This window comes from Hemicordylus capensis, chromosome 1 (assembly GCF_027244095.1).
Source record: "Hemicordylus capensis ecotype Gifberg chromosome 1, rHemCap1.1.pri, whole genome shotgun sequence".
NCBI lineage: Eukaryota > Metazoa > Chordata > Lepidosauria > Squamata > Cordylidae > Hemicordylus > Hemicordylus capensis.
The window spans coordinates 297,447,910-297,519,998 of NC_069657.1; the positions used below are offsets into that span (position 1 = coordinate 297,447,910).

Genomic DNA, 72,089 nt, shown 5'->3' on the forward strand with positions numbered 1-72,089 from the left:
AGAGCCACGCCGAGAGGGGGAATGAAGCGGGCGGCAGGGAGGTCTGGCACCTGCTTGCGCTAAGAAATACGGCAGCATTCTTGAGGCGGTAAGTAAAGCCCCCCCCGAACTCTTTTGGAACCCCCCACCCCAGTGCCAGACCGCAGCTCCGCGGTTCCGTGCACATCCCTATTCAGGAATATTAACAGTTTAATGAAATAGATATTGAGGTTATTCCCACGATCACGAAACTGGGCTAAGGGAGCCCAGCCTGGTTTCTAGTGATCGTTGGAAGCCTGTGAGCCTGGTAGTTCCACAGAAGCTAGACCACCTAAAAACCCCTCCCCTTAAATGAGCATGCACTGCGTTAACCTTGTTGGCTTGATCATGTGTCAGCCGTGGCAGAAACACTCGGGGTTGGGACCCCAGGAAGGCACCATGGTGCCTTCCTGGGGCTCTGGGGACTGGGGTGCCACACAGCAGTGCTCCCCTTCCCCTGGAGCTCCCTGGAAAGCCATCGCTGGGTGCGGGAGTACCCGATCGATCTGGCTGCCCAGCAGCAAGTGACTGCTAAGGCTAAGCCTGCTCTCCCCGCATAACCCCATAAGGCTCTACACATTGCTCGTGTGCAGAGCCTCATTATGTACAGAGAGTAACATAATGTACAGAGAGCAACATAAAAACACCACATCCCTCCTTTCCTCCCAAATAAAAGACCAGCCTCATCATAATATTAACAAAATTTGGAACACAAAACTATTCACACAAATTAAGAACACAGATCAAAAGTTGGTCCATGACAGATTCATGACCAGCTATTGTAGTCCTGCAAATAGCTTGGAGCTTGATTATTTGCGGGTAACGTGAATGGCACTGCTCAGGATCACTCGGGGCTGCAGACACTGGTTGATCAGGAGAGCTGGATGGGGTGACAAAATTATTTGAGCGTGAAGCCTGATATGTGCTTTGCACTGATTTGAAGTGAGGTACATTTCTTGTGACTTTGTGATCACCCTGCTGGGCTGTGAACATGGTACCTTTTATCTGCATTATTTGATATGGTACAAGATAAAAGGGCAGTGACAATTTGTTTCAAGGCCGAAGGTTTTTCACTAGAACTATGTTACCCACTTTCAATGGCAGTATAGTAGCTCACCTGTGTCAGTCAGTGTACTTTTTCATTGCACTCTTTGCATGTTCATCTTGTTGACGTAAAACAGGGTCCTGACATGGAATGTCAAGTTGAGGCAGTTTTGTCTGAACTTGTCTGCCAAACATAAGGGTAGCGGGTGCCACACTGGTAGAGCAGTGGGGAGTGGAGCTGTAGCTGTGGAGGAAATGAAATAATTGTTGTTTCAGATTGGCACCCTCTGCTGTGGCAAACTGGAGAACTTTCTTGAGTGTCCTTATGAATCTCTCAACTTCCCTAGTGGCCTGTATGGTGTGATTTTTTGATGTTTGAAACCTTAGATAGCTTGCAAACTGGGAGCTCTGAGAAGGTGGTCCATTGTCACTTCTGAGAACAGCCAGTTTACCATAGGAAGAGAAAATCTTGTCCAATTAGGAGATCGCAGTATTAGTTAAAGTGTTGCTAAACATTTCTACCTCTGGAAAATGGCTATAATTATTAGTGATAACCAGCAGATGCTCACCATTGGGGAGATCACAAAAATCAACACTAACCTCCACCCATGGTGAGGAAGGAAGAGGAGGAACTTCTGGTGGAGCCGAGTGGCTCCGAGAAACCACAGCCTGACACAGAGTCCAAGACTGCACACATTGTTCAGCAAGGGCATCAAATTCCAAGAAACCATACTTTCTCTCTTAACAATGCTTTAGTTTTCACCATACCTTGGTGACCGTCATGGGCCAAATCAATGGCACTGTTCCATAAAGCCCGTGGAGTAACCAGTCGAGTGTCCTGAAGGAGCAGATCATTGTCTGTGACAGTAATTTCACTGCACAAATTGGCAAAGGAAAGGATCAAATGGTGGCTTGAGCCTCAGAAGTCAAATGTGCAAAATCATTCAAATGTGCTTTCCATTGACCACTGCGAATGGTTTTAATGACAATCTGGAGGCAAGAGTGATGACTCTTGCCTCCAGGTTGTCATTAAGACCATTCACATAGCAATGTCTCTCTCTTGCAAGGAGAGGGCTTTGAGAACTGTGTGGGAGAGAAGAAAGTTGACATGTGGCTCTGCCTTGGTTGTAGTGTCGTGATCAGAAATTGTGCTGGAAATAAGATGTTTTGAAAAGTAATCATCTGGATCATCTTTACTGAGCGATAGATGACCCTGTAGACATATCCCTGCAATTTAAGCATCCAGTGTTCAATACACACTGGAGGTTGAAAGGTTGGGTTATTGAACATAGGCTCCAGAGGCTTGGGATCAGTTTTGAGAAAGGATCAGTTTTGGGAAAGGACAGCCATAAATGTCTAAGTGAAAAAGAGAACATGCCCAGACATGTGCAAGTGCCTCCCGCTCTGTTTGAGAATACCATCATTCTGTGGGTGAAAGCTTTGCTAGCATACACCACAGTAGAAATATGGCCATGTTGATCTACTTGTGTGAGGACAGCACCCAGGCCAACAGGGCTAGCATCCACCCAAAGTTCAATTCTGGGGTGAAAGTATGACATGACATAATCACTTGGAAGGGCATTCTTGAGCTTTATGAGTTTGATGTTCAGCCAACCATTCCCATTATTGATCTTTTTTTGTAAGGTCCCTGAGAGGCTAGGAAATTGTGGCAAGTCGCAAGATGAATGTGTCACAATAAGATGCAAGGCCTAAAAGGCTACAAACCTCAGTGGGAGTAGTGGCTACAGTAGCATTATCATTACCTCTTGGGGGTCAGCAGAGATACCATCTTTGGAAAAGATATAGCCAAAAAAATTTCAAGGTGGTTTTTTTGAATTCGCATTGGTTAAGAATCTGACTCTGGTTAGGAGTCAGATTCTCCTGCAGACGCTGTAAGACTGCAGTAAGATGAGAGTCATGCTCCTCTTCTGTGGTGTCAAATACCAAAATATTATCACTGACATTGAGCACACCGGGAGTCTAGCTAGCATTTCATGAATTATATTCTGAAATATTTCTGCAGTGGAAGAAATGCCAAAACTGAGGCATTTTGGGGGCGAAGGCCCACATGTGTTGAAAACGTCATGATATATCTGGAATCAGGGTGCAGTTCAAATGTATAACCAGCAGTAAGATCAAGCTTGGAGGAAAATGTGGTTCCATTAATATCAGCAATGATGTCATCCACAATGGGAGTAATGTGTCTTTTCTGCTTGATGACTCAATTGTGGAGGCACATATCCACACACATCCTGATTTTGCCTGGCTGTTTAGGTTTTCGAGCAACAAAGCTTCAGAATGAACAACTATGGAGGAGTCCCATGGGGTATGGCCATCAACACACTTGATGATATCAAGTTCCTCCAAGTGTCTCAGCTGTTCTTCAACCAGTTACCTAATATGGAAAGGAATATGTCTGTGTGGCAGGGCAACTGGTTGAACTGTTTCATCAAGGTGAAGTTTTACTTGCTTCCTTTTCAACTTTCTGATGCCTTGAAACATGTGCTCATACTGGTGGAGGCTTAAAAGAAGTGGATCAAGGAGTATAGTCCGGAGCATTGTGATGAGTCACAAGGCATTGGCCGTGTCATAGGTGATCACGGTATCACCACTAGGTGCAACATACATGGGACGTAAAACATATGTGTCCTGGAAGGTGAAATGTGCCTGGAACATGCCACACAGAAGCAACAGAGTTGGAGTTGCATAGTGGTACCCTTTCATGGTTGAGTGCATAAACAGCGGTTTCTGAGGAAGTGCATCATAGTCACAATTGGCCATCACATTTATAGTTGTGCCAGTATCAATTTAAACACAAACCTTGTGTCCTTCTATGAAAACATGGCAATGAGGCAGGCCCTTATGGTAAGAAGTAGTTGGGGCTGGAAAACAGACAGTATAGATCTATGAGTTATCTTCCCCAGGAAGATCAGCCTGAAGAGCATTTGCCTGCCCATGACCTTGCTGGGTGACTCTGGGCCAGTCACTTCTCTCTCAGCCTAACCTACTTCACAGGGTTGTTGTGAGGAGAAACCTAAGTATGTAGTTCACCACTCTGGGCTCCTTGGAGGAAGAGCGGGATATAAAATATAAAACCACCACTACCACCTTGCTGGTGAAGACACAAGGTAATCTGAGAGGACCTGCAAACTCTTGCATAGTGGTTCTTTCCCCCACAGGCATGGCAAGCTGTGCCCCAGGCAGGGCAAACACCCCTGTGAGGATAAGATCCACCATAGTTGTAACAAACTTGTTGGGCCATCTGCACAGGCACATGCTGTATGGTTGAAGATGGATGGGTAGCTTGAGAAAGTGTTGGCTGATTGCAACTGGGGTTTCTCGGAAGCTTTTGTACATTTTCCATTTGTGGGGCATGGCTGCCTTGCTCATTCAGTTGGGCCTGTTGTTCAGGCACTTCATTTGCTTGAGCAGTGTCCAATATTTTGGTGAGAGTCATCTGGGGTTCATGTAGAATTTGTATCTGAAGCTTGGCTGAGGAACATCCCTGTATTATCTGTGCCCTTATCTCATTGTCTGTGTTTGTGAATGCACGGGACTGTGCAAGGTGATGAAGGCAGGTGTGATATGCATCAGTACTTTCTCCTTCCTTTTGATGTGCTTGCCTGAACATATACTGCTCAAAGTCTGTGTTTTTTCAGGGCTTAAAATACTTGATGAGTGCTAGCTTTGCCTTTCCATAATCATCATTTCCAGTATCAAGTAAGGTTTGTTCACTGCCTGCAGAATGTAACAGCATTGCCTGCTTGGTGGTGGGATCATTTTCTTTTATCACAAGAAATAGATTTTCCAGTCTTTCAAGCCAGTAGTCCCATCTAGGTCCCATGTAGAGTGGGAGTCATAAATAGCAAATTCAGGAAAAGCAGGAATCATATTGATAACAAGAAAGGCAGAAGCTTGTAAAACTGGAAGAGGAACCAGTCACTGTTGGGAAAGTATGCTGTGCCACTGAATAAAAGAAGCATTCAAAATGGTTGCAACGTCACTCCTTTAGGCAGAGCTGAGAGACTATGCAGTAGATAAGATGGCCGCTGCACTCAAAAGCAGGCTACTACCAAATGCTTGTGTCACACAGTCTGTTATCCCTATGAAGAGAAGAAAGATCAGAATTCCAAGTGAGGGAGATACAGAAATACCTGGTTAGAAGAATGGTGTGTCTTTGTTTCTGTCCCTTGCCTTCCATTTGTCCTCTCTGTGTCTTGTAGGCCTTTCTCTCTCTCTCTATTGCTTTCTGTTATTGAGAAGATATTTTATTTGTTGGTTGGTTTATGGAGGGCTTCTTAGCCACACTTGTTGCCAATGTAGAATCCAATGTGTGGTATGCAAGGGCATGGCAGTGGAGCTGAATCAGGAATATTAAGAGTTTAAGAAAATGGATATTATGTACAGAGTGGCAAGTGCAGTCCGCCTTCAGTGCTCTTGCTGCTGGCTGTTTGTTAGCTCCACCTCTACTCCAGGACTGGAATACAGGTAACCAAAGCCCCATTCAAAAGCGGCCTGGATCAAGCAATCCATTAACCAAAAACACCACAAATAGCAACCTTCCGCCGCCCGCCCCGTCCTCCAGACTCCTCAGTAAAGCTCTGCCTCTTGCTGCCCTGAAGTTCTGCCTGATGGGCCACACATTTTTTCCCTGGGCAAAATTCCTGAAAATTAAGATGAACCACTACCTCGGGCACACATTTGTGTGGGCTGGCTTGCAGGTCACCCTGCACAAGATGATTTAGATCTTCCGTAAGCCTAAGCTGAATCACTGGTCGAGAGCAAACCTAGATGTGGGCTGACCTGCGGAACGCTCTCTGTGAGACTGCCCAAGGAATCTCTAACTCCCCAAGTAGAATTGCTGAGGCTGGGCCCTTCCACAATGTGGGAAGACAGTAGACTAACCCCTGCTCCTGACTGCACTGGAACTACAGTACTCCCTTTTGATTTGTTGCCAGCACATCTACTCTAGCCTCTTTGGATCCTGGTGCTGGCTGCTTTGGTCCTCTAAAACAAGGCGTCTGCTCAGGCAGTCTTGCAGCTTCTTTTCTTTCCCACAGTATAGGATATAGTCATGGTGAGGACCCCCTTTTCCCACAGTGAAGGATGTGGCTGTGGTGAGGAAGTCCTGGATCTCCCAATGCGATTTACCCTTTGGTATCACTCTCAAAACACCAGACTTTGAGAAATGTATCAAATCTTCCCCCCCACCCCTTTTCCCACACTGGGAAACTTTCCACTCAGTTTTACAACCAGATACGCGGCCCCACAAGCCACTGCCCTCCCTTGCCTCTTTCACTTCATTACTACAATTATTCCTGAACACTATCTTGCATTGCGCTTCTACAAAATAAACCTTCTTTTTGAAAGTCCCTGTTTCTGACTACGTTTGCCCCTCTGGGCTACCTATGGAGACATTGCACTATCTGGACCTGATCTGTAGTTATTCACAGCTGCAGATTTTAGTGTTAGTAATGTTGAGCTCACTCTAGTGGATGGGCAGCAGTCTGTTTCCTCAACTATTACAGTTGACAATGAAGGGAAAGAGTTGTCCCTTGCATACAAATCCCCCTTTTATTTATGTATTTATTTATTGGGTTATTTATTTATTTATTACATTTGTACACCGCCCCAAACTTTCATTGCTGGGCAGTTAACAATAGTATAAAACAAGTTAAAATATATACAAAAACTTAAAACAATTTAACAATTTAAAATCAACCACAAATTAAAACCTTAAAATTTTAAAGAACAGAAAAAGCTTGGGTGAAGAGATGGGTTTTCAAAAGGTGGGTTAGTTAGATGTTTGTACCACTTTTCATTAAAACAATCTCAAGGCAGTTTACAAAACATTTAAAACAATGGCCACATTCACATGTAATGGGGGAATGGAGGTGAAGGAGCCAAAGGTTGACAAACCTGTATATGCAAATCTGTGAAACCACGGTCCTGTCAGAAAAGTGACTCAAGGTTTCCCTTGCCAAACTCCGATTTGAATCCTTGGGTTGTAGTGAGTTTTGTTGCTTTTATCCAAGGTTTTGAGCCGCCTGCTGAACATCCAAATATGGAACTAAACATCTGAATATGGAACTTCATGCTGTGTTGGCTAAAACCAAAGTTGAGGGAGGAAGCTCCTCCCTCCCTCTGGCTGTGATTGGCTGTCAGGGATGTCCTTCATAAACAATAACAAAAATCCCCTGTGTCAGACAAAAAAGTATGTGCCTGAAGAATACTACCAGAATCTGTGCATCTGTAGGGTACAAAGTTGTGCACATGTACCCAATATTGGGAAATTGGTTGCCCCTGAAAATACCATACACCCACATCGGTGGAACAGATATCTGGACACAGTACAACGTGATTTGTTTGAAGATGCCATTTATTCAGCATGCATTCATCTCTGATGATTTATACTAGTTAATATGGACATTCTTGGACATTAGCCTTGGGTATCATTTTGTCAGAATTCAAAAACATATTTATTTTGATATATGTGTACATATGGTTTTTGTTCATCATTTATTCATTTATTTTTTCACTTTTCTTATTGGTTATTATTAGGATTTTCATTTGGAGTTTATATACATTACCATTATCCTTTACAGTGTTGTAACCATTGTTTATTTGGTTTTGGTTTATGCAGTAAATGTCCTTGTTCATACTATATGGTGTATGGTATTTTCAGGGGGAACCAATTTCCCAATATTGGGTACATGTGCACAACTTTGTACCCTACAGATGCACAGATTCTAGAAGTATTCTTCAGACACATACTTTTTTGTCTGACACAGGGGATTTTTGTTATTGTTTGTGGCTTTTTGCCCTGTGTGGTCCCTTATCTTGACAGGGATGTCCTTCATGCCAGAAGGAAGCCCGCACAGCCAGTTCTCCCTACTCTCTGCAGTCTCCCTGACTGCAGTTTGGTTCCTGTCTGTTTTGTCCAAACATGGATAGGTAAACACACCAGGCATGGGGGAGCTGAACTTCTGGTACATTGGACCCTTGATTCTGCGTGTGAACGAGGCCGTTACAAAACTGTAAAAGTTACACATTAAACTCTCGGCCCGGCCGCAGCGGCACTCTCGGCCCGGCCGCAGCACTCTCGGCCCGGCGGCGGTGGTGGCGGCGGCACTCTCGGCCCGGCGGCAGCGGCACTCTCGGCTGTGGCGGCACTCTCAGCCCGGCCGCAGCACTCTTGGCCCGGCGGCGGCGGTGGCGGCGGCACTCTCGGCCCGGCGGCGGCGGCACTCTCGGCTGCGGCACTCTCGGCTGCGGCGGCACTCTCGGCCCCGCCGCGGCGGCGACACTCCAGGGGTGTGTGGAGGGAGGAGGAGGCGGCGGCATGGTGTGGGGGTGTGTGAGGCGGAGGGATCCGGCGGCGGTGGCACAGCTAGCTCTGCCCCCAGTCCCCGAGACGGCGGGGAACGGCTGTTTCCAGCTAGAGGCGCAGATGCTCTGCGTCTGTGCCCACTAGTAAATTAAAACAACAACAACACATACACAATAAGCTTAGCTTCAAAGCATAATCACCCTAGTGCTTTGGTTGCACGCATGTATAGGACATAGGAACCATGTCCAAGCAAGCATGGTAACAGCGTGTAGTTATCTTAATAATGTTCATGCTAAAATGTGCTGCTCGCCTTTTCTCTTACTTAGCATAGTGCCTCTATCTACCCTTTGAACAAGAGGCAGCAGCACAATGCTTTTTGGTTCTGTTTGTTCCAGAATAATTTCTCAACAAGGACAGGTGGTGTTTAAGGAAGCTAATGAGAAGAATGACTTGGCTCCAAACAGCAGAGTTGGAAGGCATATCACAGCTGGGCTGTCTCAAAAGAGGCTATGAATGAGACTGGCATTTTCAATTACTGCCCTGAGTTAAGGCCCTGGTAATACCTTCTCACCAGCCACACGCTCCAAGCAATAATCACGCGCACCCTTCGTCTGTTTCAAGTGGGCACTTCAGCATAGAGGAGGCTGAGTTTTATCTTGTATATATGTATTGCTCCACTTGCAGGCATTGGCACAGTTTGTGACTGTTGATGTTATAGCTGAAACATGGCTAAAATATTATAGGCTTTGATGGAGTGGTTCAATTGCTGTTTGTTTTTCTACTTCTTGATCACACCTATCACATTCTGTGCCACTCCAAAAAGGAAGGTTACTTGTTAGAAAGTTAGTAGAGGACACAAGTAGCAGAGACAGAACATTGATATTGTTTATGGGGCTGATCATGCTTGAGCATTTGTAAAACAAGCCCCATTCATGACTACATAGAACGGAAATAGAACAGTTTCAGATCCTGACTTCAGGTAACGTATTATGGTATTTTCATGTCTATACCCAAACACAGGTGTAATCCACTTCCAAGTATAACCTGTGGAAAATTAGCATTTTTACAAACAAACACCAGCATAGTATGCACCTGTGGATTCTCTGCACTGATTAGCTTATTATGCTTATGATGAAGTCAGAATTAAATTAATTAACTGTGGTCTTGTGATCAAGAATAGGATCTTTCTAGGCTGATTAAAAACCCTGCATTGCACTGTGAATCAATTAATAGTTTCTGTAGAAGTCTAGCTTACAGAATATTGCTTCTCCAGTAGGGATCTGGAGAATATATTTTGCTATTTTAAAAAAACTACTTATTTATTTTTTACATTTATATCCCACTCTTCCTCCAAGGAGCGCAGAGTTATTTTGATACATGGTTATTTTTATCCTCACAACAAGCCTGTGAGGTAGGTTAGGCTGAGAGATACATGACTGGCCCAGAGTCACCCAGTGAGCTTCATAGTTGAATGGAGATTTGAATTTGGGTCTTCCCAGTCCTAGTCCAACACTCTAACCACTATGCTATGCTAGCTCTTATAATAAGATAATAGCAATAAGATGGGGAAACACAAAACATACACAGCTGGTTTCAAACTATCCATTATACTGCAAGCTAAGGAAAAGGGAAACAGAGATGCAGGTTGAGATTTTTCTGTTGATGAAAAATCTGTTTGTGGGTGGTGGAAAGAAAATGACAGTTTGCAGGCACTTCATCCTAGAAAAAGATTTCAAAGAGGTACTGTAAGAGGTAAAAAGCAAAGAGGTAAGACTTGTATAAGCATCACCCGCTTAGATTTCCACACCACCTCTCATGGGATGCAAAAAATTTAAAACCCACACATTATATATGTGAAAGTACAGTAATTAGAGACAAGTCAGATTGTCTTGGGGGGTTCTTTCTGGTTGTGAAAAGTGACAATTTGTGGACATTTTTGTTGATCTTTCTGTAAAAGACAAGCACTCCCAAAAGATGGAGGGGGGGGGGAATACCTTTCACTGTGAAATCAGGACCCTTCTGCTCTTTGCAAGTGACTTGTCAAGATAGGGAATTGTGGTGTTTCTGCTTAATCCATTCCTTAATCCATGTGAGCTCTTAAATAATGTTTTAATTACTAGACTGGGGCATGGCAGATAGAGAACAGACAGGAGAATAGAAAGCAGCCAATGTTTGCCTTGCTATGCTTAAGAACCAGAATACTTTCTTTAATAAATTCTTAATTATACTCCACTGCCTGATCCTTGTGTGCTACAACCCTTTCCTCTCTGGATTCTTCAGGAATGTGCTGGGCTGATTGATACAGACTGCCTCCTTTGAAAAGGCTGTTGCTAGATTTTTGCATTTTTTGATTGATCTCCAAAAGATCACAAAAATGGGGGGCCTTCTTTGGAGGGTGAAGACTGTTGCATGAAACAGGCCATCTATTTAGCTCAGACCTATTATTAGTAAAATGGAACTGAACAAAACTTTCCAAGTAATTAAAGACTGAGGCACTATTATTTACAAACAACAGCAACCACACTGTAAGGTTTTAAGAAATGCATTTTAAAGACAGTACAACTTTAAAAAAACCACAATCTGAGACAAAGAGCAAAACAAAACAAAAACACAGTTTCTAAAAGTGGTCTTCATATAAATACTTTGTCAAAACTATTAATTATCCACATTATAAGCCGATTGTAATAAAAATGAGTGACCAGCAAAGTTAGTTACAAGATTAAACATAAACATAAAAAATGGCCAAGGAAGAGGAACTGTTGTCCCAGATTTCGAGATTGTGTTATATGTTTCAGGCTGTGATGCAATGCTGTCAAGATTCCTGGTACAGAAATAGAAGGGCCCCAGGTAAGTAAAAAGGTATGTTTGTGCTGTACTTGCATAAACTTTACCTTGATGTGTGGTTTTTCTCAGCAGTAAAAACAAACAAACAAACCCACCTAGACTTTACTAAACCATCGGAGGGTATAGAGAGGATATGTTGTATTCCACTTCTTTGCTATCACAAATTTTGCTGCCAATGATATATAAGATGTAAGGGCAGACCTGAGGGCCACTCCACTGATATCACAAAGCAAAATATACGCACTGCTATGGTGGACAGTCCCTGTGATATATCCAATCGGTTTAGGAAAACATTTTATGTCTTCATATCTCCATATGTGGAAAAATGCTTCCTTCTGCTTATATCTCATCTAGCACCCAGACCCAATCTGAATAGACATCATCTATCTGGACAGGTGAGGCACTAATTTCCAATGGTTAAGATTCCTTTATTAGTGGTTATGTTTCCTCTATTATTATTTCTTCTGTTTTTAGCGCTGTATTTTGTAAAGGGTTCTGAAGTTTAATGATGATAGGCACTACTGAAATTCATAAATGGGCTTGTCATTGGATGTCTGCACGGACTGCCAGGAGAGGCCTGGCTGAAGGAGCTTTGAGCAACCTGACTGCGGCCTCTAGTTAATTTATCACAATATTCCTGAGAAGCATGTCTAATCAGCTTTATCTCACGGCTGGGAGAACAATGTCAGAAGAGTGGGAGAAGTTGTCTGAGATTACATACATAATCAGTTGCTTGAGAGAAAGTTTATTGCAACTTCTGTACTCTTGAGTCTGAGAACCACACATTCTTCAAGGTATGTGTTCTGTGACAGGCTCTTGCACAGTATCTTGGGAGAAAAACTGGCACCAAATAGGGATTTCTCCTTTAAAAAAATGTTCAGTTCCCACTGGAAAGTGATTTAAAATCACTTGGTCCCTTCCACACCCATTGAAATCTGCTCACGCACCATTGAAATTAAGGCTTGAAAATTCTATTCGGCCATGCCCTCCTCCAAAATGTTGGCTATGCAGTGACATCACAACTGATGTTTGTAAGCATGGAGAGTGAAGTTTTTGGTAATAATTTGTCCAAAAGCAACTGTGATTTTGAAAAATCCAGAAAGGTTTCACAATTTGTGGTCAATGGAACAGACAGTGGTACCTTAATCCAAACACATCCCAGCCTCCTCTTCCCTTCTCCTTCCTCATTCTTGTGGTCCTCCTTCTCATGTCCATGCCTGGCTCAGTCAAGGAACAGAAAGATAGAGGAGAGACCAGGAGGACAGAGGCGTATCTAGGGAAAATAGCGCCTAGGGCAAACACTGAAATTGCGCCCCCTGTCCAAGCATCTGACACCCATCTTTGAGATAACTTTACCATAATATCAGCTGAAAAATACAAGTCAGGCTCGTTAATCTTTTAATATTTCAAAAACTATTTTAGCAGTGGACTTAGCCAGACCAAAAAATGCTGGAAAACTACAAATTTCAGTATGCTGGGGCTCATGAAATACCCAAATACTATGTGGAGGTTTGGAAAACTAAACAGAAGTGCCTGTCTAATTCTCTACTATGTATTGTAGCATCACCATTACATAAGTTTTAAAAATAAATGGAGAATTTGACTTTTCCCAGATACTCTGAAAATAATTAAAGGATATGCAGAGTAAACTGTGTCACTACTTGGAATATATTCTAGTCTTTCAGGAAGACAGTTGAAATGAGAGAAAGAGAGCAAGAAACTCCCAGTGGGCCTTAATATTAAGGATTTCACACTGATTCAAAGACAAATTCACCATTAATAGCCATATTAGCAAGACATCACATTTAACTCACTTATCACAAGAAGCAAAGTAAGAGCAAATGAATACAATCCTAGCTCATAAGCATCAGCTCAGTATTCACAAGCCCTGATTCTCTGTACATAGTGCCAATCTGAATATGTGTACAGTGACTTATGTTATATATATATATATTTTTACCTGTAGCCCCTTCGGGGGGCTTCCTAAAGGCTGGGGGGTTTGCAAAGGTTCCTCCTCCCCGCACTGGCCTCTAGGGCCTCGCAGGGACCATTTGAGCATGTGCAGTGGCCATTTTTAAAAATCTTTTTTAAAAAAATGGCCGCTGAAAACAAAATGGCCACCGCGCATGCTCAAATGGCCTCTGCAAGGCCTGGCATGACCTAGGGCCTCACAGAGGCCATTTGAGCATGCACGGTGGCCATTTTGTTTTTGGCAGCCATTTTTTTTTTAAAAATTAATTTTACAAAATGGCACCCCCCTTCAAGTGGCGCCCAGGGCACGTGCCCTGCCTGCCCTACCCCTAGATATGCCCCTGCAGGAGGAGGAGGAGGAGGAGGTGGAGGCATCAAACAAGGCAAGGATAAGCAGCATGTGGCAAGTCCACATCCCCATTTGGAAAGCACTGCTGTGGGTGGTGGGAGTGGTAAGCCACAAGTCTGCACCCCCATAGAGTGGAGAGCATTGGTAGCTGGCCAGAGGCCACATTAGAGCACAAAGAAAGGGCAGCAGTGCTGGGTTATAGAGCCAAGCTAGTGGCAAAGATCATTATGGTGCAGCTAAGAGTGACATGGGGGGCAGGAAGGGGCACATTCTGCCCCCCCCCAGGAGCTGACAGGGGAGTCATTTCACTCCATGGTGGGGAGCTACCCTGGACTATAGTGTTCTGTTCTGCACTGTTTTACAGCTCAGTTTTAGCAATAGCATTTTATAACCAGTATTTTATAATTTTACAGCTCTACAGATTTTAGGATTTTGGGATACTAAGATTTTGGGATTTTAGGATCTTGAGATCCTGAGATTTTAAGCCTTGGGAACTAAGACTTTAGGATTTAGAGATTTGGGTTTTTAAAGATTTTAATCATTTCATGCCATCCTTATGCCACTTTTAGGCCTTTTTATGCCATTTTGTCAGGATGCCTTCTTGTCAGGATGCCATGTTACCTGGTCGCTTGGGTGGTCCTGTGGAGTCTGGAGAAGGGTGTGGCCTTCCTCCTCTGAGGCTTTCATTCCCTTTAGGGGGCAGTGGGGATGAGAAGGGCCCAGGCTGGTTGGATCCCAGTGGGGTTGAGAGAGCAAGGCAGGGAGAGCTGCAGGAAACAGCTCTAGGGAGACAGCTGGGTTGGGTGTGGCAGGAAACAGGAAGCAAGGTCAGGAAGGGGGCGGGGCTGCAAGTAGGCTTGAAGCCCTGTCAGCTCTGCACTGGGATATTTAAAGATAAGGCAGCTGAAGATGGGGGGCTGCTTCTGAGCATGGGAGCCAGGCGTTCTCCAGGAGAGGGAACTGGCTGGATGCAAGAAGCCTGGAGGAGGACTCAGGTGACAAGCTACCCTCCTCCCCTGGCTGTTCCTGAGGCTGACCTTTTTTTTGGGGGGGGGTGCTCCAGTCATTCTGCAGTACAAGAAGGGCCAGGAGCCCACCTTGTCTCCTGGGAGTCTGACACATTTATGTATCCTACCTTATGTTGGTCAAAGACTGTAATAAAGATTTGGTTTGATTTGCTATAGTGTTTTATTTTAAGACATTCCAAAATATCAGTAACATAAAATGCCAGCATATACATTTCCAGAGGACTAAGTGAAGACCAACACTCAAACAGCACATAATCACAGGTATATTAGTGACATCACAGCTCATCTAAACAGAAGTGTTTGCCATTCAGATTAGTTAAAGATGGGTACAGTCTTGATTATACATGGGCTTGTAGTCACATGAGCTGAACACTTGTCCAACATCTCCTCACAGCAGTCTCCAGTGCCTCCAAAAGCCACTGTGGCCAGTGGACCGCCTAGAATAGTGTGGGGTCTGATGCAGGGGCTGGAGCAGGAGTCGGGGAATTGGCAGAAATGGGGTTGAGTGGAATGGCATTTCCAGTTGCACAAGAACAGATTTGGATCCAAGCCATTGAGTTCATCTTGGCTGAGCACACAGCAAAGAACTTTCCTTTGATAAACTTGCTGTAGGTGCTTTTATGGACCTTGGTCCAATGCTCCATATTTTTCATGCCTACTGTCTATGGCTGGTTAATCAGTGAGTTTAGATATTTTCCCTTCTATTGGGCAAATAGGAGATCTATACAATGCAGGGAACATTGTCTGGCTAGCTGCCAGTGCATTTGGCCCTCCTAGTTCCTGTCATTCATCGCCAGCTGTTTTATTCAACCTGGAAGGACCTGGGGAGCTTGTCCTACTGTTGCTTAGCAACTGCTGCATGTCTCCCTCCGTAAATCTACCAGAACCACTGGTTAATACTGAATTGTGGAGGCGGTGGTATGAGTTTTATGAAGGAAACGTTTCCTATTTATCTGACAATCCTTGTTTTTCAAACTTTGTTTTCAATTGTTTAGCTTTATCACTTTGTCATTTAATCTAATTGGACATTTTCACAAGTTATATGTGCAAGTTTTCTACTTTTTTAACCTGGACAATCCTGCTATTCATTGTATCAATGGGCTAAAATGAGTAGGAGATCGAGCATCTTATTTGGACCACAGAATAGTAATGGTTATCTAGACACATGGTCTTAATTGCTGTAATTAATTAGATATGGAGCTGGAATACAGGATACAAATGCCTAATTACATAGGAACATAGGAAACTGCCATATACTGAGTCAGACCATTGGTCTATCTAGCTCAGTATTGTCTTCACAGATTGGCAGCGGCTTCTCCAAGGTTGCAGGCAGGAATCTCTCTAAGCCCTATCTTGGAGAAGCAAGGGAGGGAACTTGAAACCTTCTGCTCTTCCCAGAGCGGCTTCATCCCCTGAGGGGAATATCTTGCAGTGCTCGCAGATCAAGTCTCGCATCCAAATGCAACCAGGGCAGACCCTGCTTAGCTAAGGAGACAAGTCATGCTTGCTACCACAAGACCAGCTTTCCTCCCTGACTGGGAGGAGATATAACTGTTATTAGTCTACATAGCACTTTCAGTTTAAAGAGTGGGCATGGCAAACATAATATTATGCATGAATTTTTTAGAAAATCACTTAATCATTTTAACAATTTCTTCCTAGAGATGGAGCAGAGTCCCACCCCATCCAGAATCTGGAACAGAACCACTGGCTTAGTCAGGGTGAGCATTTCTGGAACAGACATGGGACTTAGAAGAACCATTGTTCTCCAGCGGTTCTGTTCCAAGAAGAAATGGGAGGTGGCAGGCACAGCATGGCCCAGTCTATCACTAGGTTGTGCTATGCCCACCTCTCCTGCAGAGAAGCCTCTCCTGCATTGAGGGGACAGCAATATCATTGCTCCTTCAGCATGCTGGAGACCTTGGAAGCATATGAATGAGGCCAAGCAGAAACTATGTTTTATCTATTGTTAACCGCCCAGAGATGAAAGTTTGGGGCGATGTACAAATTAAATAAATAAATAAATAAATAAATACGTTGTCCCAGCTGTGCTAGGCCATGCTGCATATGTAATAAGAGCTCTACTGCAGTGAAAGCAGATGGACTGTATTATCTTCTCAATGTGCCAGAGGCATTGGAGCATATATAGGGAAGCCTCGGAGCTTTCAAGATTACACCCTGCAACGGGGTCATGGCTGATCTCTGAAGTGTGCTTCCACACTTCCTGTGTTGTGACACCACAGTCTCTATGCTGACAGCAGGGTGCCGTTCAGATTTCCAATACTTTGTTTCGAATTTAATTGCTGATCTATAGTGCTATGACATTGTGTATCCGGTGTAAAAAGATTGCTGTGGTTTTGGGGTTGTTAGATTCTGCGAGACTGCCCCCCCTTAGGGATCAGCCCAGACCGGTCCGGAGGCCATTTTAAAGGCCTCCAGACCGGTCCGGACCTGGGCGGTTCGGTTCGGGTGGAGGGGTTGCTTTAAGAGCAGGGGAGGGTTTACTTACCCCTCCCGCTGCTTTCCTGCTCTGGCGCCCGTAATTTTAGGAGTAATTGGGGTGGCAGGATACCTCCCTGCCACCCCTTCCCCACTTTCACTATGAAAAGCTCCCAGGAGTCCTCTGCGCTCGCACTCCTGGGAGCTTTTCATAGTGAAAGCAGGGAAGGGGCGGCAGGGAGGTATCCTGCCGCCCCAATTACTCCTAAAATTATGGGTGCCAGAGCGGGAAAGCGGCGGGAGGGGTAAGTAAACCTTCCCCCACTCTTAAAGCAACCCCCCATCCCAGTGCTGGATCGCAGTTTGGCGGTTCTGTGCACACCCCTACTCCCCCTGCTGTTTATGTTTCAAGTGTGATTTGCTTGAACAGAAGCATTTTGCTGCTTTTGAGGAACTAATCTGGAAAGTCCCCTGTAGGAAGTTTGTTAGACCTACTGTTCTGCCTTCACAGAAAGTATGGACAAATGGGGCCTATATTAAGTAGTCTACTAGTTGATAGGGACCTCTCAGTCCCCAAATAGGAACAGTCCATCAGGTAGTAACAGGTGGCAGCTTTGCCTATATGTATATATGTGTGTGAAGAGACAGGATGGGAAGGGGAGAGGAAGAGCAAGTACATGGCTATCGGATGACTGGGTGGCCTTCAAGGCCTGTGGCAGAGTCTTCATGAGCAGAGAAACAATGGAATAGGAGGTAGCAAAACCGGAGTTTCCACTAAAAGTCAACAGATCTTTTCCTCCTTCCTGTGAAAAGGCTGCCATTTTAACAACCTAGCATTGCATCACAGGGAATAATTTAAAGAAGTATTCATTCAATGGATCCGTTTTAACACAAAAAAGATTGAACCGCCCTGAGCCATTTTTGGAAGGGCGGTATATAAATATAATAAATTGAAGAACGTTGAGATGGCTGAAATTTTAAACACATGTACTAGTGAGTAAGCCCCATTGAACACAATGTTCTGAGTAGCCATGCATAACACTGTGCTTTAACAGGTTTATTACAGGGAAAGCTTTTGTGGACTATTTATTATTTTATTTAACACATTTCACACCACCTATAACCATATCTCAAGGCAACTACAATGGTTAAAACATTCATAATTTTTAAATCAGTAGTTAAAAACAGATAAATAAATTAAATTTGAAATTAAAGTAAAAGGTGGGGGGAAGGCTATCTAAAAGTCTGACTTAACAGGTACTCTTCAATGCTCTTCTGAAGGCTATCAGAGATGGTGAAGCTAGAATCCACTTCATCAGATGCATGAAGCACTACCATCACTTATTTGTAGGAATGTGCATGGAACCGGTCCAGGGCCATGTTAGAGGCCTCCGAAATGGTTCGGAATTGGGCCGGTCTGGTGGTCCAGCGGGGTGTGTGTGTCTAGCTTTAAGGGTGTGGAGGGGTAGTACTTACCCCTCCCACCGCTTTTCCCCCTCCGGCGCTCCACTTCGGAGCAAAGTTTTAGGGGTGGCAGCATTCCTCCCTGCCGTCCCTGGCTCCGGAAAAAGGGGAAGTTGCCTCCATGCATGCGCCCATCCGTCGCCGCTGTGCACGTGCGCACCGCACACGTCACATGTTGCGTGTGCAGCACGTGCATGTGGTGGCGGTGAGCGCATGCATGGAGGCAACTTCTCCTTTTTCCAGATGGGGGCAGGGGCGGCAGGGAGGAATGCTGCTGCCCCTAAAACTTTGCTCCGAAGGGGAGCACCGGAGGGGCAAAAGCGGCTGGAGGGGTAAGTACTACCCCCCGCCCTTAAAGCTAGACACCCCCCAGTGCTGGACTGCACCTCTGTGGTTCCGTGCACATCCCTACTTATTTGACCAAAACAACAACACTTATATAGATATAAATTGTATCTATATATACAATTCGATCTATACTTGTCTGAGGAGAGCTGGTCTTGTGGTAGCAAGCATGACTTGTCCCCCTAGCTAAGCAGGGTCCACCCTGTTTGCATATGAATGGGAGACGATGTGTGAGCACTGTAAGATATTCCTCTCAGGGGATGGAGCCACTCTGGGAAAAGCAGAAGGTTCCAAGTTCTGTCCCTGGCAGCATCTCCAAAATAGGGCTGAGAGAGACTCCTGTCTGCAATCTCAGAAACTGCTGCTAGTCTGTGTAGGCAATACTGAGCTAGACAGACATATGGTCACATATATCTCAGTGTATGGCAGCTTCCTATGTTCCTATGTGATGTATGCCAACAGAGGATGACACCATACAGTGTGGGAAAGGGGAATCCCTGAAAACTGCCAGCTTCTCTGCTCCTGGTTTCTGGGTACTCACATCCACCTCGAAACCCCCTCTGTACCACATGCTCTGGTCAAGGGTCCCCTTAACCTCAGCGCTGGATTTTTTTTAAAAAAATTAAGCTTCATTAGGTAGAAGGGGATGGAGAAGATACCTTGTGCTGGTACTCATTGTGCGAATGCTACTCTAGATGTGCCCCGACGACGACATTATTTATATACCACTTTTCAAAAAAAGTTCCCAACGCGGTTTACATAGAGAAATAAAAATCAATCAAATGGATCCCTGTCCCCAAAGGGCTTACAATTTAAAAAGAAAGAAGCATAATATTGACACCAGCAACAGCCACTGGAGGGATGCTGTGCTGGGGATGGATAGGGCCAGTTGCTCTCTCCCTGCTCAATAAAGAGAATCACCACTTTTAAAAGGTGCCTCATTGCTCAGTTAGTGTTGTCCTGCATGCTCCCCTTGGTCTTTAATATGCTACAAGACTCTTCTTTGTATTTGCTGTAGCATGCTTACACAGCTCTCCTGCTCCAACAGGCCATTTATGTCATTCTCTGGAACTATTATGTATGTATGTTGTGCATTAGAAGTCTTTCCCAATTAGAGAATGATAAGGCCAAAGGGCCTAGCACTACAGAAAAACAATATTCCAATTTTTAGTACAGACACAGTTAGCTCCAAACAGAATAACTACTTCATAACGTGCCATCTTCTCACTATAACTGAACCAGTCCTTCTGTAAATGCAGTTTTTTCAAATTTTATGAATTGATTCCATACTCGCTATTTTGCTCTTTGAAAGAGAGTGTCTGCTGTTGCTATTGTATTTTATCAAATTAATGCACCCACTATGGTTTCATGCAACATACTGTGTTATTTGCTACACTTCATCTCCTAGTATTATTTCATGCAAAGGCAATGTTGAACAGGGCATTCCATCAGTTAAAATATGCCATGCACTGTCTGGGATTTGTTTATCTTTGTATTTTTTTGATACTTAACCTTATGGCTCAGGAATTGTTATGTGCTCAATTAACTCTGGCTTATGTGCTTGGTGCACTTGAAGACTGTAGTGCTCTTTCTCTGGGGAAAAAAAGTTTAGTACAAAACTTTGATTGTTTCGCACAGCAGACCAAGCAGCAGTCAGGCAGTGCATTCTTTTATCATGGGTCAAAAGAGAACAGATGTAGCTACAGAATATCGGGTCGAAAGGGGACATACTCTGTTACTGAATATAGCCATACTGTACCCACTGTTAGTGCTGAATCACCCACAAGAATGTTGCAATGGGACATTTAAAGTAATGAAATAATCCATATTATTTTGGCCTAGCCACCTGTAATAATTGTAGCTATATGTTAAATGCTCTCAAGAAATTAATAATGTTGAACACCACAGATTTCTTTTGGCCACAGATTGCTGTTCCAAGAACAGAATAATGCAAGCATGGAGCATTGTTACAGAAAACCTCAATTTGGCCCCTACTTTTCAGATTCATACATGTTTCATAGGTAGAACATATTATGGAACATCCTGCTAGGGTCATGAGGTGTCTGAATTTAATAAATAACTACTACATAATTGGGATATTTGTAATTCTCTCATCACAGAAGAGCTAAGGTAGCAAGACCTTCCTAGAGTTACCCATAAATGGGAGTCAAGTTGGTATATAGGCTTTTCAGATGAACTGGTATTAAGAAAAGGAAATGATGTTCTGCAGTATCCCACATGCAGTACAATGTCTCCTGTTCTCAGATTTTGGTCTAACGTACCTCAAAACGTACTTATTTGGCCTGACCTTCCAGAGATTAAAATGATTAATTGTTTCAAACTGTTTTAAACTGTTGCCCTGATTTTCAGGGCTTTTAGCTGTTGTATTGGTTTTATTGTGTTTTAATAGTTTGATTTTAATTGTTAATTTGTTTTAATTGTTTTTATCATGTTGTGAACTGCCCTGAGCCATTTTGGAAGGGCGGTATATAAATCTAATAAATAAATAAAATAATAAATAATGAACCATTGCTCAGATATCATAGTGAACCCACATAGCGTTGCTGATCTTCCCCATCCCATCCTTCAAAAAGCACAATACACTGTAGTTGTTACCTTGGCTACATGGGAACCCTAGGATGCTGTTCTTGTGGTAGCAAGCATGAATTGTCCCCTTTCCTAAGGAGAGTCCACCAAACTAGTTTCTGAACTATGTACAAAGGCAGCCCCACATAGAGTGCATTACAATAGTCAAGCCTAGAGGTTACCAGTATATGTACCACCATTTTAAGGTCATTTGTCTCCAGAAATGGACATATCTGGCATATCAGCCGAAGCTGATAAAAAGCACTCCTGGCCATTGCCTCAACCTGAGAAACCAGGGAGAATTTGGGATCCAGGGGCACTCCCAGACAACGAACCTGATCTTTTAGAGGGAGTATAAGCCCATCCATTTCATGTAGATGTTAAAAAGCTTTGGGGACAGTCTGGAGCCCTGTGGAACACCACACTTTAGCTCTCGTTTTTCAGAGCAAAAGTCTCCAAGTGACACCATCTGGAATCTGCCAGAGAGGTAGGAACGGAACCACTGTAAAACAGTGCCACCCAATCCTACCTCCTTCAAGCAACCCGGCAAGATACCATGGTCAATGGTATCAAAAGCCACAGAGAGATCCAAAAGGATCAGCAGAGTCACTCTGTCAATCGCCAACTGGAGATCATCTATCAGGCCGACCAAGGCAGTCTCAACCCCATAGCCCACCCGAAAGCCAGTCTGGAAAGGATCTAAATAATCTGTGTCATCCAAAATTGCCTGTATCTGAGAAGCAACCACTCGCTCAATCACCTTGCCCAACCAAGGAAGGTTAGAGACAGGTCTGTAATTAGCTAACTCTGAGGGATCCAATGCAGGTTTCTTCAAATAAGGTCTAATAATAGCCTCCGTAAGACAAGGAGGCATCCTGCCCTCCCTCAAAGAAGCATTTATGATATTTACCAGACCCTCTCTGATAATATGACTGCCAGATGAAATAAGCCAAGTTGGGCAAGGGTCAAGAGAGCAGGTGGTGGGACATACAGTCAGAAGCAGTTTGTCCACATTTTCAGAAGCAACAAACTGAAAGTGATCCAATTCAATCCTACAAGAGGGGGTGCTGGGCACCTCCACGATAGACTCTATAGTAACTGTGGAGTCTAGTTCAGCGTGAGGAACTTATGCAGAGGAAAGTGTTGGTCCAATAGCACTTATGATTGGTGTTGCACCACTTTTGAGGATGGGGTTGGTTTTCAGTATCAGAGAAAGAAAAAAAGTTGAGGCAGGAAAATGGCACTCTGGCCTGAAGTTTGCTTCACACTGCTTGGTGGTAAGGTTGGCTTTGGTTGCTTGTAGGCTCCAGACAGTTTTCAAGACCTGACCAAGTATTCTAAAAAGGAAGATTGCATAGACATTTCATTTCTGTCTATTATTTCTATTTGTTTTAGTTCTGTCTGACATGCCAGTTCTTGCTAGCTGCATGTATTTTCCTCTATAGAATGCTCAATGGCACTAAGCAAAGCAACGTGGATGTTCTTGACAAGAAAAGTCACACTATAATCACACCAGTCCTCATCACCTCAAACTGATGCTGAGAACTGGCAATTGCTGCTAGCCCCCGTCTCTTCTAAAATATTTCAAAGGGTATGCTGCAAGATTCTTAATGAAGGGGCAATAAGAGTCCTAAAGTGTACCCTTCACTTGAATATCCAGCCAGCAAATCCTTTTAGTTATGCACCTGCAGTTCAATCACATCACATATGACAGCACGTCAAGGGTAAAGCTGTGATCTCAGGCAAATAGCCTGCAATCTAAATAGTCATCTAAAGGCCAGTTCCTTTGCCTTACATTTTCTTGAAACCATTAATGACACAATATGATCAGTTATCTTGAAATATACCCTCAATAAATTGGGAAAGGAGCATTGTGAAGAGAAAAATAATGTTGTATATAGGTGATTTGAGTTTTTCTGGTTTGAGTAAACCAACTAGACAAGGGATAAGAACTATAATTGCTGCAAGTTCTCAGTGGTTAGCTCTTTTTTCCAGAAGTCAGGTATAGTAAACTTTACAAAAGGTAGGAATTCTTTCTGTTCTCCTTCACTTATTCCATTTTGATGTGAGGCATTTTGCAAGCTGCACAGTGAAATTTGATATTTATCACATCCTGGATACCTACGCTGAAAACCAAAATTCCTCAGGATACAGTAAGTACCAGAACCTGCAAGTCTGGGGAGAAATAATTGTTCGTCTGTCCTATCTGCTACATTGGTCCATTCTAAGATTTGGAGAGGACCAGGAACTTATCTGAAGCCCCACCCCCACATCTTTCTCACTGGACCCTCTTTCAATGTTCTTTTTTCAGTTGGTGTGTACTGCTTGTTGATGTGGCTCCCTCAGTGTGAGAGGGCCAGAATATTTCCCTGCATTTCTCACACAGCAGGCTTTACTGTGAGTTTACTGTGAGGCTTTACTGTGAGTTTGAAGTTGCCAAAAAAAACCCACCCCAACACAAAAAGTGGATCTTTTTTACTTTGGATATAAATCGGGCTACACACTGAGATGGGTCTCATGATCAGTGAGACCCGTCAGAGGGAGTTCTGCAGGGAGAGCGGGCTTAGCATGCTCTCCTTACAGACGATCAAGGCAACAGCCCGGGCAGCCGGATCGGCTGACTACATGACTGCTGGCTCCGTCATGGAGCCAATGGGGGCTGCGGGGATCGGGGGCCACGTGGCTGCATGGCTGCGTGGCCCCTGAGAGTTCCAAGATGCCCTGTGCAAGTGCGTGGGGCATCCTGGAGAGACCTCCAAGCCCGAGAAGCTGCTTGCAGCCTCCCGGCTGGGGGTCTCCTCATGTGTTGCCGTGGCACGGTGCTGCACCACGGCGACACACGATCAGGAAGCCTGGGTTAGTGGAGTGCTCACTCTGCTAACGTGGGCTAAGGGGAGGGCTACTTTGGCGGGCTAGCCACCAGGGAATCACCGGGCTTGCCTGTGAGCCTGATGGTTCTCATGATGACTGGAAAGCGGGCTAAGCTCCCTTAGCCTGCAGTGATCATGAGAATACCCTCTCTAACGGGCAATGAAAAATCCAAATTGTCTGTGAAATGATCCCCGATAGCTTGCAGGGACTTTGGGGTAAATCTGGGCAATATGTGAATGCACATCCTCCATTCCAGCCCTGTGTGAAAAACACCCTGGTGGAACATACTTTAGCATTTTAAATTAAAGATTACTTTAGAAAATGCAAGTAAACCCCCCCCCTTTTGGGGGGGGTACCATGAGCATGGTGATGGAGAAGACAGTGGAAAGGGAGAATTAATGTATGGAGAGATGATGCTTAGCCTGCCCCTATGTGAGTAAAGAATTCAAAATAGTTCAGGCCAGGGAGGGGAGAATCAGAGGGCAGGTGCAGAGTTAAGCACTTCTCTCCCACCTGTTGATTCTTCCCCTTGTCAGTACTGCTTCTGCCTTGACATTTCCTTTTCAAGGAAAACACACAACTGGGCATGCAGGTTTCCTTCATAAAGTGTAGTTCCATCCTTAGTTAGAAGAACTATACTTTAGTCATGGCTGACATACTGACTCATTTACTCAATAGTACTACTCAGGAGTTACTCTAAAACAGTTACCTTCACTATTTTCCAGGCAGGGGCCCTTTTGGAAAGAAAGTTTCAATATGAGAGCCCACTGTCCTGACCTCTGCACAGTGCTAGAAGGGCCTTTAAGAGAGACAGAGCCCTCTCTTAAGAGCTCTATGGGAAAAGTGCTGGGAAGGGCTACACTTTCCAGTCTTCTGGGAACACCTTCTAAGATGGTGCAGGAGCTCAAGAGAGCTCTGTTTTCCTTACAAGAGCCCCTGCACAGTGAGAGTGGTCACCTCCTGCATGGTGCTGGGAGACCATGCAACGTTTTCAGCCTCAGACTTCATAATAATTAGTCAGGAGGCTGCACTTAGGGTTGATGGGGGCTACCCCTGGGTCTTACAATAAAGAACACTACTGTAAAGGAAGATTAAATTTTAACAGGACTTCTTCTAGTAAATTTGCAGGATGTCAACCAGTGTATTCATGCAAGATTTCCACTAGCAAACACCATCTGGCCCTTGGTGAATTGATACATATTGCTAAGGGTCAAATGGAAAGTGAAATTCAAAATACTTTTGGTTCCTTGAGGAGCTCTTGAGGAGGTCAATTATAGTTCAAAAACTCTGTTAAATGGACATATTTCCATTTGTTTGAGGAAGAACATTGAGTTGAACTGAAACCAACGCTGTTTAGAGGCAAAAAGGAGATTAATATCATGACATACACAAAGTTGTTCCCCGTTCCTAAACAATGCCTTTGGGAGCAGGGGTTCCTCGGGAGCTTCTCGGAGATTCTTCAGTAAGGATCTTCCCTGAAAGAAGTTTGCGTACTACTACCAATTTTTCTCTGTAATATGCAGCCACAAGGGACTGTCAGGTGAGTTCTAGGGCAGATGAGTTCTCAGTGAGGCTCCAGGAAGATCTGGGCAACATGCTGCATAAACGAAATGTGTGCCCTAAACATATCCAATAATTTTCTGTGCTGGAGTGGAAAGATTATTCTCTTAAGGTGGAAAGCTTGAAAACTGCTTTTCTAACCCAGCCCTTCACAACTTGGATCCAAGTTGGACACAGTCCACCAGCCATTGCCTGACAGGGGCATGACAACCCACCTGTTTTTGTAGTTGCAGGCAGGTTGCAAAACCAAAAGATTTCTCAAACCTCTGGTATATAGCTAATGGGGTGTGTTTGGTTTGGTGAGTCACCAGTTGCGCAGGCTTTTTCTTCCTCCCCACGGGGAGCCACCCTGACCACCCTCCAGGTCTTCTATAGGCAAGTCAAAACCTCCTTCTTTCTCCAGACCATTGGGCTACAAGGAGATGCTTCTTTTTAACGGGTGCTTAATTTGCTGCTGTATGTATCTTAGTTGTAATTTAAATATTTTTATTGTGTTAATTGTATATTGTTTTAAACTGATGTGAGCTGCCTTGGAGTTGTGAAACAAAAGGTACATTAGAGATCTAAACAAAAAAATTTTAACAACCAACATTTTGTGTATTCGGTATTAAAAATATTTCAAAAACTAGCTAATAAACTGAATGAAAACGTGCTCTGTTAGGAATTCAGGGTGGTGGTGTGGAGAAGAAAGAGACTTCATATTGTGAAGGGCTGGTAGCTGAAGATGGCTTGTGGCTCCCTTTAAGAATTACTGAGTTGCTGCTCTCCAATCTCTTTCAGATTGGACAGAAGGGCCTAACTTTGTTAGATTTCTTTGAAACTCAGCTCCAGTTATTGTCTGCCCGAAGTACCTGGTAAGTTGTCTTGTTTCTGCAACAACTATGTATGCCACTTGACACTACATTTTCTCTTCAATTACCCTTGGCATTGGAGATGCCTGGTTATTTTTCTGCTTCCAGGTTTGAGCCCAAGCACCTCTGTGAGAACAAGAATGAGAGATGTGCTTTTGTAATGATGGTCCTGATACAGGTGGACTGAGCAAAGAATGATTGCTGGTGGCTACCAATTGTATTTCATTCTTAGGACATTAACCACTTTTACACAATAAGGCTGTTCTCACGAGCAACCCAGCCTGGGTTGGGCTGCTTGTGTGGAGTGCCAGGTCGATCCCGATCCTGGCGCTGCCCTCACAGGTAGCCTGATATTTTACCCTGGCCTTTAGCAGGGTTAAGGGCATGAGTGTGCCCTTAACCCCAGGGCTGGGTTGTGTGTGTGCTCAGGCTGCACACAGCCTGAGAGCACACAGAGTTCAAGCAGGGCTTCAACACGGATTGCGTGGGGGAAGGCAGGAGCGATCCCCGACTCTGAGAAATGATGTCGTATGCACAACCTCAATATATTTTAAATGTAAACTTGGGTACAGACCCCCTCAAATGCAGAGTACAGATAGGAAGTGTACTACTGTATCTGCATTGAACATTATGTGTGAATAACTGCATGTGCATATAGAGCCGTACATGTGCAAACTATACACAAATTCTATGTGCATTGAAGATAATGAGGCTGTTCTCTCAAGCAGCCAAGACTGGGCTAAGGCTAATTCTCTTCCTGTGAGCACCACCAGGATCAGTGCAGATCCCCATGGCGCTTTCGCAGCAAACCCACCAAAAGAAGCCCGCTGGTTAGCCACGGTTAAGGCTGTGAGTGTGCCCTCAGCTTGGTCTAACTGCTCGTGTACGAGCACCAGCTGCTCCCAATAGCGGTCTCCAGGCTGTCGTGGGGGGAATCCCCACAATGCACCATGTACTCGCGTGGTGCATTGTGAGATTTCTAGGGGCTGGGATGATGTGTTCTGTTCCGACCCCTGCATTTCTGCACTGCCAGTGGCAACTGCAGGCCATCTGGGTGCACAATTCGCATGCCCTGCAACTCTCTAGGGCAGGGTTTCTCAACGTGTGGGTCCCCAGATGTAACTGGACTTCAACTCCCATAATCCCCAGCCCCAGTGGCCTTTGGCTGGGGCTTATGGGAGTTGAAGTCCAATTACATCTGGGGACCCACACATTGAGAATCCCTGCTCTAGGGATTGTCTGTGGGGAAGATGAGCTTCTGCTGGCTTCCCCGCTGCCTGCCCTCAAGCCCTCTTACTTGATCATGAGAATAGGCTACATATGTGAATAGAGCTAATCTAATTTCCCAGTCCTTGACACCAGCACACCAGAACTTGAGACCTGACTCTTGGAACCCTCCTTTGCCCTCTGTTTCCTGCTCTGTCAAGGTAGCTAGAACAGTATGATAGTTAGGGGTAGGGTGATGAGGATGTGACTGCTTCTATCTGTGGGGTGGCTCAGCTTCTGCCCCACATCTTGTTTTTCTCAATACTGTACTATAACAGCACATTAACTTGTGCATGGATCTCATGATTTGAGCCCAAACTCTCAGTCACATTGCTGGCCAATCCTGGTTAATGCTTTGGTCCTGTGCCATTCTGGGACTGGTGCAGCTTCACCCCTGCAGCACGTTCAACGGGCTTTGTTCATTTACATAGGGTGTCGCTGCTTTTATTTATATTTTAAACTTTCTGTGGCACTTTTTGGGCCAAACTGATCTCCAAGGCAACATTTTAAAAAACAGTGCAATTAAAATAACTAATAATTTTGGTGCAGTGTTAGTGAAACAATACATCTAACTCATAATTAAAATAGAGCAGGTAGCTAACAATAAATACACTAACAACTTGTGTAATAAGATGTTTTGGTTAGCTCTACAAATGTGACAAGCAAGTGGGCCTGGCAAACCACCTGGGAAGGAAGATCTATAACAAGCAGACCACTGAACCCAATGATCACCACTCTTCCCACTTGTAGGGATTTTTTTGCACCTGAAAAATGCTTAGTTGGCAGTGTTGTTATAGGGGTTATCTTTAAAGCATTTTTAACTGTGCCTCATCCTATAGCTCTGCCCATGATCTTGGGAAATCTCCTCCTAAATCTTGTGCAACCTCTCTCTTCGCTTTCAAATTCCTCTTTAAAACCAACCTTTTTTGAGAAGCCAATGCTGAATTCCCAAAGGCTAAGGACATGTAAGTGCATTTGCTTGCACTCTTTCCTCGTTACCTCATTGAGGCTCTCCGCATGAGCAGTGTGGAAAGCCTATGCAGGTCCTGGGGGAAGAGCGGGCTTGGTCCGCTCTCCCTGCAGACAATCGGGTGGCTAGCCCTGGGCGGCTGGGGCAGCCACCCACCCAATTACTGTCTCCGTCATGGAACCAGTAGGGATGGCGGGCCCTGCACGAGTGCGCAGGGCATTCTGGAGACACCCCTGTGCCAGGAGGCTTGATGTAGCCTCCCGGTCAGGGGTCTCCTTGTGAGTTGCTGTGGAGCTGCACTGTGGTGACTCATGATTGAAAAAAATGGGGCTAGCGGAGTCTGCGCTCTGCTAACCTCATTTAAGGGGAGGAGCACTTAGGGGGGTTTGCTGCTGGGAGCCGCGCAGCTCCTGTTGCAACACACGATCAGGAACAACTGGGCTAGGCTCCCTTAGCCCAGTTTCTCCTGGTCGTGGGAATAGCCTCATGATCTTCCCTATCCTCCTTCCCTCTTCTAGTGTTGGAGTTTAGACAGTAAGCTGCTCAGGCCAGGGACCTATCTTCTGTTTGTTACTGTATGTAGAACATACCGCATGCATTGATGACACAATAGAAAATGACTAGGATAGACAGAAAAGTGGTCAGAGTTGGCTGTATTTTTTCTCGTGTTCCAGCTTGTGAGTATATTTTCCCTTCGGTTCTGCAGGCTTGATGTCTGTACTGTGAAAGATCAGGAGGGCCAAGCCTTGTTGTCCAGCTTTCTTGACCTTGGCGCAACCTTATGCATGTAGGTCTTCTGGTAACTGCGCTCTCCTTTTTCCTGCTTTATGTCTTCTCTCTTTCGTGTTGCAGAAGAAAGAGAATAATACATTGGGGCCTCTGAACTGTTCAGTACCACCCTGTGTGTACTTCTACACTGTGAAGAAAAGAGAAAAAAGGCATTCCTTCTGAATTTCCCCCCCAGATGCTTTACAAACTCTATGACCGAACCTCCATGACCAAAATATCTCTGCTCCTATTTCTGTCAACAGTCTCTAGCTTCCTTTTACTTCACAGATATACTTAAAGGGGCTATTCACACGATTGTAGAAAATTGGGCTAGCGGAGGCTAGCCTGATTTTCTACAATCGTGAGAACCAGCAGGCTCGCCTGCAAGCCCGGTGGTTCTTGAGCGGGTAACCCTCTCAAGTAGCCCGCCCCTTAAACTGGGTTTGCAGAATGAGCGTGCCGCAAACCTGTTTTTTTTTTAATCGTGAGTAGCCATGGTGCGGCTCCGTGCTGTGGTTACTCACAAGTAGACCACTGGCAGAAGCTTGAAAAGCAGCCTCCCGGCTCAGGGGTCTCCCCAGTAATCCCTGCGTGCTCGTGCAGGGCATACTGGTGCTTCTGGGGGCCGCGCGGCCCCCAAACTCCCCAGCCCCCGCCGGCTCCATCACGGAGCCGGCAATCATGTAGGCATAGGCAGAACTGGGGGGGGGGGCAGGCAGGGCACGTGCCCTAGGCGCCACTGAGGTGGGGGCGCCACGCCAGTTGCTGCCACCCCCACCCCACTGCCCACCTGCCCAGCCCCAGGGCCCCTCAGCCACTTGCCTCCAGCTCCGGCCTAGGATCGGCAATGAGGCCTAGGATCGGAGCAGCCTGCAAACTGCAGAGCTCTTCTCTCCCCGCCTCTCAGCTGATCGGTTGGTGGCAGGGCTTCCAGAGAGGCCTCTGAGTAGGCCTCCCTGAAGCCTGAACTCGGCAGGCCCCAAGAAAGGCAGGAAGGAGGAGGCTGGCAGAGCTCCCTGCAGCAGACCAGACCATCCAGCACAGCTTTTGCAAGGTAGGCTGTGAATTCCTTTTTGTGGTTACCCCCATTTATAGGGATCTGCTTGCCATAGGCCTTTGATATGGGGGGGTGGGGTGAGCCTGAGAAGTCTCTGAATATTTAATTTAAAAGAGACTGGAAAATGTGCTGGCTTTAAAAACAAAAACTATCTAAGGCCTATAAGTGGCTTGTTTCATGTCAGAAAATTACAAAAACTTCTGGAACAAATATTTATTTATTTATCCATTCATTCATTCATTTATATATGCACTTATGTTCAAGTTGTTTTGCAACCCAGAAGGTCTGAGTGAGAACTGTGAAGCATGTGTTGTGCTTTTATTTTATTTTATTTTTCTTGTGTGTGAACTGCTCTCCAATAACTCACAGGACTTCAGGGTACATCTGGCCAACATGTGAATGCAGCACCTCCTTTCCAGAGGAGATGTGTGTTAAAGGGCTTTAAAAGCCTCCTGTGAAAAACCTCCTGGAATCAAACTTTATTGAATTTGTTCAGAATTCTGAGAAAACAAACATAGGCTCACCCTGCATGGTTGAAAGTCTCCTTTGCTAATCTGAGTGAGGGGGCCATTTTAATAATTAGCATTGCTAGTGTGTTCTAGGCATTAAAAGTAGCACAAATATATAGTACTCAAATGTATATCACTATATACCTGTACTGTGAAGTGTGCATGTGTGTATTCAGTGAAATGTATTTCCAGGCAGCATCCTTATTTTGAAATATCAGACTTAAATCCTTGGGGGCCTGGGGTGTGTGGAGGCCCTGGACTTTGAGGATCTGGGGGCCCATTTTAAAATCTCATCTTGGCCCATTCCAACCTTGCTATGCCCCTGGTGGTCACTACACATGGGTTTCTGCACAACACCTGCACAGAAGAAACTTCCATGTAGAAAATGTGTCTCTTGTAAATTGACCCTGAATTTTCCATCCATGACTGGGATATTTGAGAGTTAGAGTCAATAATAAAAGAACAGCACACTGCTTGTGACAGGAAGGGGCAAATTACAATGATTTCTTAGTCTGGCAGGGGCTGGTTTTGGCCCTGGCAGAACTTGGCTGTCTGCTCCTGTTGCAAATGCCTCTGTTTAGTGTGGCAAACTAATGTATCCTCCTCCCTCTTGGTGTCACAGTAAGCACTGGTGTGGTGAATGCACATATACCCCATCATGAGCCAACAGTCATCATAAGACAAAGGCTGGCAGGAATCATTCACTGGTTTATAGACCACCCCCCCCCATCTTCTTCTTCCCCTATTTTGCTAGTGGCTATTTGGGCAGGTGATCCTCTAGGACAAAGTCATGTTTTTTAAAAAGAATGAGATGAGACAGAGAAAATGACACTTGGAATCCTCGCATAACTCCTAACTGTTGTTCTAGGTCTTTTACAGAGATGGCTCATGTTTTCAGGTTTTGATCAACAACCATGTCTAGATGGTACAGTGTTCCTTTTAACAGGGATTTCCAGATATTGTTGACTACAAGTCCCATCATTCCTGTCTGGACAGGGGCACAATTTCAGTGCTTGCCCTAGGTGCTATTTTCCCTAGTTACGCCTCTGCATGTGGGTAGTTGATTCGGCCGCTCAGGGCTCCCGCCCTGATCGTCTGCGGGGAGAATGGGCTTAGCCTACTCTCCCCACTCAGCTTCCCAAACTGGGTCTCACTGATCGTGAGACCCGGCTCAAAAACTAGCCTTTGTCTTTCCCAGTTCTAAGTACTTCTTCCCTCCAGTTTCAAAGATACTGTGCAGTGGGAGAAGTGAGTATGAAAAAGGAGGGATGGGTTCACAGCACATTTGCGTTTTAAGCACCTTTCCCACTCCTTGAAAGTTCTAAATGACCAACAGCTGCATTATTTCTGTGGAGATTTGATCTCCATTTGATCAAGCTAAGTTTAAACTTACTTTCATATGTCCTCTTTGAGTTGCATGAGCAATTTTCTTCTGTATTACAAGAAGAAATTGTTGTAATACAAATGTCTTGTAAAATCTTGTAATACAGATTTCTTCTTGAAATTCTGTATTCTTCTGTATTCTGTATTTTCTTCTGTATTTTCTTCTGTATTACAAGATGCCCACAGTATTGCCAGCAGAAAAAAATAAAGATGTGAATCTCTATAGTATGATGTGCCCAAATTTAAAGGGGTGTGGTGTGGGATTTTCCCCCCAGAAAGAGATTTTGCCTGCATCTCACTGAGATTAATTAATTAATTTATTTATTTATCGCATTTTTATACCACCTGATATGTAAATCTCTAGGTAGTGTTTGAAATGCCCTGGCCACAGCTCTCCTCTGTGTGGTTCTTAACATTTTGTTTTGTCCCTTCTTGTCTGTTCTTGTACCTGGACTGCTCTTCATTAATTTACATCATACCTAGACTTCATCCCCTCAGGAGTGCAGGTTTGAATAGGAAAGACACTAAAAACCAGGTGGCATGCTCAATTAGAGCTGTGGTTTTTCATATGGTGCTTAAAAACAGGGAGGCTTGTTTCTATGGGTTAGTAAGGGCCAAATGACATCTGACATTGAATCCACTACTGGCCCTTTTGAGCTTAATTTTCTACAGTCAATAGCAGCTGTTGGGGAGCAAGGCTGATCTCAGAGGGCCAAAGCAGACTGGAGAGGTTATTGTTTGATGTCACATGTGTGCATGCAAATACACCCAGGCCATTCTCTCTTTTCTTCTTCTCTGAGTGCTCCCAGTCATTTTTCTACTGTAGTACAAAACCTGGGATAGACATCCTGCCGTCACTTAGGGTACTCTGGAATATGAAGTAGGATAGGAAATAGAGTTGTAATAAACACTCCGCTTACATGTTGTTTTCTTGTACGTGCAATCTTGGCCCCGTTTGACCCCTGCACTGATAGTAGTTGATGCTGCAGATCCTGTTTTTCAGAAGCTTTTGGCAAACTTTCCCTCAGAAACTGGAAGGACCTTCTGTTCTCCTTTTTTGATTGATTTGCTAGCACTCATTCAGATAAAATTGCCATTAGATGTGTCATCTTTGCTTTGTCTTCTTCTCTGGCAGGCATGAATGGTCTCTCGTGATTTAGAAAGGATTGTAATGACACAGTTCATGATAAATTGAGAAGTCCTCACAATCAGAAAAATTCCTTTCAAGACAGAAAATCAGTCTAGTTGGTGTGTGACCAGCCACCTAAATAGTACTGGAAGGTTTACTTATAGTCATGTCCTTGGAGATCATTGTGCGGATGCCAGCAGCAGCAACAGCAGTGTCATGCCATCTGGCCACCTGAATGATTGCCATCCAAAACAGAGAGCCATGACACCGTGAGCTAAATGATCACTGATCTCCCACCATTTTGCCACATGCTTTTGTTTATTGTTTAATGATTGATGAATAACCTCTTTAAAACATCGTTGAGCTCAGGGCCGCAGACCAGTAGGGTGGATCGTACTGAGCATTCTCCCTGATTCCTTTCTGAAGCACAAAAATGGAAGTGTTTGTGAAGAACAGAGAAGGTGTATGTGGAAAGAATTGGTTTAGATTGTTCTTGTATTCAGACAAAAGGCTGCTCCAAACAACCATTTTGATGATCCATCTATGCAGTGAAATAGATGCATGTACATGCATCCTACATGGGATTCATGCAATTTTTTGTGTAGAAGTTGCTGAGCAACAGCAGAGAGCAAGTGAGGCTGAGACCTGAAGTGGCCCTTCTCCCTCTAGTACATAAGTATCTTCAAATATCCTGCAGCGTCAAGGACATCCTATGACTCAGCTGAGGATGATTTCCATAAACTTTACACAGATTGCTACAGAGGTGAACTCTTTTGCATAATTATTATGGAAATGAAGGGAACTCCATTTTGTTTGCCACCACTGAATAATGGATTGAGCAACTCTGTTCAAAGGAATCTTAGGCGATACTGTGTCTCTTTGTATGTATGCATGTTTTTGCATTTATTTAGACTAATCAAGATGCTGAGATACTCATATGTGGCAGCATAATGTTTGAATTGGGTCTGTAAGGGGCAGAGGAGGGCCATTTTGCAGAAGCACATTCCCTCCACAGGGGTAAAAGGAAGCAACGAGGCTTGTTGGAAGTTGCAAGAGCTGGAATGGAATATCAGCAGCAAGGGGACAGTGACAATCACCCAAGACATATATTAATATATTTGCTTTTTCATCCTTGAGCTTCTTGAATATGAGATGAGAGCTGCCCACTTCTGGGATCTAGCCATCCGAAAACCCCCTCAGAAAAGTAAAAACGTGACATATTATATGTTGCTGTCAGCTGGATTATTTACCTATATTTTTTATCTTTGCAGCCCTTCTGTTGAGTTGATTAGTGTGGTGCAGAACTAGGGTTTGCATGATGTAATTCACTGGTGGATTACTCCCATTGCTGCTAATGAGAGGCTGATCCAGATTAGGATTGTGTCAGGGGGAAAGAATTACAGCACCCTTCTCCTGTGTTGCAGTCCTCATTCAGATTGGGGCATCCATACATGCTGTTTTCATTATAAAAACAAGCATAGAGGCACAGAAAAGCTACCCAAGTTTTCCTCCTACCTTGCTTTCACACAATCATTTCTACTCAGGTTTTTCTCCTACCTTTCTTCCACACAATTGAAAATTGGGAGCACACACAGATCCCAAACCTAGGTAGAACACAGTTTTTGATTGAGTGAATGACCTCTATATGTTTCAAGTAACATGTAATGTGACCTGCTGTGTCTGGATTGTGTTGGCCTCCCCATTATCTGCCAAACCCACCTCTGGGCTGCTGGACCCTGCCTTAGCCCTACCCACTTCTGCACAGTATTTTCAACTGTGAAATCCTGGAGAGTATACACTTAGCTAAAGCATACATTCAGACGTGAATTCTTTCTTGTTACTATTGTGATACAGTGCTGTCTGCTTCCCAACCCAGTCATCTAGAGGCAAAATCCACACCCAAACATAAGAGGTTGAATATACTTGTAGCAGAGTGGCATTCTTTTATACTTTGGGCTTGACATGTTGCATACTTGCTGAAAAGGCTGGTCACCACTGATGTACTTTCATGATGTAGCATTTGGTATGGAAACAATGAGTGGTGAGTCCATTAGGGATGTGCATGGAATTTGGTTGGAATCGGACCGGGATTCAAAACGACTTGGCCCAGTACTGGTTGAACTGGTATGGGCTGGTTTGAGGTTTTACTCGTGAAAGGAAATCCATTGAGGGTTTCCCTTTATGAGTACAGAGGCAGGGGGGCTTCCTAGAACTAGAAGGTGCGAGAGTGGAGTCAGGGCTACTTATTTGAATGGTTGGCAGTGGCATAAGGGGTGACAGTGGCTTCCCCTCCACCTCTGCCAGCCTCCTCCAAAGTAGCTTGGGCTACTGTGACCCGGTTCAGGCCTCTGTGCATGTGTGGAGGCCATTTTAGCAACCTAAATGAGGTTAAACCTGGGCCGGTCTGGTTTGAACTCAGACCAGCACCCGCTTTTGGGGGCCAGTTTGTTTCAAATCCAGATCACTCGAACTGCCCCAGTTCGAGTTGAACTGGAGTTGACCCAAAATTGGCCACCCCATCAATGTTTATTTGAGGACTGGCTCATCAGATAGAAGCTATATTTAGATAGTGGGAAAGCTATGTTTAATGGGATCAGACATGATTCCAGTATCCATCAAGAAGCTAGGATCCCATTTCTGGGACCAGAAAAACTTAACCCAATTCAGTATAAACATTACCACCTGTATGAAGGTTGACTCAGCCTTCCATCCTTCCAAGGTCGGTAAAATGAGTACCCAGAATGTTGGGTGCAATATGCTAAAATCATTGTAAACCTCTTAGAGAGCTCCGGCTATAGAGCGGTATATAAATGTAAGTGCTATTGCTATGCTATTGCTATGTGTCCATGGGATTGCTTCAAAAAGTCACTATATAAGCTCTAAATATTATGTCTGAATTGGCCCTAAGAAAGTACTGCCTTGCTTAGGTACCAAATGGCATGTGTTCAGTTAAGAGTGAATGCAAACAATGGCTGTGAATCATTGGTAATTGTTTGTTCTGGTTACAGAGCTTGGCTGTTTTTGTTTAGAGGAATAATTATAAAGCCACTTGCCACGTTGTCATCCACTGAGAAGCAAAACAAAACACAGTGATTGAAAACCCCAAATTAAAAAACAGAACACCAAGCATGTTCTGTAAATAACAACCCAACGGATACAATAATACAATAATTGAGGGGGGCGGGGGCGGGAAAGACATAAGAAATAAAAATGTAGATTTAAACTATATTATAGATTTCAAAGTCATATAGAAATAGTAATAATGATAGATCATGCAAGGCGAAAATGCTAACAAAACATAATATACACTAAACTAATCAAAACCGAGAACTATGTAGTTCATAATAGGGATGTGCAAACCAGTTGGAGGTCAAACTGGTCGGCTCGATGGGGCTTGGGTAGAGCTGAACCAGGCCCGGTTCAGCTTGAACCTGCTTGGAAAATACTGCTAAAGGGGAATCTGGTAAAGATGCCTCTTTATCAGTACAGGAAGGGACAAGGGGGCTTAAATTAAAAAAGGTTGGGTGGGAGGAAATAAATATTTCACCTTGAATTTGCTGCTGCCCATGGCAGCAGCTGCAGGGGTGGTCAGGGGTGATGGCAGGGGCTCCTCCCCACCCCTGCTGGAGCAGACAGGCCCATTGTGGGTCCATTTCAGGCTTCTGCACATGCACAGTGGTTAAAAATGGCCACTGTGCATGTGCAGAGGCCATTTTTTACTGCCACTTATGCATACAGGCCCAAAATGGGCCTGTATGCACATTCCAGTTGGGGTGGGGGAGCCCCCGCCCCCCGCCGCCACTGGCAGCGGCAAATTCAAGGTGAAGTTTTTCTTTCCTCCTGCCCCAGCTCTTTTAATTTAGGCCCCCTGGTCCCCCCTTTGCCAGTACTGGTAAAGGGAAATCCTTACCGGATTCCCCTTTATCAGTACAGCCTCAACCCCCCCTGAACCGGACTTGAATTTAAGCCAAACCGGGCCCAACAGGTGTGCACAAAACCAAACCTGGTTTTCCGGTTTTGTGCTCATCTCTAGTCCATAATCTATATATATATTTCTCCTGGGTGTGCCCAGGAGAAATGCGTCCCGGCAGCCCAGCTGATTGGCTGGGCTGCTGGGGCGCCTGATTGGTCCTGGCGCACCCAGGAGAACGGCGGCGGCGGCCATGGCCGGGGAGCCAGGTGGGCCCGGCCGCGGATGTGAGGCGGCGGGCCTGGCCGGGCCCGGCGGCGGAGGCGAGCTGGCGGGCCTGGCCCGGCCACAGACGTGAGGCGGCGGGACTGGCCGGGCCGGGCCCGGCTGCGGAAGCAAGGCGGCGGCGGCGGCCGAACTCGGCCCAGCAGGTGGCGGCTGCACTCGGCCCCCGCAGGGCGGCGGCCGCCGCCGCACTTGGCCCAGCTGCGGTGGCGGCCATGGCCAGGGAGCCAGGCGGCGGGCCTGGCCGGGACCGGCCGCGGAGGCGAGGCGGCGGGCCTGGCCGCACCGCTGGGCCAGGCCGCAGCGGTGGGCCAGGCCGCGGCGGGCCCCAGCCCGGCCGCAGATGTGAGGCGCAGGGGGCGGCCTGGCCCGCCCAACAGCAAGGTAGTGGTGGTGTGGTGGGGTGGGGGCGGCCCGGCCGCGGCGGCGGGCCAGGTGGCGGCGGGCCCCAGCCCACCCGACAGCGTGGTTGTGGTGTTGTGGCGGGGCGGGGGCAGCCCGGCCGCGGCACTCGGGTCAGCTAGTAGATATTGAAATGACAACAACCTGGTGACAAGCTGTTTCAAACTACTTTGTCAAGTGTCCATATTTGAGTTCATATCATATATTTACAGGTACCACACAAATAGCATAAAATGATAGGAAATGAAGAATTCAAATCACAACCAAACAGATCCAGTAATACAATAACTGAGAAAACATAAGAAGTAAATACATAGATTTAGATTATATTATAGATACTCCTTTAAGACCTTCAAATTTATTACATAAAAACAGATGACAATACCTTGTTAAAACGTTGTTAAAAGCGTAGTAAGATCAGAGAGCCAGCATGGTGTAGTGGCTAGAGTGCTGGACTGGGACTGGGGAGACCCGAGTTCAAATCCCCATTCAGCCATGAGACTTGCTGGGTGACTCTGGGCCAGTCACTTCTCTCTCAGCCTAACCTACTTCACAGGGTTGTTGTGAGGAGAAACTTATGTATGTAGTACACTGCTCTGGGCTCCTTGGAGGAAGAGCGGGATATAAAATGTAAATAATAATATATAGAAATAAACTCTAACCCAGTCTAAATGGCAGGGAACTGTTAAAGGAGAGTGTGAAGGATCTTGGCTACTAAGGAGTATGTAATGTAGGAACACAGACACACAGCTGTATGACTTTGGTTCCCTCTCTCTTGTCTCTCCCCTCCCACCTTTTTATCTCATTTGTTGATTGAAATTACTGCCAGTGTGTGTGTAATTAAAGTTGTGAACAATATAAGCAGGTGATCCACAGAAGATGGAAGAACAACACTGAGGCTGGTGTTTGATGCCAAAACGTACATTTGTTTGTTTTCACTATGCTTTTAACAACATTTTAAACAATGTTTTTACAAGGTATTGTCATCTGTTTTTACGTAATAAATGTGAAGGTCTTGAAGGAGTACTTGGGAGTCACCTTAAACATGCGTATTGCATCGCCAGCTTATCAATAAATATCATAGATTATAAAGTCATATAGAAATAGTAATAATGATAGGTCATACAAGGTGAAAATGCTAACAAAACATAAGATATGCCAAACGACCAATAAAAAAGAACTATGTAGTCCAGGGATTCTCAATGTTGGGACCCCAGATGTTATTGGACTTCAACTCCCATAATCCCCAACCAAAGGCCACTGGGACTGGGAATTATGGGAGTTGAAGTCCAATAACAACTGGGGACCTAATGTTGAGAATCCCTGACGTAGTCAATAATAGATACTGAAACAACAGTAACCCAGTGAAAACCTGTTTTGAACTGCTTTGTCAAGTGCCCATGTTTGAGGTCATATTATCTCCCATGAATATTAACCAAATCTTCATAGTAACTTCAAAGCCATGTTGGGAAAAAAGGTTTGAAGATATGAAATAAATCCTCTTCATAAGGAATCTCGAATCTTCAGTTATGATGCCGCACTTCCTCTGAAATATATCCACCCATATACATCAAATTAGTACCAACATCATAATCTCCATACTCCTCTACCAAATATAATACTCAAATAATGTTAAATGTCCCTGAATGGCTAATATTGAATCATATGATTCACATGATTAAAAAATTATAATGATAGTTCCAAAACATCTTATGGATGAATGACAAAACCAATCAATATTCCATAGGATAAAACACTACTACAGTGACTAAATCTGAAAAGAAGTTCTTCCCTCTTGAGTCTCCAGTTCTGGCTCCCATCTTGCCCTGCTGCATGGATGATAGGGTGATGGGTGTTAGAGTTTAGCCACAGCAGGGAACCAACAGGGAAACAATAGGATTTTAGAGGCACCAATCTGTTTGTGTAAATCTGAGCATGGCCACACCACCATTTTCAGAGCAGTGGGAAAATAATCCATGTCCAAATCTCCTTCCCAACCACTAAGCTAACCAGGTGACCTTGTGCCAATCGATTTGATTAATCAGATTAATCAAAAATCAAATTGATTAATTAAAAATTATTTCATATATCCATACCTTAAAACAAATTGTCTTTTTCATAGAAGGCATGACTCTGCCTTCCCTGCTGAGAGACACTAATTCCTGGCCCTAAACTGGTAATTGTTGGTAATAATCAGGCCACGTTTGCATGTAACACAGAACCAGGGTTTAAGGGGCCAGAAGTTGTCATACTGGTACATCTGAATGTGTGCAACTCTTGTACCATGACCAGAGTGACCCGAGATTTTATCTCTGGAACTTCAACTTGAACCCTCGGGTTGTGGTGAGTTTCTTCACTCTACATGATGTACAACACAGCCTGCGTTGCATCCAAATTCAGAACCTCAGGCTGCGTTCCCTTCAATCGGAGTTGAGGGAGGACACTCCTCCCTCTCTCTGGCCATGATTGGCTGTGTGGGCTGACTGCAGAGAAGGCTTTCTGTTACGTCCAGATTCAGACAGGAGAGTGGGAGTGAGGGTGGGGTGCAGATTTGTAGTTCCACTTTACATGCGAATGTGGCCTCAGCTTCCACTCATATGTAAACGAAGACAAATGTAACCTTTCACAGAAACATCTTTGTGCCCTGAAGCAATAGGATTCTATGAATTTGAATGTTGGCTGTTGTTGAAAATATCTATGAGAATTTACTGATGCAGTTTTATTCTTTTATCAGTTCTTTCCTGCTTCCGGTGCAGAATGAATATCGAATTGTAGGGTATCCTTTTCCAGTTCTACTCTCTGTGGTATATATTTTGTGTCAGGCAGGGGGAATATTACAAACCAACCACAGGTTTTATTTGCTCCATTTTAACCTCATTTTAACCTGTACAGGTTTTAACCTGTTTTTAACCTATACATTTTAACCATTTTAACCTGTAAAAGTAGAAAATGGAGAGTAAAATCAAATTAAAAACAGCAGCCCAAACATAAGAAGGAGCCCTGGTGCTTCAGGCCAAGGACTCACCTCGTCCAGCATCCCATTGACAACAGTGGTGCAAAGAGCAAAGGGACAATACACGATGGGACGATTGAGAAGTGCACTTGGAGTGAAGGCCTTCCACAGAGGCCAGGGGCTTCATGTGCCTTAGTAAGGTATTCCAGTTCAAACTATTTGGGAATATACTTTCCCTCTTTCCAGCAGTGGCTACCCCAGATTCCCCCCTGCCCGCAATTTCTTAGCATTTCCTAAAATTAAACATACCTTCAAGACACTAGAACCCTACCATAATGGAATGCACAGGGGAAAAAATAGTATTTCCTCCACCCCTAATTTTGACTCTGGAGCTGAGATTGTGCTGTGTTTGGGGAACAAAAAGCCCCTGCCATGCTTCATTCGCTTGCCTATTTATGTTCTCTTAATGCACAATTAACATCCTGTTAAACTCTGGGCACATGGCGACTCTATCCTGGGCTCTTTGCACTGTAGCTTTCAACCTCCTGCTACCTTTGAAGTACGCCATCCCTCTCACTTTTATGCCAAGAGGAGCGTTTTCAATTTGCCACGCTGTCAGTATTTACTTGTTAGCCTGCCAATAGCACTAACACTTTTAATTGATTTACTACTGATTTTCTTTCATTGCCAAGAGGATGATAAAAAGATCACGCATTGCACTGTACAAATGTGCAAGACTGTCCGTATAATACAGCCTGTGGGCACGACGCTGCTCCCTAGCAGGTCTGTGGCGTGCCTTGATTTTCTATTCCACAATTAGGACAAGAGTAATGTTAATAATAAAACCTGGGGATATGAAATGAAAGCATTCATTTTCCAAAGTGCCTATACATTTGTTAGGATTACATTTGAATTTACTTACAGCTTCTGCCTAAATTACTTGATGTACCTAGGGACTGAACGTACTATGCAAAAAAGCCGCAAAACCCAGAAACACCTCAGAACCCAAATATATTTTAAAAAACAAAAACTCCTAACCATAAAATGTTATTGGATGTTTCTCCCTGAATGTCACATTTGTCTTCCTAAATTCCCTTGTTGGCTTTTAGATTCCACATGAACAGGGAATAATAGCAAGTAGCGCTGCATGGTAATAACAAGGGAAAACCTCTGTTTACTATGACAGCTGTGAAAAGAATATTCAAGAATGTCCTTCAGACATGGTGTTGACAGTTGTAGAGGACTTATGTGAGAATGATATGTAATAGAGCTGCTTTGTTCCAAATGTCTCATTTTATTGTTTTTGTTTGGCGGTGACTTCCCCCCTTTTGTTATTCCACAAAGGCTAGTTATGTTTGCAAGTCATTTTAGATTCAGCATGAAAACATGCACTCAGGGCTGGCCACTAATGATGTGCGGTGAGGTGGCTGAGCTTCAGGGAATGGATTAGCAGACATGGGGTGGGGGCTCTCATTGTCACTTGGGCTTCCTTGTCCCCACCTGGCACCTTCTCCTGCTCCTCTCTTCTGTTCATCATATCCTTCCTTTTCAAAAAACTGAAGGTAGGCATTGGGTTGGCAGGAGGTGTGGAGAAGTAGAGTGGTCGACGGTTATTATCAATATATTAATAATAATCAATATATTTACTATTAACATATTAAAATGCTAATAATATGTTAATAATAGAGATAACTAGCTGACCCTGCACAGAGCATCTGTGCAGTTGTGTACTGAGCCTGTGACATCCCCCGCAGCTCGCTCACTCTCCCCCGCACCTCGCTTGCTCGCTCTCCCCCGCACCTCGCTTGCTCGCTCTCCCCCCGCACCTCGCTCGCTCGCTCTCCCCCCGCACCTCGCTCGCTCGCTCTCCCCCCGCACCTCGCTCGCTCGCTCTCCCCCGCACCTCGCTCGCTCGCTCTCCCCCCCACCTCGCTCGCCCCCGCACCTCGCTCGCTTGCTCGCTCTCCCCCCGCACCTCGCTCGCTCGCTCGCTCTCCCCCCGCACCTCGCTTGCTCGCTCTCCCCCCCCGCAGCTCTCCCCATTGGGCGGGCCAGGGCCAGGCCATCTCACCACCGCCTCCCACCTTCTCCTCCCGGCTGGTAGGGCTTTGCCCGCCATCTGCCCACCTCCTCACCACCGCCATCATTTCTCCCAGCCACTGTCTCTTCTTCCTGGCCGGTGGGGCTTCGCCCACTGTCCACCCACCTCTTCTGGCCGGAGGGGCTTCGCCTGCTGGCCCTCCATGTCTGCATCCTGACCGCTGCCATTATTTCTTTCCGCTTCAATGCTGGAACTCTTGCACGCTCTAGAGCATCTGCGCATTAGTAATTGATTGCTCTCCTCACCTCAGAGACCTGCCCACCCTCACCTGAGCTGCACTCCTGCTCCTCCTCCATCCCATTGCTTCCATCCACCTCACCCTTCTTGGTTGTGGCTGCAGCATTGCTGCCGCCTATTGGCCAAGCTGCAGCCCCCTATCCCCAGAGACCTCCCCACCCTTGCCTGAGCCCCGCTCCTGCTCCTCCCTTCAGGAGCAGCAGCAGTGGTTGACCGGGCCATTCCTCACTGCTGCCACCACCATGGCCGCTTGTTTCCCTCAGGCCGCTGACAGGCCCAGGCCCATCCCTTGCCTGCCTCCCCTGCTCTGACAATGGCCTCGGTAGCCCCAAACAGCAGCAGTGGTTGCCTGGACCCTTCCATGCTGCCAGTGCAGCCTAGGAGTGAGTCCGAACCGGTCCGGCGACTATTCTAACGAATGGCCGAACTGCCGGACCGGTTCGGCGCTTGCTGGTTTGGGTCCGGGTGGGGGGTATTGCTTTAAGGGCGGGAGGGCTTGCTTACCCCTCCCGCCTCTTTACCCCCTCCAGCGCCCGTATTTAATAGACTAACGGGGCGCTGGAAACCAGCCGCCCCCGCCCCCCCCCGCCGCGAGCAGATTTCTCCAAGAAGTACCCATACCCCTGCCGCCGCCGTAGCCCGCCAGCCAGCCAGCCCTTCCTTCCTCCCTCCCAGCTGCCTGCCCGCCCGCCCGAGTCCTCACCGGAATGCTTTGTTAAAAAACGAGAGGAGCTCTCAGACAGAGCTCCTCTCGTTATGAAGGCCTGCTGCAGAATGAAGGTGCTTTGAGCGCGCATGCGCACGCCGCAAAGGACGCCGATCGCCGGAGGCCCAGTCTACCCAGCTGGGAAAAGGCTGGGTAGACCGGGCCTCCGATCGCCGGGGGCCCGGTCTACCCGGCCCGGCCGGGTAGACCGGGCCTCCGGCGATCGGCGTCCTTTGCGGCGCGTGCATGTGCGCGCGCGCAAAGCGCCTTCATTCTTCAGCAGGCCTTCATAACGAGAGGAGCTCTATCCGAGAGCTCCTCTCGTTTTTTAACAAAGCATTCCAGTGAGGACTCGGGCGGGCGGGCGGGCAGGCAGCTGGGAGGGAAGGAGGAAGGGCTGGCTGGCGGGCTACGGCGGCGGCAGGGGTATGGGTACCTCTTGGAGAAATCTGCTCGTGGCGGGGGGGGGCGGGGGCGGCTGGTTTCCAGCGCCCCGTTAGTCTATTAAATACGGGCGCTGGACAGGGCAAAGAGGCGGGAGGGGTAAGTAAGCCCTCCCTGCCCTAAAAGTAAGGCCCCCACTTCGGTGCCGGTCCGGACTGCTCCGGACCGTGCACATCCCTAGTGCAGCCATGGCCACTCATTCCCCTCAGGCTGCTGACAGGCTCAGGCCCGTCCCTCGCCCTTCTTTCTGTCTCTCTTCCCCCTCCCTTCTTTTTCTCTTTCTCTTTCTCTTTACTCCACTTGCTCTTCTCCACTCTTTCTTCCCCCTCCCTTCATGTTTTTTCTTCTTCCCTCCCTGAGTTAACAGATTTTGTTCATTTACACAATGGCATCCTCCTCCTGAAGAGGCTCTTTCCTCCCTCCTGACCTGTCTTTTTGCAGACCCCTGCCTGCTATCTTTTTATATCAAGAACATCTTCCGACCAGTAACAGCTGCATTCCAACTGACCTTAACCATCACAGGCCCCTCCCCCTTATCTGCATAGGGAATCCCCACTGCCCAATCACCATGGTGCTTCTGCTCTCACAGGCTCCTTCTCCCTATCTGCATATGGAATCCCCACTGCCCAATCAGGTGCTTCTGCTTGCAAACTCAGCCAATCGCCTCCTTCCTACCACGTCGCCGTGCATGGCCTGTCTACAAGAAATAAGTATATAGATAATAAAGATGTAATGCGGATAATAATTGAACATTTAATGAAGGCATTCAGTGGCTGTAATATTCACTTATACATGTCAGATTTTTTTTTTGAGATTTTGCTCTGAGTCTGTCCAGTTCTTAGAAGTTATCAGTAAATTTCAACATTCACCACATTTCCAACATTTATCTTAACATACATACACCTATCACCTTCTCAGAGCACTTCATGCATCCGATAACGTATATTGCTTTGGAAGAAATTTTATACTATAATAACTCAAAAGTAAGATGAAGGGAATGCAAACTTGCAAGTAATGCAGGCAAATTGCCTGGCAAACTTCACCATATGTTATGGACAACTTGTAAAGCAAGTGTGGTATGGAGGCTGTTTCATGGTTTCTCCAGGTGGTGGCCATAACATGTAGAAGATTGTCCCTTTGAGTGAGTACCTGTGGAGAAGATGTTAATCAGTTGGTGGATACAATGTCAACTGATGACTTGTGCAAATGAAACAACCATTGTGGACTTACTGCAATAGAGCTTCTATGAGCTGTTTCAATGATACATCTAACTGGGCCCCATCCAACGTTCAATGAGGGGGTGTAATACACATATCTCTTCTCTCTCTCTCCTAACAGCTTTCTGCTTCACATAATAGCTTGGGGTTGGACCATCCCTCACACGCCATTTAAATACTACATTAATGTCTAAATTCCTTTTGAGGGATAGTTCAAACAGTCAGCTCCTCCCATCTGACAGGGGAATTAAATGCCAGGCTGGGGAGTGTCCCATGCATGCTCCCGCCCCTCATTGTGTGGTTAGAGGCCAGAAGATGGAACCATCCAAGCCACCCTCGTATAACCAATTTATAATCAGACATCCCTTGCAACACAACACTTTTCAATTGAAGTAATTTTCACATTCAGCTGTGAGACATAAAGTGGTCCATCACACAACTACTCTCCTATTAAATGATCATAGGATTTCACTTAGTTATCACATGCTTAAAGTCTATTGTTCAATAGATTTTATTCTTTATGCGGGAGCGCAGGAAACCTCCTGCTATATATGGTTTACCCTCATAGTTAATTCTGTCTCCAGAAGTTGTATACCTGTTTGCTCTTTATTCCTGTTTTTGACTGATTCACTTTGCTTAAATAGAAGTGAAGTATGTATACAAAGAATCACATTTTGGAAAGGCAAGTGATTGATATTGTGGGTGTTAACCCTTCTTGTTTCAATTTTTATACAGGCCAATGACATTTAGCTAACTGAGCTGTCAGTGTACAAAATTGCATGCCACATCTCATCAACAGGGAAGATAAATTACAGAGAGGTTTGACACTTTCTATACACAGTTATATACCTGTGTTGGCCTGCCTGGAAACACTTCATTACACTCTAGTGAGTAATGAATAAAGTACTACTGTATCTTTGACTTCAGGTATTGTAGTTTTCTCTTGCCACTAAATAATTAATATTTGCCATTTGCCTTCTTTTAAAAAATTGTACTACATGCCTGTCTGACAATTCATCCACACATCCATGTCTCTTGATACACAAACATCACTCATTACTTGCCTGTGGAATAGCCAGCAATGAATAATAGATTGTAAAGGATGGTATGGGGAGTGTTGTATATGTATGTACTGCTGTGCTATATACTCCCTGTCTAGTTTGCCTTGTTTGTGGCAGATTTTTTTGAAAACGTAGGGAGCATCCACTTCAGTCAAAGCAAGGAGCTTGCATCAGATTCAACAAGAGAGAAATTTATTTTGACTGTGTTATTACATATTTGTCCCCCCCCCCCCATAAGCACAGAATACTGTGAAGAGAAGTAGCAAGATCCATTGATGCATAGATAACATTTACAGGAATTCACTTCCAAGCCTTTGCTACTGGAAAATATTTTCGGAAGTAAAAATAATTCTTCCAGACCAGCACCTCCATATTGCACCTATCTGCAACAGAGTGGCTCAAGTGGAGGGCCTGGAAGGGATTCTTCCTTGTGCGGAAAGAGGGGTTAATGTTTGGGGGGACCATGTTCTTTAGCAGAGGTACATTCATAGGGGAGGAGCCTTAACATAGCGGAGGGGCCATAGCTGATGGATAGAGCTCATGTTTTGCATACAGGAAGTCCCAGGTTCAATCCCTGGCATTGCTAGGTAGGGTTGGGAAAGACCCCCACCTGAAGCCCCGGAAAGCCACTGCCAGTCTGTATAGACAATATTGATGGACTAATGATCTGACTCAATACAAGACCGATCTCTATGTTCTAAAAGATGTAGGTGGAACCTACTATAGTTGGACTTAACCTCTAAAGACCTTCTACAGTACATATTAACCTTTTCTTTGGATATTATTTTTTGGAAAAAAGTATATTTAAGTAGACTTATTTTTATAAAAGTATGCTTATTGAAACATGTCCCATAGATCTCCATAGAAGTATGATATAGAGCATAAATCCACTCTGATCCTGCTGTTCCTGAATTGATTTCAGAGGGACTTGTTCAGGGCTTATTACTATCAAATGAAAAGTCATTTTATTATGGACACAACGACTTTTTGTTTGTGGATCTGAAGTATTTTTGTCAGTTTCAAATCTCATTGCAGACTAAGGGCACATTTGCATGTAATGCAGAACTGCAGGTCCAATGGACCCGCGGATCCGCTCCTTCCCGCCCCTGCTCTCCTGTCCAAATTTGGACATTACAGAGAGCTCCCTCTCTGTAGTCAGAAAGACTGCAGAGAGAAGGGAAAAATGGCTCTGCAGGCTTCGTTCTGTCATGAAGGACAGCCCACACAGTGATAGACAGCCAGAGAGAGAGGGATGACTTTCCTCCCACAACTCTGGTTTGAGTTAATGCAGCCTGCAGTTCTGCATTCAGATATAACACTCAGGGAGGAGAGCTGGTCTTGTGGTAGCAAACATGACTTGTCCCCTTAGCTAAGCAGGGTCTGCCCTGGTTGCATTTGAATGGGAGACTACATGTGAGCATTGTAAGATATTCCCCTCAGGGGATGGAGCTGCTCTGGGAAGAGTAGAAGGTTCCAAGTTCCCTCCCTGGCATCTCCAAATAGGGCTGAGAGAAATTCCTGCCTGCAACCTTGGAGAAGCCGCTGCCAGTCTGTGTAGACAATACTGGGCTAGATAGACCAAAGGTCTGATTCAGTAAATGGCAGCTTCCTATGTTCCTATATAACACAGGCTGCCTTAAAGCTTGGGTTGGAGTGGTGAAACTCACTACAACCCGAGGATACAAATTGCATTTTAAACCTTGGGTTGCTCTCTGAGCAGAACTGGAGTTCTGAGGAGCTGGCCTGCATTTGGACGAAACATAACCTCTGGCCCCTTCAACTCCAGTTCCGCATTACATGTGAATGTGGCTTGAGTGGTTTACGTATATTTTTGAATCTTACTTATCTTGAAGGTAAGTCATGTTTACCTTGAAATCAGAGTGGGAGTGGATATATAAGACATAGATATGGAGCATTGGGAAGAGCAATAATAAAATAATAGCAACCACCTACTCATGCAGTTTAATTCAGAGCTGTTACGGGTTCATATGGAGGAAGCTGTACTCATGTATATAGTTACATATATTATGTAAGGTGAAAATAGCCAGCCAAGTATCCTTTGAATGTGAAGTAGTGGAAGTATGAACAAGTGTATTGATCAGTGTATCCAGCCCTATTGCAGACATTTGTATGGCCCTCTTTAGATTACAAACATCTTCATATTACATGTACATATATTTAGGGTTATTTACAGTAGGGTGGAGTTCCCAACCTTGGGTCCTCAGATCCAGTTTGGATCTTCTACATGCAAAACATGTGCAAAAATTGTTCCCTCCCCAATTACATCAAAACTGCCCTGAAGCCATAGATGGTTACTTATTTGCTACAGGGGCATTCTTTTAACACAGACATACTTTCTATTTCAAATAAGCTGTTCAAAAATTATTTTAATGGGTAAACACTATTCTTACACACTTGCTACTGTTTCCCTAAGATACAGTCATGGTAGAGAGGTTAGCACTGAACAGCTGTGTCCTGCTATGTAAATCCTCCAAGAATTTCAAGAAGCTCTTAAGAGAGAATTTAGTGTGTTCTTTTTCTCCTTCCAGCCCCATCGCTGTAGAAGCTTTATAATGCTGTTTTAGATGGGGCTTCCATAGCTGGCCCAAGGACTCTTCCTATTGAACTATGCTTGGGTGGCTTCTGTAACATTTAAAAGCAATATGCAGAGTGTTGTGTATTGGCAAACTATTAGGGATGTTGGCAACATTCTTTGAGCTTGAACATGGAGAATTATTGGGGCTTGGCAGAGCCCCCTCCCCACAGTCCCAAACAGAGGTAAACCTCCAAAACACGAAGAGGCTCTACAAATGATCAACGAAGCCATGATCACTGGAAAGCGGGCCAAGGGAGCATAGCCCACTTTCCAGTGGCCATTGGAACCACCAGGCATGCAAGCGAGCCTGGTGCTCCCAAGGTGGCTAGCCCACCTAAACTACCCTCCCCTTAAATGAGGTTAATGGAGCGAGTGGTCCGTTAACCTCATTTCGTTGCTTGGTCATATGTCGCTGCGGTGCACAGCTACACATGAATAGTACCCTGGCCAGGAGGCTGCAAGCAGCCTCCTGGGCTCAGGGGTCTCTCCAGGATGCCCCATATGCTTATATGGGGCATCCTGGAACTTCTGAGGGCCACGCGGCCCCTGATCCCCGCAGCCCACACCAGCTCCGTGATGGAGCTGGCAGTCATTTGGGTGGCTGATCCGGCTGCCCAGCTACGAGCAGCTGGTCGTCTGTGGGGAGAGCGGGCTAAGCCCTTAGGGGCTGCTGGGTCTCAGATCTCCTGTTTCTGTTGCTCCTGTTTATTTTGTCTTTTTTATGGTGGTTTTTTTTTTTTTTTGGTGTGTTTTATGGTTTTTATTGTTTAACTGATTTTAAGGTTTGATATATGATTTTTATGGAATTGTATTGTGTTAACTTTTGTGAACTGCCTTGGGATGACTTATGACTACTTCTTCTTCTTCTTCTTCTTCTTCTTCTTCTTCTTCTTCTTCTTCTTCTTCTTCTTCTTCCGATTTATATACCACCCTTCCAAAAAAATGGCTCAGGGTGGTTTACACAGCAAAACAATAAATAAATAAGATGGATCCCTGTCCTCAAAGGGCTCACAATCTAAAAAGAAACGCAAGAAAGACACCAGCAAAATTTGTGCAAATGACGCTACATGAGAATAAGTGCATTGGAAACAATGGGCTTATATTCTATAACATCATTTGTGTAATTTGTGCAATTTGTGTGCATGCCATGTTGCTAGGCTGACACGTTATCACACAGTATGTTAGTCATTAAATGTATCCAACCAAAGCAAGTTTTCTTCATGTTATTTAGAGATGCTTGGCATTCCTCCTGGTGTATTACTACCCTGCAATATCTCAGTTACTGGACTCCAAAGACAAGCAGGTTTCTTCATGTGGATTTTCCCTTCCCCACTTGCTGTGGATAAGCTACATATGTATGCATGTATTGATTTATTTCGGCCCAAGGCCAGCATAAATACCAAAGGAAAAAGAAACAACAGGAGTAAATACATAAAATAGATAAAATACATAAAACATAAAATAGATAAAACATTAATACCTTCAGATACCATATACATAGCTAATTTCATTCAAATAGAACCAGTTAATCTGAAGTACACAACCCGGCATCTCGTGCCTCAATCATTCTAAACTGAATCTTGCTTGCTATGAATAAAAATTTTGCTACCCTCCTGTAAGCATACTCTGACTTAGCAGCAACCAGGAAAAGAACCTTGTCCTTGCCAGAAGGGCAATTAGAATTGTAATGAGTTAGCAGTGGGGAGAGAAGCTTTCCCCTTAATTCAGTATAAAATCTGCACTTCAGCATCAGATGTTCCGTAGTCTCCACTTCACCGTTCTGGCAGGGGCATAATCTTTGATCATAGGGCACCTTCCCAAAACGTCCTTCCAATACTGCCATATGGAGGGCATTAAGTCTAGCCGCTGAAAGAGCCCTACAATGATCCCCGTTAGAGATCCTAAGTAGGGATGTGCGAAACGTTTCGGATACAGAACGATCTGTACCCGAAACAGCGCATTTCAGGTGATTCAGAGCTGAACCGAATCACCCTCTAAGAAATCCGAATAATTTCGGATCCAAAACGAATCACCCCTGTTTCGGATCCGAAATATTTGGATGTTTCGGAGCTCAATTTAGTGGCCTTCTTTACCCCCTCCATTTTGAGCAATGACGTCTATTTGAATTTCCCGCCTTTTTGCATCCCATTGACTTCAATGCAAAAAGGTCTGATGTGACGTCTGCTCAAATTTCGGGTCCCAGGGGCAAAATAGTGGGGTGGGGTGGTAGTGCCTAATGGGTGGAGGCTACCACCCCAATTGCAGAGGGATTGGGCAAAGGGCTGATTTTTGGTGAATTTCTGAAGTTTAGGCATTTTTAAGGTTCCCCCCCTTTAGGTATAATGGAGGGTGTATCGCTTCTCTTCGGGGGGAAAGGGGTGGCCTAGAGCGGTGTGGGGTTGGTGGTAGTACAAGGTAGGGGCAAGGAAGCTTCCTGAATTTTTTCAAAGGATTTGGGCAGAGGGCTGATTTTTGGTGAATTGTTGAAGTTTACGCGTCTTTAAAGTTTTTCCTCATAATGTATAATGAAGCTTTCAGCAGCCCCATAAGTGCACTTGGGGGGTGCTGGGGTGACCCAGAGCGAGTGGTGGTGTATTTCACATAGGTGCCAACCACCCCCATGGTTTTCTAACCATGGGCTACAGGTTTCTGTTGTTTCTGAGGTATTCTGAGTGTGGATTCTATGATAGCAAATGATTTTCAATGAGACACCATGAATCCACTCTAATTTGCTATCATAGAATCCACACTCAGAATACCTCAGAAACAACAGAAACCTGTAGCCCATGGGTTAGAAACCCATGGGGGTGGTTGGCACCCCATATGAACTACACCACCACTCACTCTGGGCCACCCCAGCACCCCCCAAGTGCACTTATGGGGCTGCTGAAAGCTTCATTATACATTATGAGGAAAAACGCGTAAACTTCAACAATTCACCAAAAATCAGCCCTCTGCCCAAATCCTTTGAAAAAATTCAGGCAGCTTCCTTGCCCCTACCCGGCATTACCACCAACCCCACACCACTCTAGGCCACCCCTTTCCCCCCGACGTGAAGCGATACACCCTCCATTATACCTAAAGGGGGAAAACCTTAAAAATGCGTAACCTTCAGAAATTCACAAAATATCAGCCCGCTGCCCAATCCCTCTGCAATTGGGGTGGTAGCCTCCACCCATTAGGCACTACCACCCCACCCCACTCTATTGTCCCAGATCCTACGTTATGCCCCCAATCTGCCTCAAAGACACTAAAACTTCAAAAATTCACCAAAAATCAGCCCTTTGCCCAATCCCTCTGCAATTGGGGTGGTAGCCTCCATCCATTAGGAACTACCACCCCACCCCACTCTTTTGGCCCCAGGACCCATTTTTTTAATCCAAATCGATTCAGATTCGGATTAATTCGGATACGAATCTAATCGGGGTGATTCGGATGGGCAATATTCGGATACAGAACAGAACAGGGGTGTTTCGGTTTGGATCCGATCGAAACACCGAAAATCCGAATTGCATACCCCTAATCCTAAGTAATATTCAGCGGGGAAATGGCTACTGATTTGGTCTCCTAGGAATAGGCCAGGACCTATTTGGGCAACATCCCCCTGCTTTGTCATGTACCAGATACGTTGGGTTATGGCAATTTTGGCCTGATAAGCTACGTTTCTTCAGGCAAATGCAAGTGGAATTATGAATTTGGTGTTTTGAGACTTTGGATGTGTTTGGAATTTGTTAACTTAAACCAATCCAAATACAGTCAGAGGCTGTTCCCACGTGCAGGCAAAACTGGGCTAACAAAGCCTGCGTGTGAGAACCGGTGGGATTGCGCCCGATCCTGGTGATGCCTCAGCAGTAAACATGCCAAGCTGTCCACCCACTTAAAGGGGATTAAGAGAGTGGATGCTCTCAACCCTGTTTTTCTGATTGTCTGCCAGCTTGGAACCGGGGCTGGGAGACTGCAGAGCTCCCTGCCGGCACCGGGGGAATCCCCATAATGCACTGTGTACTTGTACAGTGTATTATGGGAGTTCCGGGGTGGGGTAGGGTGATGCTTCCTGGCACCCTGTCCCTCCTCGCTGCCAGAGAAGGCAGCTGCACATCTGGGCGCGAGATCTCCATCCCCAGAATAACAGAGAGGAACATCTGTAGGGGAGGTAAGCTTTTTGAGGATTCCTTCTCTGCCCCTTCAAGCCCTTTTTCACTAATTGTGGGAAAGGGATCCCAAAGTCTCAAAATATCAAATTCATAATTCCCATCTGTTGATGTGCACTGATGTAACAAGTTATATTGAATGTAATGTACAAATAAATGTTTTGGTCTGTTTCATGTCATCCTATTATTCTATTCTGTTGCCTATTCCTACCTCAAAATAAACACTCACTTGTTTGCATCTATACAGTGCCTGTGTTTACTGCAAACAGAGAGCCATTCAGAACTTGCAGCTGGTTTTTCTTTATATTTTTAAGTTTCAGTGTTGGGTTTATGCCAAGGGCCCTTGTTATTGCAGCTATTATTTCACAAAGTTGATAGTTAAATCTATGATTATGAATAAGAACACTCAGAGACAAGAGAGTATACAGTGAAGGAAAACAGGAGCTGAAGGAAAGAGCTCAGTAGAACTTGAATAAATGGGGAAAATAAAGAGAAGAGATAAAGACAAAGCATTTGGTTAGTATGAAGATGGCATCATTGAAAGCCAAGGAGAAGAGAGAGTCAAGGAGGTCATTATGACTGACAGCTCTGAAGGCAAAGACTGATGAAGTAGAAAGATAATGCCAAATAGGACCTTAGATTTAGCCAGAAAAAGTCAAGTAACATTAACAGATTGTGGAACAGAAATATTAAGCATGTCCTTGTTCAGACTGAGCTCCATGTTGCTTGACAGGGCCACGAAGAACCTGATTTTCTTTGGACAGCAATCAAAAGTTTTCTAGAAATCATTCACCTGTTCCTTAAAATAAATAAATAAATGGAATTCTTAGAGATGTGTGAGTTCTTCACTGCTCACTTCAGATTAGCTCAGAAATGACCCAATCTTTCCCTCCAGAACTCAGGGTTAAAACTGGTCTGTTTTACAAGCCATTCTGAAACTCAGAAAATGACTACCTTCACTTGCAAAACTGCCTCCTCATCAGCCCTCCATGATCCAAACCATTGTCCTCAGCTGTATACAATTCACAAAGAAAAGGTGCCCCTGCTAACTTGGAAAAGGGGCACCTTTTAACTTGGTGATTCTCTTTATTTAGCAGGGGGAGATTAACTGGCCCAATTCACCCCCAGCACAGCATCCCTCCAGTGACTATTGCTGATGTCTTTCTTAAGTTTCTTTTTAGACTGTGAGACCTTCAGGGACAGGGAGCCATCTTATTTTTATTTCTCTGTGTAAACTGCCCTGAGCCATTTTTGGAAGGGCAGTATCGAAACTGAATGAATGAAAGAAAGACCGAAATGTTTATATACATTTAAAGGTACAAGGGCAGAGTGGGGGAGTTAATTACCCTTGGCTGAATTTTTTTAAAAATAAAAATATAGGCCACCAAAAGTGAATTCAGCTTCTGAGAAGTCATCTCTGTCATTTTTCAACACAACTGCAGAAAATATGAAGAGAGGTGGTGGTACATGTCACCAAGTTGCATTTTGCCAAATTTCGGATGGTTTGAGCAAATTGGTTTGGACCAATAGAATATTCAGGGCTTAAAATGGTGGAATGCAGTTACTACACTGTACCTTTACACAGACACCACAGTGCATATATAATATGATTTTTCAAATTTGAAAGAAGTTTCTTTTAAAAGGAGGAATCAATTTATGATTCAGATCTCTACAATTCCTCCAAATGCTGATGGCACTTTTGGCTGAGGTGTGAGCAATTGGTGTTGTATTCTAGCTAGTATCTTGTTTTGTTTAGACGTTTGTCCCAGTGAGGATCCTGTAGAGACTGTGAGGGTGGAGTCAGAAAGGAAAAGGGAGGGAAAGGAGAAGGAGAAATTGACTTGTTTCTCTCAAACTCTTAGTTAAATCTATGAGTTTGTTATAAAAATGAATAAACTCTTAGTTAGTCACCTAGCAATATCAATAGCACTTACATTTATATACCGCTCTATAGCTGGAAGCTCTCTAAGCGGTTTACAATGATTTAGCATATTGCCCCCCAACATTCTGGGTACTCTAATGGCGCAGTGGGGAAATGGCTTGACTACTAAGCCAGAGGCTGTCAATTTGAATCCCCGCTGGTATGGGAAACACCTATATTAGGCAGCAGCGATATAGGAAGATGCTGAAAGGTATCATCTCATACTGCGTGGGAGATGGCAATGGTAAACTCCTCCTGTATTTTACCGAAGACAACCACAGGGCTCTGTGGTTGCCAGGAGTCAACACTAACTCGATGGCACACTTTACCTTTAAATCTATACAAGATTACTTTGTGATTGTGGGAGAAGCAGCTATAAAACAGATGACAACCAGAATAAAGTCTGAGGGCTTAAAGTGCCTCTAAACTGCAGGGCAGGTTATTTTTGCACCACAGTTGGATACTATGAGAATGCAGATCTAGTGCATGTTATAAAAGGCACATTCTCTTGGTTTTCTGTCTGTTGCATTTTCCCATCAGGTATAGCTGTAGCAAGTGATTGTAGATGGATTGTGGAGCTGTTGGATTTCTGCCTGGATGCATACTAGAGTAGTTGACATCATGGAGAAGCACTGTGTCTTGTAGGAATTCATCAGGTGTATCTCTATCAGGTGATTGGGAAAGTGATACTTGTTGAATTTTTGCCTGGATGCATCCTCCCACAGCCCAATGCTGAATTGGAAGACTAAAGCAAAGCATGGGTGCATGGAGCAAATTAATAAAATCAGCATAATATACAAGACTGTACAAAGTCAGTCTTTTTACATAACATGCAACTTACATGTTTTTAGAGCATGAGTGACAATTGTAAGTACCTTAAATTTTATTTAGATAATGATCTCAGAACTGTGGTGCACTCTCTGGTAACCTCTAGGCTTGACCACTGCAATGTGCTCTATGTAGGGCTGCCTTTGTGTGTAGTTTGGAAACACCAGTTGGTCCAAAATGCAGCAGCTAGATTGATTTCTAGAGTTTCTCGGAGAGACCATATTATGCCTGTCCTAAAACAACTGCATTGGCTGCGAATAGTTTTCCGGGCAAAATGTAAAGTGCCTTTAAAGTCCTAAATGGCTTAGGCCTGGGTTATCTGGGAAAGTGCCTTCTTCTGCATGATCCCCAACACACCTTAAGGTCACCGAGCGAGGTCCATTTCTGGATGCCGCCAGCTTGTCTGGTGGCAGCTTGGGCATGGGCCTTCTCTGTCGTTGTTCCTGGGCTGTGGAATGTGCTCCCATTTGCAAATTAACATCTTTATCAGCCTTTAAAAGAGCCCTTAAGAGACATGTTTAAGTCTGGCTTTTATTTAATTTATTTAATTTATTATCTATCTATCTATCTATCTATCTATCTATCTATCTATCTATCTATCTATCTATCTAATTTCTATACTGCCCCAAACTTGCGTCTCTGGGCGGTTTACAATTAAAATCATTTAAGGTTTGTATGCTGGCTTATAAAATATTTGAGTGGACAGCAGTGCAATATGTGGCCAATAACTATGACACTGAAGAAATTTGTGATGGAGATGGTTGAATGAGCTTAGTCATTAGCTTGCATCTTCCCTTTTTCTTTCACAAGGAGCAACAAGCCAATGTTGTGGCTCCTTGTGAAGGAAAAAGGAAGACCGTCTTTCTGATACTCTGGTCCTTTGTTTTTGCCTCAGGCAGGCTTTTACAGTTTTAAGTTTATTGTGCTGGGCTCAGTGAACAAGTTCATTTTTAATTCTTCACGTTGTGTGGTTACCAGACAAATTACGGTGACGTACCTTTTGCAGATGCATTATCTAGTGTAGGCAATAGCTCTTCCTGAAGCTATCAGCATGTTTACGCTGGAGAAGACAAAAAACAAGGACACCCCCCCCCACTTTTAAATTGGGTCTCTGAAGCTGATTCTCCATTGAGTTAATCTCATTGAATTCAATGGAGCTTTATCCCAGATAAGTGGGTATAGGATTGCCTCTGTAGAATCCAAGGAAATGAGTTGTGGTGTGCAAGCACAAGGCAGCAGAGTGAAATCAGGAAAATTAATAGTTTAATGAAATAGATATTATGTATGGAGAGGCAAGTGCAGACTGCTTTTCAGTGCTCTTGCTACTGACTGTTTGGTAGCCCTGCCTCTACTTCAGGACTGGAATACAAGTAATGAAAACCCCATTCAAAAGCTGGCCCGGATCGAGGAATGGATTAACCAAAAACACCACAGCCACCACCTCAGAAAAGTCTCGCAGATGCCCATGACCACAGGCTATCTGTCCTTTCACTGTGTGGTGATTACAGCCATGTGGAGAGCGAGGTCATTTGTAATATCTGGTCCCTACATCAGATTTCCCCTTTGTTACAGGAACATAGTAACATTTGCTCCTCTGTGTGTCTGGCCTCTACAGAGCACGGGTTTCTGAGTGCTATAGCCCCTCCTTTGAGTCAACAAGTGACACAGGTTGTCTGCAATACCAATGAAAACTGAGCTTCTGGAATGAATAGTAGAGTCGTGAAACTTATGTGGTACTTGCTGGTTTGAAATTGCTGAGAGGCCGTATGCATGACTAAGTCCCATAGGAATGAAACTCTTTGCACTTAGCATTGTGCATATTGCCAGTGGCCTACTGCTTGTAGAAAGAACCAAGAACAATGTTTAATTTTTGTTGTTGTTGTTTTAAGCCACCATGGATGCCCAGGTTGTAGGGTAGAAAACTGGCATGTAAGTGTGTTTTAAAAAATGAAGAGGGCTTGATCTGTGTCAGAGCCAGTGAGGGCGGTGCAGAGGTGGGTGGTGAGAGGTACCTTTAAAAGTCATTACTGGTGATACCACCGGCTCCTGGAAGCTGCCGGGCGCAGCAGCACCATTTGCATGGTCTGCAACATCATGTTGACCATGCAAATGGCTGCCACACAGGTGCAGCGGCCAGGTCACTGCCATAGGTGAGGCAGCTGCTGTGCTGGATGCCGGGTGAGTTGCTACTGCTCCCTGCAGCTTCCAGGTGCTGTCGGTATGGCCGGTAAAGATTTTTAAAGGTTTCTCTCGCTGACCCTACCCCATGCCACCCTCACCTGGGAACACTTGGAGCTACACTAAAGCTGAGAGTGCTTCTGAACATATGCAAAATGCCTTCCCCCCAACCATGGCCATGCAGCACTCTGGGGGCAGAAGATATGATTCAAACTTCATGCAGTATGTTGGAGAGGGGGACACAATTCTGAATATTTGTCCCACGTGCAGAAACAGTGGGGCCTGGCATTGTGCAGCACTACCAGAAGCTGGAGAAAAAAGGTATAAGCTCACTTACACAAATGCATTATTTTATCATTTGTCAAGGCTCAGCTAATAGCATGATTTTTCAAAACACTATACCTTCTAGGCCTAGTTATATTTGATTCACCCTGTATTAAAACTGCATTTTGCTTTGGTTAGCATTTTGTGTTGCCACAAAACCCTCAAAGCAATGAAAACTTGAGAGTGAAATGAAAATCTGAAATGAAAATCATTAGTCTGCCTGAGCTATCTCGAAGTGAACACAGGGATACTCTGGACTGCAATAAGTTATTCTTTAAATTGTAACATTTGTGCCCAACAGAGGAGCAATAAGTCCCATTTACAGCCATGGGAGTTACTCAAATAAAAGTTATTGAATGCCCTGTAATCGTTAGATAGCTGATGGTAGGAATCTTCCACATATTGTGTAATTAGTGTTAAATGATGGATCTTCTTCCTTTTTCTCTCTCTGCCTGCGTGCCTGTGCAGATACACAAACAGAGCCCAATACTTTGCAAAGTGACGCGGAATGGACCTTTGAAGTGTGTTTCTGCTAGCATGAAGTATTCTTAGTGGGCTTTTTAGTTTTTATCTTAATGGCTCTTTCATGTTCTCTGCTCTGCTTTTATACTTCCCCACCCGCCACAAATATAGTGGAACACTCCTGCGGGTGCTCAGGGACAAATCTCAAGCAGAGAAAAATGAGGAAATACACTTCCTTTGAACTCAAGGGAGGTGGGAAAGTTGCTGCTTTTAGTCCTCTTACTAATAGATCGTCAATTGCACCTTGACACAGAGCTGCTGGGCTTCGATTTTCCTTGGGCTCATGCCACATACGGTACCAATGGATGGAAGAATGAGTATTATCATGTGTACTCTGGAGAGAAATGAAACAATATCTACACTCCCCGCCCTTAGTTATTACAGTTCTCACAGAACTGGAGGAGGAAGTTATTTAAATGGCATTGGGGGCATAATAGGGTTGGGCAAACTCCCTTGCTTCTTGTTCGTAACTGCTCTGGATCTGCCAAATGATTTTGCTTCTGTAAATAATCTCAGCTGAGGCCTGTTGCACTGAGAAAGCTCAATGATGTTACTGACCCATGGCAATATACACCAGGCTTGAGCTTTGGTCTAGCAAGGTCTTCCTGTCATCTTGGTGCACCACCCACACCTACACCTGCAGAGAGGCCCCCTTGACTTCTGTGAGTGGGACGGGACCCTAGCCTGGTGCACCAAACTCCCACAGAAGAGCTGGAAACATTTATAGTTTTATTAGATTCCCTTGTGCTGCAAGTTATAAGAAGTAAATTGAATCTCCATTTAATTTTCATTATTAAAACACTGGAAGTATTTCCCTCTCCCCATCTGCTGGAATGGGGAGCGTCTCCTCATTTTTGATTCCAAGGCTCTGAATATAGCCCTGTTATTAAATCTGTGAATATTGTGTCCCGTTATAGCATCTGTGGGAATCCGCCAGCAAGCTCTGCCCTGTATTTTAAAACTATGCCACTCACTCTTCACATATAGAGCATTTGCCTGCAAAGACAAATGCTGACTTAAGGTAGGGACTGATGCCTTCGCCACCTTCTATAAGATAAAACCCGGAAGATTTCGAAGGAGTGACATAAGGGAGTCTGGAAACCTGCAATTCAGTCAGAGATGCCTTACAGCAAGGGTTCCCAATCTTGGGTCCCCAGAAGATGTTGGACTACAAACCCTATCATCCCCAGTCAGAATGGCCTTTAATGTGGCTGGGGATGATGGGAGTTGTAGTCCAATAAAATCTGGGGACCCTTGCCTTACAAAGTTGGAAACCCTGGCCTTACAGCCATAACTGAAAAGAACAACATAACTTGAATGGAACTGAGCAGCTTTCAGTAAAGAAGTCAAGAGAAAAAGGAATTGTTTAGAGATTTTGGATATGCCCTGAGATTCCTGGCTGCCACGGTTTCCCCAGACTATGGCTGCATTCATACGTAATGTGAAACCAAGGTTGACGAACCCACATTTTCAATTTGCAACCATGAATCACATCGTAGATGTTCATCCAACTGTGGTTCAGCAGCCCCCAGTTTCAGGTCAGCCCCCTCCCTACTTCTTGGCTGCTAAAGCTGTATCCCAAACCCCCACCCCCAGCGCCACTCACATCACCAGACTGAGGGCAGGGTGTCAGCACATCGTCCACCATTGGCCGTGATCCACAAGGGAGCATGTCAATCATGCTTGGCTTCCTCCAGCTTTGCTGGACGGCTTTGTCGGGCAGATGAGAGTTTAACCCCTTCCTCACTGTACTCTCAGCTATTTCATCTCCATAAAACCGCAGCAGAACATTGAATCATTCATTAATTGCTTGACAATGGAGGACTTTCTTGCTGCCCAGACATTCCTGCTGGGCTAACTCCTGATGGCCCTGCATGTGAAACCATGGGGGAGGTCCTAAGGGTGTATGTGGAATTCTCGGCCACAGGATGTGGTGACAGCCAACAACCTGGATGGCTTTAAGAGGGGTTTGGATAACTTCATGGAGGAATGGTCTACCAACGGCTCCTAGTCGGAGGGCTAAAGGCCACCTCCAGCCTTAAAGGCAGGATGCCTCTGAGTACCAGTTGCAGGGGAATAACAGCAGGAGCCTCAACTGCTGTCTGTAGGCTTCCAGAGGCATCTGGTGGGCCACTGTGTGAAAGAGGATGCTGGACTAGATGGGCCTCGGGCCTGATCCTGCAGGACTGTTCTTATGATGGCAAAAGCCCACCCTGTGGAACCATGAAGGTCCCTTACGGTGGGCCTGGTGGCATTCAGACCTGTGCATGCTCCTGCAGGGAAGCAAAGAACTGTTCCTGCACTCCTTGTGAGGCCAGAGCGACTTGGGAATGGCCAGTTGGTGCAGGCAGGCAGGCCCTAGCATCAGCAGCTGGGGTTGGTAGAGTGGCTGCTGAGGGGCAAAGGTGCTGGTTGGCGATCCTAGCTATAGAATCGGACATGCGTTGGAGGTAGGCAGGGTACTGCTCGAACCTCCTCTCTGCAGCCTCGTCAGACCACTCCATGGCACCCACCACTCTAACAGTGTGGCCTGAGACCACTTTGTAGGCTCACATTGCGCACTCTGACACCTTTTTATAGGCCGGCACCATCTGAACTGTGGCCGCTTTGATGACACAGGCCTGTCTTCCTCATGCCTTCCCCCCTCTCTCTGGTCCATTTCACACAGCAGTTCATAGGTGGCCTGTGAACTCTCTGCATGCTGCATGATAAAGTCCTTGGCAAGGTGGAGACAGTCCACATGCCTCCTGTTGCACAGCTGGGCCACACATTCCACATTGGTCACCAGCCTGTATGAGGCGGGATCTGGCTGGTCCATGGGCGTGGCAGGCAGTTGTCCCTTTTGTCCCCCCTTCTCCCTGCTATGGAGTTTGCTTCATCACCACAGGAGCCCCCCTCCCCTGAGGACAGCACATACACGGAATGTTAGGATGGGAGGGGGCGTGCTGCTGTCTGGATTGGCATTGGCAGATCACCATGGGATGTTAGTGTCGCATCCTGTTGGATAGGTAGGCTTGCGTTGCTGGGAGAGGTGGAATCCTGCGGCCCTCCCCCCACCTCGAGAAAAAGCATTGCTTAGCAGTGTCCATCTGTGGCTTCCCACCACCCTCCATTCAGCATTTGCATCAGCTTTCCCCCACTGCCATCCATCACTGATTGGAATGTTCTTCTGCTGGAGGGAAGAAAATGCACCTCTCGCCCTACTCTAGTCCCATGCAGCACCTCCCCCACTACCCCCAGAAACTCGGGACTAGAACTCCCAACCCTCTATCATTCACAGGCACCACCCCACCCTGCTCCCCCCACCCCAGAACACCTGTTCACTCACTTGGCTGATCCGGCAGTGTGTAATCCAGCTCTCCACAGGTGTACATATCGGAGCCTGCACAATCACCTGCCACCTCATGGGACAGCGGTCCCCAGGCAGCTGTGGTGGTCAGCTGTAGTGCCAGACACTACATCAGGTGGTGTGTGGGCAAACAGCTTCTCAGAAAGTTCTGTTCTTAGGCCTTCATCCTGGGGGCTGTCAATTTCAAGTCCTGCCCACTGCGGGATCTCTCTCTCACTCTCCAGCAGGAAGGCCTGGCTGCCCTCCTCAAAGAGGTGGGATGGGGACAGTGGGTGCAGGTCTGGTATCTGGCTCTCATTGTTGTCACTGGCAGAGTTGACAGTATATAGGGCAGGTTGTAGGGGATGTCATATGGGTTCGACAAACTGGACAAGCACGAGTTCTCCCTGGCTCCTGGCATCCCTTGAGTTTTTACAAGCCCATGGCACTCCTGTCTGCTTTTGGGTGGCAGTTGGTGTGTGTGAGGGCCCAGGGTAGACGGAGGTTGCAGCCATGTTAAGCACCCTGGAGAGTGTGGCGGGCATGGGGGGCTGACAGGGCACTTCAAATTTTGGCACTAGACCACCAGGCCGGGTAGAGGAGGATGCAGTCCCATAAGAAGGGGTGGCGTGCTGTTCCCAAGGGACCTAGGTGCAGCTAGGGACCTCTGTGGCAAGAGGAGGAAAACTGGTCATGGCTGGATGGAGCAACATGAATGTGACCTCTGTTCACACAGTGGCAGGGGCAGTGGAGGCAGCAGCTTGTGGTGCTGGGATGTGGTTGTGGCAGTTGCACCTAGTGGGATAGGGCCAAGTACAGGGAGAGATATTGCTCTTAGGACCTCAAGGCCCCAGCAAGAGTATCTACTGCAGAGATTCCCTGATAGCATAGTAGAGCACATCAAACAAAGAGACAGCTGCAGGGCAATACATGTCTCCAAGGACAACTGGAGTGGGCACTGATGATAGTTTCATTGACTTCACCTAGGGAGGAACAAGACAGGGACACGAGCATGGCTAAGGGTGGCCTTAGGAACATAAGGAACTGCCATATACTGAGTCAGGCCATTGGTCTATCTAGCTCAGTATTGTCTACACAGACTGGCAGCGGCTTCTCCAAGGTTGCAGGCAGGAATCTCTCTCAGCCCTATTTCGGAGATACCAGGGATGGAACTTGGAACCTTCTGCTCTTCCCAGAGTGGCTCCATCCCCTGAGGGGAATATCTTACAGTGCTCACACTTCTAGTCTCCCATTCAAATGCAACCAGGGTGGACCCTGCTTAGCTAAGGGGACAAGTCATGCTTGCTACCACAAAACCAGCTCTCCTCCCACCTTAGAATAGGGCTCAACATCTGTGCCTTATTCTTGGATCAGGACAAGATTCCTCTCATGTACCAAGCCCTTCATCCAAGCATCCTCGCTGGTGCTAGAGTTAATAAGTAACCTTCCACAGGTTGTGAGGCACATGGATGTGGAGGACAATGGGATGTGCGGTGACTAAGTGATGTGGGACTCCTTCCCCATCACTGTTTTAACACCCACACCTAGATATACTCAAATGTAGAATGGATCCATATGGCGGGGGGGGGGGATGTGCCTTAAAAAAATAAAATGTGCAGTGGTACGGTGGTAGCCCACAGGAATTGAGCCACCTCAGATTGTCAGAAAGCTAATTTTAATATGCAACAAGGAGAGTACAGCAACAGCCACTAGTGCCAGCTTATAATAACAGCAAAGTCGGGTTTGGCATTAGAATAAAAGTGCCTTTGCTGTTGGAGCATTGGCACCCATCTGCACCACCTTACATATGCCCAGGACCCCGACAATGGGAACCATTGATGCATACCTGTTGTGCAGGCAATACCTTTCCTATGCCAGGCCACCTATGTTGGGGGTGTGTGGGGTGACAGCATGGGTTGCCCTGTGAGGGGCATTGTTGTGTTATGGACACAACCATATAGGAATTTTTGTGGGGATCAGTGATCGAAAAGAGAGGGCTCTGTCGGGGTGCACTGCTGCTGTACAGTGCTGTGTTATGTGCTCCTGTGTTTCTGGACAGATGGTTGCCTCTATGGCTGGAATGGTGAGAATTTAGCAGCCGCAGGTGGGACTGCCTTCCCACTTTTCATCGTCCCCATCCTTCCCTCCCTATATTGGGGAGGGGCACCCAGTCCCTCATGACAGTGGCAGAAAGTCATCAAAACCCGAAAGGGTTGTATGTCTTTAAATTCTCTGAATGCACCACTGTTATCAGGCAGAATGGGAAAGTGAAAGGTGGATGGCGGGGTGTTGCGCTTTAGCCAAGAGCTGGCCAGCTAGAGGGTGTGGTGTGCACAGAGCTACTGTGTCCCTGGGTGGGTCTGGGCTGCCCTCTCTATTACTGCAGTTCTAAAATCAGCATGAAATTGCAGTTACGGCGGCATCTGCATTCGGACGTAACGCTATGGTGGCCAAACCTCAGGTTTCGGTTGTAAACCTTACTGCAAACCGAAGGTTCAAACTGGAGTTTGGCAAGGCAGACTGCAGGTTGCTTTCAGCTCGAAACCACAGGTTTGCTTTCAGCTCGAAACCACAGTTGCACACATTTGGATGTATTGGAGTTCCAACCTCTGCGTCGTTTAATTCTGGTTTCACGTTACATCTGAATGTAGCTTATGATAGCATGGAGAACTTCCTGGCCATAGATCAGTTTGTTGTACATATATCCATGAGAGAAAACTGGATAACATTTACATAAGAAAGACCATGGAGGCTGTAGGTAGTAGCACAACTTCAAAGGCACAAGTGCATGAGACTCAAATAGAAGTGACTGCAGCTATAGGGAAGACACGGAACTCAAGCCTCCAGGAGCTGCTTGAAGGCATGAGAGCAACATAGTGAACTGAAAACAGCAGGAGACTGTGCAGTCTTGAATACAAAAATAGAAATAATAAGACAAAAACATTGCTGCCAATAGCTAACCAACTGCTACCAGATGGAGCTAGCCAGCCTACCTCTGAGATGTTGATGAAAGTTTTCATGTATTTATTGCTTTTTAAAATTGAGATTTACTGCTATGGGAGTAAATCTCTAGTTAAAGTCTCCTGCTCTGCTTAAAAAGCAGGATAAAGATCTAATAAATAAATAAATTCATCAGGATAGCTCATGCCACTAGACAGGGAAGAAATAGGAGATATTTAGAAGAGCTACAGTTGGAAATGTAGCAGAACAGGCCATTTAAAATGAGAATGTCCAAAGCAACATTATATTGGCATAGTCAGAATGTTGAAAACACTCCTCATCTTATGTATACTGGCACAGTCGAGCCAGTATTGTTAAGTTGAGGAGTGTATTCAACATTCCGCCATTATAAGCCCTGAACATTCCATTGCTTATAAAGTAAAAATAGCCACCTGGTCCCTCTGAAATTGTACGTACATCAACTAGGGGACCATGGAACACCACTCCTCCAAATTTGGTGCAAATCCATTGCAAAATGGCTGAAATAAAGCAGTTTAAGTTTTTAACTCCTAAAAAGAGGTTTCAAAGTGTTGGCAACATTTCCCCCCAAAATGTTTGATGTCTTTTTAGCATTCCCCAAATATCCAGGTCCATACAGGACAGGTGCCTTTTGCTGGTTTGAAAAATATTGATCTAGTGATTTTTGAGTAATTACTGTTCGAAATAATAACAGGGAAAATAATGAAAGGAAAGTTAGCTAAGAGCATAACTGAGTCTACCCACTGAATATTCTGAAGCCAAAGTTGGGAGGGGCAAGTTCTGGGAATTTCTAGCAAGTGACTTGGTTCTGAACATAGGTGCCTGATGAAGACAGCCTATGAGCACTCTGGCACTTGGACAGTTAAACAACCATTCCTCCCCCTCCTTTTTCTTTCATGGGCATTTGTTTTCTCCCTCTGCCCCCCTTCTCTCACTCCTACCAAAGGGGAGAAGGAAAGCCCCTCAGCAAAACTTGGAATAAATTCTTAGAAGGTTAAGTCCATTGATTCCACTGGGGCTATGGGGTTAAGTCCACTGATTCCATAAGCACACATAGGAATTAGGGTCAGCAGAGATCCTAGGCAAGAATGTGGGTTCTCTTTTCCCCCTTTCCTCCTAGACCCTCATCAAAGCATAGAGGGGGGACCCTTCTGAGGAGGGGACCCCATTTATTTCTTGGGGGCTTACTTCTGAGTAAAAATGTATAGTATTGGGACCAAAGGACCCCATGCTAGGAAGTTCCAGTTATTTGTGGTGGAAGTTCCTCAAGGAAATCATAAAACTATATCTATATCCACCCAGCACCAAGAAACCATCATTCTGGTGTAGCCTTCTCTTGAGCATGGAGGTTCTACATAGAGCCAAACAGCCAGTGAAAATGGAAGCTTCACTTGGCCATATTTAAGAAACGAAGCCTCCATATTCACAGGCAGTTGCGCCCTCACGTAGGACCTCCATGTTCAAGGGCAGTCTACAGCACAATAATAGTTTGTTGGCACTGAGTGGAATGGTTTCTGGGATTTCCTTCCTGCACTTCTTGAAGCTTTCTGGATCTGGAAGCATGTAGCTGAGCACTGTGAGAAAGAGGATGCTGGGCTGGAGTATGCATGCCTCTTCCAGCAGCATTTTGATAACTGAACCTGCAATTCTGTGTGAACACCTAGAAGAAAGTAAACTTGATTAAAGTCAGTGGGATGTGCTTCCATATAATGAGGGAACAGTTAAACAATCCCTGAAAAATGGTCTTGGTGGAGCAGAGAATAATGTAAAGGTCCTTTTAAAAATGTGAGTGGAAAACAAATGTAAAAATCCTGTGAGGTAAACCCACCAGCACCCCTCTAAGGACACAGATTGCTCTCAGCCTTTTCTGAAACCAGCTTGAACATCCGGCATTTCCCTTTCCATGCAGGGCTCTAATCTGCGTTGGATGATCCTGAGCATTATTTTCCTAGCATGCGCAATTAAAGATATTGTGCGATGGTTTGCTCAATCTGTTAAGTCTCCTTTCTTTGGTATGGGGTATGTAGACTGACCTCTTCCTATCCGTTGGCCACTGTGTTGTTCTCCAGATTTGCTGGCATAGTTTGGTTAGAGCCTTGACTGATTCGTCTGTTGCTTGCCATATTTCTGCAGCTATTCCATCCATTTGTGTAGCCTTCCGACTTGGTAATGACTGGAGTGCTGATCTAACTTCATCTTCTCGTACTAGAGGTTCTCTTCTACTTTACCCCACTCAATCCCGCAGTAAAGCCCGCAGTCTGGGAAAGGCTCTGGGGATTGTACAGCACCTTGGTGTTGTTAAACAGGTAATTTTCATACTGCCTTTACAGAAGTATTGCTTTGATCACCTCGTGCTTGGTATCACAAGGGCAATAACTGTCTCATCAAAGGAAAATAAGTGAGACTGTGGCAGGGCTTTGCTTGGAATTTTGAATTCACTGAGTGGGTTCTCTGGTACCTCACCTGAAACACAGGATACATTTAAGTCAATTTAGAGTTTTGTGTTGCCTAAAAAAATGTGATGAGATAGATCTAGCATGAACGACGGAACATAATCTTTCAGCTGTCTTCACATTAGCCTTTAAAACAATAACAACTTCAGGCTTTTTCTTTCTCCTGCTCTTTCTTACTTTATCAAGTGGCAGATGGGTGATTTTTACTTGTTAAGGTGAATTGACTTCTTACAAAGGCATTTCCACTGCACTGCCATAAATCAGTTGGAAAAGGCGGCAGTGAGAGCAGTAAATCAGCACCCTGGGCCCTGTCATTTTTACCATCCAGCCTGCATGCTGGGAGTCGGCATCTGTTCCCAGCAACCGCTCAACTGAAAAGGTGTTTTAAAATAATATTTTTCTATTTGCACTTCTTCAAAACTTTGGAAAGGTGTTGGCACTGGAGTGCACTTTGCTTGAAAAAGGGAGAACTGCAGCAGCATACAGAGATGTGTTTATCTGAAAATATATAAGGGAGGTCAGTGAGGAGCATACTATGGCAATTTAGTTATTGTAGTTACCTGAATAGAAGATGACTGAATTTAAGGCAACACCCTTAAAAATAGAGGTTATATACCAGTATTTAACCTCTATTTTTAAGGGATTTGTCTTAAATTCTGTCATCTTCTATCCCCATTTAAATACTTGTATTTACCCAAAAGGAGCAGGACAATTGTTTTAAGACAACTCCCCAATTTCTACCCATTTAAGGCGACTCCCCGATTTCTAACATCAAAAAACTTGGAAAAAGCCGAGTCTTGGATTCAGGTAAATGCAGTATCTTGTAGGGATTTGACTTACAGTATCTGATTTTGTGAGGCATCCTTGATCAGCTTTGGATTTGAGGGCAGCAGCTGGTGGTTAATTGCTTAAAAGAAAGATGCTGATTTAGGCTTGGCACCTCTATGCTTGGGGAAAAAATGACATTTGAAGTGTATCTCAGGGTTATTCCCAAGGAGAAACATCTGAGAATTCTCAGGAGACGCCAAATGGGTTTCTGTAAGACAAGTGAAATTTCTCAGGAGGTTTTGCACATCCCTATGCTGAGGCATAAACTTCATGTAAGACCAGGAATCTCTTTCCTCTAATTGCAGGTACATGGACTGGCAGTCTACAGATATTCAGCAGTGAGAAAAAGTGCACTTTACATGTGTACGTAGGCACCCTTTCCTTTATATATTCTGCACGCCTTTTACTTCACATATTCCATGGCAGAGGTTTGGTTTGCAAAACAAGTTCTAGGGGCTCAAACTATGGCCCGAAAGAGGAAACAAAGCATCAGGGTGTCATGAGTGACATTGTATGCTGGATAGCACAGAGTTGCACCTGTGGTTGTCAGGTTGCAGCCCAGAGATTTGTGCAATGCCTCTAAATCTCTTGGGGCAGCAGAAGAGGATGTGACTTTTTTCCTGACCATTCCTTCCTCAGTCAGTGGTGCTATGGCTGGCTGATCACTTTCTTTTAGGTAGATTACAAGTTAATAGTCCATAATGGCTGGTTAATGTACCCTCTGTAGGATCTAATGGTTGGGAGACAGTTGGCAAACTATGCTAATAATCTCATAGACAATGAGACTGTTCACGCGCGCAGCAAACCCACCTCTGGAGCCCACCTCCAAAATGATGTTAAAGGAGTGTGCGCTCTTTGAGGCCCATTTTGTTGATTGTCTGCCAGCCCTGGCTGCTTGGAGCCGGGGCTGTGAGACTGCAGGGCTCCCAGCAAGCATTGGGGAGATCCCCATAATGCACCACACACTCATGTGGTGCATTATGGGATTGGGGGTGACACGTCCCAGCCTTCACCCTCCGCTGCTGCCAGGGAGACTAGCTGGAGTCAGTGTGGGTGTATGATCCACATGCCCAGCATGGCCGGTGCAATCATCTGCGGGGGAGGTAAGGTTTCACAACTCTCCTCCCCTCTAGGGATGTGCACCGAATTGCTTCAGTGCACATCCAAGGGTGGCGAGGGGTTCCCTTAAGGGGAGGTGGGCACCCTGCCACGGTGCTGTTGCAACAGAAATACCTCTGTGCAAGTGGAAGCTTGTGCCACTTGCTCCTTGAAAGCGATGGAATGTGTCCGTTGGCATCCCTCATGAGATGTCAGCACATAAATGGTGTCAGTGCATGCATGCGTATGCCTGAGTGAGCGAAACCACCAAGACGACCCCCCCCGCCACACCCACCCACCAGTAAAGTTCTCTGTATGTTAACAGAAAGCAATAATGCCATTTGGAACATACAAAGAGAGCTGAAAGTTAGTGGAAAGCTGGAAGCACTGAGGGTGCGGTCAGGGCCTCTCTCTGGGGAACTGATGTGGGGTAGTGCATAGCTGCTTCATGATGTGTGGTATGCATACTACTGGTTGTGAGAAAGAAGCCCATTGCGGAGGTTGGATAAAAGAGTGCCTGTTTACCTTTGTTGCTCAGTCTTGCTGCTCATAACTAGGGATATGCACGGAACAGGTTCGGAGGCCCATTATGGGCCTCCGAACTGGTTTGAATGGCAGCTGGTTCCGCTGGTTCTGCTGGTTCAGTGGTGGTGGTGAGTGCTGCTTTAAGAGTGGGGGAGGGTGCACTTACACCTCCCTCTGCTCTTCCCCTGCTGGCACTCCTTTTTCCTAAAGTCCATCGTGGTGGCAGTGTACCTCCCTGCTGATTCATTGCCCCTGTTTACCAGATACAACAGGAAGTATCTGACACGGGAAATAGAGGCTTTCAGGCAGCAAACGCTGCCTGAAATGAAAGGGCAGAGCTGGCTCGCGGCTCGCCGGAGTTCGGTGGGGAGTTCCCTCGGGGCTCTTCCGGAGCCCAAGTCACACACACAGGTTGTTGCTTGAGGGGCTGCCGGGCGGAGCCAAACCCAAGCCACCGTTTAGCTGGCTCCATGCCTGGAGGGGGCAGATCTATAAGTGGGGACTAAATGCCCCCAAGTCTATTGGCAGCACAAAACTATCATTTTGTGCAGAATATGCTAATAAAAGTTTGTTTGTTTGTTTGTTTGTTGTTTTATATACTGCCTGACTCCAAAGGCTCTAGGGTTTCACACAATAAAAGCAAGATAAAACAAACGATTAAAACTGCAATTTAAAACCTTCAAGGAGGCTTTCCACGTGAGCAGTGTGGAGAGCCTGCAGGGCTTGTGCAGGGAAAGTGGGCTTAGCTCGCGAAGGGGAAGGTTACTTTGGCAGACTAGCTGCCAGAGAACCACCAGGCTTGTCCGCAAGCCCGGTGGTTCTCACGATGGGGGGAAACCGAGCTAGAAAAATGTGTCTTAAGGGCTCTTTCGAAGGCTGGTAAAGATGTTAAACCACAAATGTCTAAAGAGAGCACATTCCACATCCCAGGAGTGATTACAGAAAAGGCTCGCTCCTGAGTCACCGCCAGATGAGCTGGCAGCATGCGGAGACGGACCTCTCTCAATGATCTTAATGTGTGGTGGGGATAATGCAGAAGAAGGCGCTCTTCTATAGGTAACCAAGCCCTAAGCCATTTAGGGCTTTAACGGTAATTACCAGCACTTTATATTTTGCCCCGAAACCTATTGGTAGCCAATGTAATTGCTTTAAAACAGGCATGATATGGTCTCTCCAAGAAAACCCAAAGACCAATCTAGCCACTGCATTTTGGACCAACTGAAGTTTCCAAACCACATACAAAGGCAGCCCTACGTAGAG

General features: G+C 45.4%; 1 long non-coding RNA gene across 1 annotated transcript; it reads right to left on the bottom strand.

The window, feature by feature from the left end:
* Nucleotides 1–39,686: 39,686 nt before the first annotated feature.
* On the bottom strand, nt 39,687–44,122 carry LOC128340800 (uncharacterized). Its single transcript, XR_008313963.1, has 3 exons — nt 43,460–44,122; nt 42,833–42,888; nt 39,687–39,925 (listed from the first exon to the last, which is right to left on the bottom strand). It is a non-coding gene; the product is annotated as an uncharacterized LOC128340800 (long non-coding RNA).
* Between the last annotated feature and the right edge of the window lie 27,967 nt (nt 44,123–72,089).